The following is a 72,089-nucleotide window of genomic DNA, read 5'->3' on the forward strand; positions in this document are numbered from 1 at the left end:
GTCTCTGCCAGTACCGGATCACAACAGATTATTACAACGGATTACAGTGGCAGAAGCGTGGGGTAATAGCGTCGTAGAAGGGGAAGGGTAGAGTGGAGGACAAGTCTTAATCTGGTGACTCTTGACCCACGAGACACACACTGCTTCTTTCCCCTGTTCTCGTTCTCAGTGCTTACCAGCGTCTTCCACCATTTGACTGGTATCGTATGATAGAAACAGCGTGCGACCCGCGTGCCGCCGCGCCAGTTCCCCGCCTCTGAAGATAAAGTCAAGCTAGGAGTGGTGCTGAAGAGTGGGAGGACCCGAAAATTAATGGCGGGGGTCAAGCAGAAGAAGTTCCCCGGCTATGATTTATGATCTAAAATAAATAAAAATTATATTATCAGTAGACTGCGGATCTCAATGCAAAATAAAAATTGTCTGCATCAATTGTCAGAAGTAGTAGCTGTATAGATGTTTCGTCCTTTCTTTAAAAATTCTAATAAGTTGCAAATGATATGTTGACATTCTTAAATTCTTTCAATGTTTCTACCGTTTTAAATTGCTCCATCTCGATCTTGTCATGAATGCATAACATCCGTATTGTAATGATCGGGTGTAACAGTAGACATTAAGTTGATGCAATGCAAAACGAAATAATTTAATTTAATTTTCTGACATTCGTGTAGTACAATACCCAAACATGAAAAATGACTATAAAGTTTGGTTAAAATTTAAATTAATTTAGATTTGAATGTTCTTCTGAATAAATTCACAGAAACACAAGATATTTAACCAAAATTGTATTAAAGTGAATGATATCTCCGGTGGAGTATTAAAATGATTCCCTTTGGAAACTACAAACAGCGCAGTAGATTTATTAACTCGGTAAGGTGGCCAGACGATGTTTAGATTTTCCTGTTTGTTTCGAAAGCGAAAATCTATAAATTAGAATCTGGCTGGACACTTTCTTTGCAAAATTATTGCGTTAAACTTTCACGGCGGTCGACGAGTGCTTTGAATTTGGTTATATTTCTCTCTCAGGTATAGGGGAAGAAGCTAGAGCGTAAGGACGCAAGGTCAAGAGATTTGTGGGAAGAAAATCTTCAATGGGAATACACGCTGGACCGGAACATGATAATAGTATACGATCATGAAAAAGATAGTTCTTTTGTGAAAATGGATTCGACGTGTCGGTATTGTTAACCGCAGTGTGCGCTTCTGTAAAATAACATTGGAACTACTTAATCCCGATAATGCTAATAGAAAAATTTTATCAGATTATAAGGGTGATTCAGCTAATGAATGTGCTCTTTTATCGAGATATAAAGGTCACCTTGAGTTTCTTTAAAAGGTTCTTTCAAGGACTTCTTCAAGGTTCTTCAAAGACTTTCAAGGAATTTGATCATTACTTGCATTAAAAATCATTACTAGAGAAATAATATCTATCTATCTCTAATCTATATCTATCTATTTATCTCAGTAACTATTAATTTTTCATCCCACATACACTTATAGTTTTGTTTATTTAGGATTCATTTCTCCCTTTGACCAGAAGATTACCCTTCACGATAAAGAAACTTGAAGGTGACCTTTATTTCTTGATAGAAGAGCAAAACGGAAAACAACTAATTATTCTACTCTTGATAGTATACAACTTTCATTTGAACCATTTTTTCATATACCAAATAGTTTACATATAATTTAGGTGGCACACTTAGTTGAATCCTGTATAGCTTTTACAAGAAAACTTGCCGATACATACTTACATAAGATTACTTGTTGCTGTTCAATATGAATTTTTTGTATTTCACAGAAAACGAATTTTGTTATACTATATACTATATGTATACCAGAGTGAAGAAGGATAAAGGCACAGTTTTTTTATCTTTGAAGAAATATTAACAACTTCAAGTGAGGCAATACGGAATAGCAATTGTAAGATAAAATAAATATAGATGTTAGACATTGTGACCAAATCGTTAGAGTAACCCCATGAAGAAAGGAGCTGCATGTAAAATAAGTTAAGAATGATTCTACGTAACATACAGAAAGATATATACGTGTATTCACATATATGCCATATTTTCATACGGAGATTAATTTTCAAATCAGTAACTATCAAAAATTTGACTAATGGACATGTATTGGTGCTTATAATAAGTAGAAATACTATACAATAAATAATTCTTTTAGATAGACCTTACCTAATAATACACATATCTACCCGTTTAAAATCGAAACTTAATTTTTTTTATATTTCAAAATATGGAAAAATTTAATTCTAAAACTATTTCTAACGTTCAATTATCAGCATAGATTTAAAAACTGCCATTTGCAATACCTTCGGTGATTTCATTGATAAACAAATTAAGTAAAGAGTGTTTAAGATAGAATGTTTGGTGTGTTCGTATACATTTGAAAATGAGTGATCTTGTTTCAATTTCATTGTGCAAATTGGTATACTCAAGGCATAACAAGTTTACAGATTGGAAAACTGTAGACAGAATTTTATCGCTACCTGCTCCAATGTTCGTGTCAAGTGACTCGACATAGTTAATTTGTGTACCGACACTGATAGGGATATTTCATATATTAATATAATGTGCATATTTAAAGTCAAATGAGTTGCTATCGTCACTGTACACAATATCAAGCTAAAGTACTTAGCACAAGTACATTAGAATAGATTGATTATCCACTTGGGAATTATTAAAGTTTAATACTGAGCCGAGAGAGGAGATATTATTGAAACTGCGAATGTAGTTCCAAAATTATGTAGGTCTGCTGTGGATTGTTAGTTCAGGTTTGTGAACGTGTGTCAGGCAGAGTTTAGTGAATATAGATTTACGCTAATTTTAACAGAACCAAATCACGGAAAAAGATATTTGTTTAATCAACGATATTGATTTAGAGAGGAACCGACTAAGATAAAAGGACATAGATCGTGTGTTATAAAGGAACACTGTTATTAGTTATACAGGGTGTCCCAATAATATTGTACTTCCCCGTAAGGGGTGATTTCCAAGCTCATTTGAAGTGACTTTTTCCTTTGAGAAAATCGTCTCCGCGGTTTTGTTAAGGAGTTATTACCGAAAAACACGAACCAATCAGAGCGTGGCTACAGTGGACAGATTACAACTCGGCCAATGCTAACGCCACACTCAACGTGAGGCGCTGTAACCGCGTTCTTATTGGTACGTGTTTTTCGTTAATAATTCTTTAACAAAGCCACGGAAAACATTTCCACACAAGAAAAAGTTACATCAAATGACCTCGGGAATCACCTCTTTCAAGGAAGTACAACATTTTTGGGACACCGTTATAATCGAAGTATAGTGTAGCGGTACGAGATTCGCATCGCAAGATGTTAGAGTTGACCGCCTGCAGATGTTAGGGTCTAAGGTAATAAAACCTACCTTGACTTTTGCAGGATGGCAGAAATTATTTTATTTCCGAATGACTTTACGGGTGTAGAAAATTTAACTACCCCATCATAAACGTTGCCAGCCGAGTACCGCTGGGCCTGTCCGACCGCGCGGCACGCGCGGTCCCGACAAGACCTTTTTTCCAAACATTTGGCGACCACCTTTGCCAGTGACCATAAACAACAGATGCGGGATTTCCTACCCCCGCGAAGCATAGCTCCGCCTTCCTATCTTCGGAAAGGTAACGCCTTTCCGAAGATCAGGATATAAAGGGAGGAAATCCAGAAAATCTACTTCTTGTACCTCTTGCACTTCTCGCGCTTCGTGTCTACGTACTTTGTCTGTCGGTCTCATTGTACATTGAACACGCGATTAAATAAACAGACTATCCTGTTAAATAAACTGACTCTGTTTTGTGGTAACATAACCACAATAGTATCAGATGCATACTTGTTTGGCGATTGAAGTAAGAAACAGACTGATATCTTTTTAAAAAGGCTTACAGTTTTCTATGTCGAAGTTGTAACAAAATATACTTAAGCAATGCTATTCGAACAATTAACCCTTTCGGTACGAGCGCTCTGTCGCCGTGACACTCCGGCTGTACGAATCGAAGCACACTGCGGGACAAATGGCCTATTTTTGGGCAGTTCTCTAAATTTGGTCATTAATGTATATATAAAGGTAATTCTTCACAGAAAATGAAATTTACCAATATAATTAATAGGTTTAACAAGAAATTAACAATTTTTATTGAAAAAAATGTATTTATAAAAACTAAAAAATTAAAATAAATAAATAAATAAATTAACCATACGTAAAGTTAATAATAAGAAACTTAAACAAATTATAATAGTAGTAAACAAAATTAACAAACTTAACAAATCGCTACTCGCTATCCGACTCATTCTCAGTACTTTAAATGTGATCATAAAATAAAACATATATTAAAAACAAATTCAGAATGCATAAAAATGATTATTATTTGATTATTAATAATAATTCGTGATATACACGAATATTGAATTTTTCTATAAAAGTAAATTCCGCACTGTGAATGTGGCGGATAAATGGCAAAATTTTCGACAAAAATCCAAATTTGTTTGGAAACAGAAAATTAAATTTAACAATACAACTAATATATTTAAAAAGAAAATTAAAAAATTTTCCACAATAGATCCTAAGCAAACAAAACTATAACAAGTAATATATCCGAATAAGAATCTCAGGATGTATTTTGCCGTTTTTGTTATATGTTAATTTGAAGTTTTATATGCAATTAATAAATAGAACCACCGTTGAAAATTTATACAAGTTTAATGTACATGTAATGGTAATTATTCACAAAAAATGAAATTTAACAATAAAATTAATGAATTAAAAAAAATTAACAATATGTATGTATAAAATTGATTGTTAAATGATTGCTCAATGATTAATAATATCAATTTCCTCCTAATATGCAATTTGCCAAAGGAATTTATCGTACATCGTGATATGCACGTGTAGTGAGATACATATGTATATATCCCGCTTGTCCACACTGTGCGCCGCTCCGAAAATGCACACATAGCGCGTGGTCAGTTGTCTTTTGTATGAAGATTTTCCTAAACGTTAAATGAGAACTGTGTTTAATTAAACAATGTTTCCTCTAACAAGTGGCGTTTATAGTTTTAATATTAAAAGGCATTTATATAAAATCCGCCATTATAGATGGCGCTCGTGTATACAGGCTGTCACATGGATGCCGGATATATCCGACGCTCGTACACACAGGTCATCAGATGGATGCCGGATATATCCGGCATTCTTGCCGAAAGGGTTAACAAACTAATATTTTAAGAAGTTAGTTTTAATAATACACATATATGCCTCATAATTTTATTTTAATTCTTATTGTGGCCTAATTCCGGGATTTACATATTGTGTTGCAACACCAGAAATTATACTACAAGACGATCAAAGGGTGTACATATTTTTAGCGAAATTAACATTTTTTTGCAGAGAGTTTTAAACGTAATTTTTGCCAATCTAAGAAGGCAATTCCAAATATCGTTTGACTCAATGGGTACTTGTTGACAATTTTGCAAATTCAAATTAGAAATACAATTGTTGTAAAACTAAACTTCTTACATCTCTGCAGGTATGAAATTCAAGATATTCGTCATTAATTCTTTTTAATGATGCATATGCTCATAAATTTAATTTAATTATTAGACTGCGGATTTTTATGCATTTACGAAAAATTGGCCGAGCGTTAAATAAAACAGTAAAAGATTAGAACAATCTAAGAGGATCGATACGTTTTTTTCAATGTATCAAAATTATTAAGGGATGAAATACATTTTATACGATTCCTGCTTCTCATAATCGATGAAGAACATGTTCGTTTTGAATAAAGTTTCGCAGTCTAGTAATTATTTAATCTTCAGTGTTTCATCTTCCCTTATTCTAGTATGTTAAGATGAAAAATTTTATCAACAGGTAAAGCGTTCTCTAAACAGAACATGTAATTTCATAAAATAATTTTTACTTCATATTTATAACAATTTGAAAAAGGGAGATTACTTGTTTGAATAGTAGAATTTTACAACTTTTTTAAACAAGTTCCGTTGTCAGACCGTATAACGTCTTGAAGCAGCAGAGAAGCGTACGCCATCAATCCTATCGTTAAAACTGAAATAACTTAACGAAGCTTCTAAAACATATTCCTTACGTTCTGATATCAAATTTTATGCGACGTATAAACGAGTACGTTGGTACTATAAACTTTCCTTTACTGTTTACTTCGATAGCTATGCTCGCTTTACTTCCGGACCGTCTGCAGTTTCAAGAATTTTATTGGATACTCTGAATTATTTTGAGGAAAGAATTTTGGTTCACCGAACAAATTCGACGAAGTTGTCCTTAAAAAGAGTAATCTTAATTGCTTCAGCTTAGATTTAGTTTCACCTTATCCGAAAGACGAATGGTTCCGATTGCTATAGAAAACAAATAAAGTTCGTTAAACAAATTTCGTTAAAAAAATATTGCAACAATCTAGCTGGACTACTCATTTTAAAGATAGAAGCCTCTACTTTTGCCATCCGCCGTTCATTTTTATTTAAGATATCTTTGTATGTCACAATCGCTGGTAAACTGAAAATATCTGTGGTCTCCAATATGTTGCAAATTGAAACGTCTGAAAAAACATTGACAAATTGTTCCCGCGACTGAAACCGCTGTGGATTTAAAGATTGAAGTTCCCTCTTTACAACGAATGCTTAAACCTTGATTTACGATTTTTTTCTAGCCGATTTACAGAAATTCGAATGGAAGGTCTATTGCCATCTTTGCAATAATATAAGGAACAATATCCTCACACGATGAAACTCGTTACTCATTTTTGTTTTATAAAAGAGTCAGAAGAAAATCGTAAATTAAGTTTGAAGCAGTCGTTGTAAAAGGGAAGATTGAATCTTGAAATCTGTAATCGATTCATTCAGAAAACAAAATTTTTTATGCTTTTTCAGACTTTTCAATGTATAGCATTTTCGACCAAAAACTCGTCCTCAGTTTTTCACCTCTCATATTATGCACAAGTATCCTAAAAAGAAATGAATGGTGGTCTGCGAAAGTAGAGGCTTGGAGCTTTAAAATGAGTCCAGGTGTATGTATTGCTGTACTATTTTTTTAAACAAAATAATCCAAATATTGACAATTTGTTCATGTACTTTTTTTACTGTATTTATATAAAATTATGTTAATCATCGCATAAATGGATAAAGAATCAGTACATAAATAAACACGGCCACAACTGTTTCAGAATGACTCTGAATGTACTATATGAGGATTAAGATTGTTTCACAAGTGTGCCTGTCACAAATCTTTAAACTTAACGAAATCATCGATATGTCCGCTGATTCGTTGTCTCCACTGTTACGAGATTAAAAGGGAAATTACTACTCCTGGTAGAGTAGTTCCAATCAAAATTAATGTGGGAGCGCGAGCGTTCCCTCTCGAAGGTGTCTCGATGCGACGTTTCGGAACGTTGCGATGGGAGGCTTCGAGAAGCATGGCGACCGTTACGATCATGGAAAATTCGAGAACTCGGAAAAACAAATAAAATGCTCAGAGGTGCCGGGCCTCGCGGTCTTTTGTCGCCGAACCACGAGCGTGAGAGGTTGATTGTAACGTTGATCATATTTTCTGGACATTATATAATAAAATTTTGTTTTATTAAACAATTTGTTAGCCCATTACCCGTCTCAATCCTACATTAATTAGGCGATAACTGAAGCAATTATTTGAATGAATACGGTAAGAGACTCAATTACTGTACCTACATTAATCAGACGTATTTTTAAAGCATAATGAATATTAAAAAATATGTATATATCAACTGATTTTAATGGAAAAAATGTAATATATCTTTTTTATATTCATTATGCTTTAAAAATAAGTATAACTGATATAGGCGCACAGTAATTCTTACCGTCACAGTAATTGGGTCCCTTACCCTGTTCGAAATGAAAAATGATCCTTTCGTAGTTTAAAGAAATAGAGAAGAACAGTCGGCCATATACAAAGAAAACAATCAGTTTCACTTGAATGTGAACGTTACAGAGAATGATGTAAGCAATGTGATAAATATAGACCACTTTTAACCCTTATTGCTTCGATTATTTTTTCGTACCACCGAGAAAAAGGAAAACATATTTCTAAATTAACGTTTTATTTTTACTAAAGATGGCCATTTCATTAGCATTGAGATTTTGTATGTGAATAATGTTTAGAAGAGATGCTCGATTTATTCGGTGGAATACTTTCCGACAGAGGTAGTATAATTGTGACTCACACTTATAAATTGTCGAAATGTCGGCACCTAGAAACGCGCGTATGGTCTTTTACAATGATATCGAATGAGTGTGAGGAAGTTTGCTCGGTTAGCTGGGTTGAATCGGTGGCTGGATGGGCTGGTGCAAGTACCAAAGTAAAGTTTGGCTTGGTTACCGTCCGTGATCCTCCATCGAATCACCAACGGAGTGATAACGATAACTCTAGCAACTGCTCAAGCTAATATCGATTGTTATTAGACGCCGTACGAAATTCGCTTGCCAATTTTGCTGCACAGTCGAAACCAATGGCCCGATGCTAGGCGATCCAAAGATTGGGACTGTGTCGATTGTTTTATCGGTCACTTGTTTCTTCTTCTCCTCCTTTCCAATGCGAAAAGATCTCAGCATTTCATTCGCTTACATCTTATGATATGTTACAAGAAACAGGAAAAGGTCACTTCTAAGTCACCACTACACACTAGGTTTTTTCGTCGGACGTACCGAGCAGATGCCACACACACTATTTTCAGGATTGCAGAATAATCGTTTATCCTTTATTGTAGGCTCGTTGGAATTAACTCTCCTTTTGCAGATTAATCGTGCAACATACATAGCTCTGGTATTTAAGTTTGGCGTAGTTTAAGTGACGTAGCGCATTTTACCATACTATGTTACCGTCATCAAGGTAATCTTAGCAATCTATTGTAGTATGAATTTTGGATGACTAAAAAGTTTGCTTGTTAGTAGGAAAATGCCAGAACGTTGAGCACATATTACCTCAATAATTTTGCCGTGTGTCATAAGATTGATCGATTATAAGTAAAATGTTGATGAAATTACTGTTTGTATTACGTGGTGCACTGTGTTTTTATTGGATTTCCTCGTAGCTAAAATATCAGAAATTAATCGAATATTCTTCGATTTGTAAAAGTAATATTTTAAAAGTTACCGGCAAGGAGAAGGAAGGAAAACAATTGCATTGTTATAATTTAGCAAAAAAAAGTTCTGCAATTTATGCGATCTGCATTGTACTCGACGAGGACAACAGTATTTTACAGCTAACTGTAACAGACTATACATTACGCACTCCATAATCTCATAGTCTATGACAAATATCAATATTAAACAATATGGGTAGTTTCATACGCAACACTCTTAAAGATTAGTGCTTATCTTGTAACAGTACTTTAGTTATTGTTCTTGAGCACAGTAGTGGAATGTGATTTCATTTGTCACAGATAATTTCTGCGTCTAGTCGTTGGCTCGGTGGAATATTTATACTAGGAGTGATCGATTCCATTCTCATAATTGTTATTTGATTATCGATCACGGTATTGTGGGCAACCTGCGAACTTATAGTACAAACAATTTGTTAAAAGTATTATAGAATATAAAAACTTTCGAGTAAAAATCGATAATAATGGTAGATATGTACAAAAGTTAAAGTTTCCTTGAAAAATTGAACTTTTACAGATTACGGGTATAAAAGCTTACCGAATTCCCTTCCTCGTAGAAAATTCATCCGTTACGGTATTAGATTTATCAGCGCTTATACGTTACAATTCGTACAGGTAACAGTTTTTGTTTACGGCAGTGGTGGAGAATATTTCAATCAAATCGTTTGTATGTGAACAATCGTTTAATGCGTAGAACATGAGAAACACTGGTACATGTGTATACGCATGCATACACGTATTTTATTACATAGAAACGTTCCATCTCACGGACTAGACACAGAAATTAATACAGTTATATTACAAGTAAGAATGTTTTTATTTTGCGAATGTTTAAATATGGAGTTACAAGGTTTATCTGTGTAGGGATGTAATGTAAAAACATTGAGTCCGTTTCAATGTAAGTTGGTATGTCATTTCCGAGTGCCGAATAGAAACAACTATGCAGCTGCTGAACTCACATTAAAAAGAAAATCGTTCGATATTGTTATATCAGCGATATTGTTATATCACTTTTATATCAGCAGTTAGAAAATATTTCATTTGATTTCTCATGTCGTCATTCATTTTCAAAACTGATGTACAGTAACAAAGTTCGTTAAGAGCAATCTTGAATTAACGTAGAAACGTTTGTAGACAGTTCTCGAAATTCGTGGAACATTTAGGATACACTTCGTGCACCTTCAAGACATCCTACTTGCTGCTAGAACTTCTACGGTACCATTACCGGACTTATCAAACATGGTGCCGATGAGTATACTAGCTCTATATGCTTAAGCTTGAGCTCGGTTTACACGGATATCGCCATTTCGATTGGTTGACTGAAACAAATGAACTTGGCTGCTATATGTTTTCGATATACCAATTGATCGGTGTAATTGGTGGTACAACTGAAAAGGGGGCGATTCTACGTAATAAAATAAGTCGAAAATGTAGAATAAAATTTGTTCACACGAGGCTTTGTATTCGAGAAAATTGTCTTTGAAAACCCGTAAAGTCCGCGCGCCTAGCATTTGCAGAGAGTAGAATCGGTCGGTCGTGAACAGACCTGTCACATGATACCTATTCAACAGAATATGACATAATTTCATTCTACATTTCCCACTTATTTTTTAAATGTGGAATCACCCCTTTTCTTATCGTAACACAAAAGTTGAAAAGTAATTGTAAAAAAAGTTTGATGCTAGTTTGTAATTGTGAAACATTGTATTCGATAAGAGCGACAAGATTGAAATTGACTGGGATAAAGAAGCACTTTTATGTTAATCTCGGAACCGACATTGCACTTACGTACTTTCTTTGAAATCTCTGTGTTTCTCGTGTGCAATGCGAATACATTGCTTGTATTTTGCGTTTCGCTCGGAATTATTTCTTCGGAGCAGTTAATGTACAGTCGAAAATAACTCTGCACGACAACGCTAGTTAAATATCTGTTATTTAAATGAGTGTTTAAAAACAATGGATTCCTTGATTCTCTAGAATAGTGCTGGGCACGTTTGGGGCCCCTCGAACGCTTGCTTCCCCCATCAATCGGTCCTCCGTGCAGCGCACGCTTTCGTCGCGTTCGCTGGTGTCTCGCGTTTTCGTTGCCCCACGGTAACGGCGCTCACTGGAAGGGGATAGTGGGCGGGCTATGGTGGGGACGATTTTGCCTGAATTGAAGCAAACGTGCCCGGCACTGGTCTAGAAGGAGTATTTCTCTTCCCGAGAAGATTCAGTCGGAAAGACGATTGAAAAAAATTGTTCTTGCGATCAACACGAACGATGAACTTTATCGAACGACCTTTCGCTATACGCTGAAGCACGCGCGTGCACACGTTATATCGTTATAATAGAACGAGTATTACTCTATTTTTAACATACATATATCTTGCGTTTCATCTATATCCGCCGGGTTACTTTTCACATTGTTGCCTAGATCAAGCATACTTGTTCGGACTACAAGAAGTGTAAAGTTTTACATCTCCGTATTCTCCTCGGTCTCTTCGTCAACTTTCGGCAACATGTAAACACTAGGAATCGACGGCACGTGATCCTCGAGCTTCAGAATCGGCTTGCAGTCTCTAGTGACGTCTACCTGATTGAAACAGTCCTTTAAGATATTGATTTCGTTCTCGTGGGCGAACAGACTGGTAGGTGGATCTGTTCCGCATATGTCGTTCTCGTCGTTGCCGTTCCTGTGGCACAGGTTGCCAGACGGAAATTGTCACGAGGTCAACGCGAAAGGATCCGTTGACAGCTCGTCCACACTTGGACTGGCTTTGATCGGCTCCGGTTTTTCCACCTGATGGCTGAGCCTATGGACGATCTCATCATGGAGGATGTTGAAGCACATCGCGGTGATTGCGATCCCAGACATTATGTAGCAGGAGCAAAACCAAATGGTTACGTTCCTCGACTCGTAAAGATTCTGACGGGGGTAGGAACCGGGAACCATATCGCCGAACCCAATCGTGCTCATGCTCATGAAGCAGAAGTAGCTTGCATCTGCGATCAAATAAGAAACAAGACGGTTAAATGCACAATATAACCCTTTCATTGCTGGCGTAATCTTAAATGAAAATCTATCGGTTCTTCAATCCAAGTGCCTTCCGATTCTAGATTTAAGGGGGTATTTTGGTTTTGAACTTTCGAAGAATCCATTTTCTTTAATCCTTAACATTAGGATTACGAAGCGTTAAAATGGGATACTTTACAATACTTTATAAAAATAGCAAGAATTTATCTATTAAATTTTGAGCCATTATTACAATAATATATGCCCAAAGAAATAAGTTTGTTGAACAAATTCTCATAGTTGCATCGGTACAATCTCAATAATTGTACATTATTAATATTACAACTGAATATATTAAAAATACAATTCAATTCAATTCTATCGAATATTCATTTCAGATAAATCGTCTAAATACACAAATGTTTATATCATTAAGGGCGAAGGGTAGTCACGTGTTTGGTATGTGTCGTGGTTTGGATGTTAAATAGAGAATTCACCCAATATACCAATAAACATTTATTAAATGAACAACAAAAACTTAACGACGTAACAAGCAACAACAAATGAAATAACAATGAAACAACTGACCTTACAGACTGACCTGAACTAACTGACCTTACAGACTGACCTGAACTAACTGACCTTACAGACTGACCTGAACTAACTGACCTTACAGACTGACCTGAACTAACTGACCTTACAGACTGACCTGAACTAACTGACCTTACAGACTGACCTCTTCATCCGTCAGAATCCGTGCTTATATCTAGTCCCCCGCGCCTCCAGAAATTTCCTTCGAACAAGGAAACTTCTGGAGTGGGGATGTCGCTTCCTGTACGTGCCCCTTGGAGAAAGTTCGTGTCCTTGCACCGAACATCCGTGTCCTGGCGAAAGTCAAGGGTTGGCGGCCAAATGTGCACGCCAAGGAAAAACCCCGAACCTGGTCGCCAAATGTGCACCCCAGGTAGGAAAAGACTTCCGGCGACTAAGTGTGCGCTCGGGAAGAGCTTGGGCCTGGCGACCAAGTGCGTCCAAGGTCCCAGCCTGCAAACGACGCTCCTACCTGGGTCCGATGAACCCTTCTCCAAGGGGTCCGCCACACGTGACTTTTTCAGAGTCAGCAGGTCGGTAACTGCTGTATAATTTCCGTTCACAGTCTTCAGACACAGACTTAAGATCCGTTTTGGTTTGATCCGACGGGTCGTTGTCACATGTTTTGCTCTGCATTATCGATATGTATTATGAATTCTGACGCCAGAAACGTGTTTCAAGTTTTTGGCTTTATTTCGCAGAGAATCAAGACAAAAAATAGCTCAATTTGTTTCTGGAGATATTTTCTAGCGTGCGCTACTCTCGATTTCCTCCAGAAAACTAATCCAATGGCATAAAAATGCTTGGATTGCACGGCATGTACATTGTGCGGTTTTTGGTCTACTTCTAATATTTATATTGCCAAATATCTGCATAGTTTCGTCCGTTCATGACCAGAGCGTTAGATTGAACACTCCTCTTTAGAGTGAGCCCTTCCCCAGTGAAAAATATTCTCATATAAGGACGAAAAGTTGAGACACGTAAAATCATGTTCCGCCTAATTTTGTCGGTAACGTAGTCACTCTACCTCATTGTGAATTACGGAGTCTTGGCTCTTAATAGTTACACATTAAATAATGATATTAAACGCGGAGAAATATTACAAAAATCAAAATTGAAAATTCCTCCATTTTGTAAATAATCAAGATTTTCAATTTATTTTGATTCGGACTTAGTCACATTTATGTGTACTGATTAAATATAATTCATCATTTTTTGGTTTTCAACCAACAGAAGCAAAAGGACCAGAATCATGGCAACGCTCAACAAATATTTTCTAAAACATACTTCATAAAAATGTATATAACTCGTCATTTTTATTGTTTTTGATTAAAAAAAAAAAAAACAATTTATGTACTTCAAATACCCATAAATGTGTGCGCAAAATCGTAATGTAAAAAGTATAATAGTTCTGCTGAAAAAATTTCTTCCAAAAATAAGTTAATTTTGGGATTTTTCTAAAAAAGTTTGGCCTCATGTTCTAGAAACATTTTACAGGTATCAAAATCTCAATTTTGTAAAAATTGGACTCTTTTTGTTACTGATTTTCAACACACAATATTGCTATTAAAATAAAGGACCACAGTGTAATGTCCCTATAAATATATGGGAGAGAAAAATTTTCCCACGATAGTATGACATGATCGTTGAGACATTACTAATGTAATGACAAAACTTTATTGGTTTTACTTATTTTTTCATGAGATTTTCACCACTATATTTGTGACATTTTTCTGAACATAAAGAGGCCAAACTTAATACGATTTGGATCATATTTATTTGTTTAATTGACGATGTAGCATAAGCTCGATTATCCGAACCGATGCTATCTGAATTCTTTATCGTCCGCATTCAATCAGTAAATCAGTAAATATTTCATCAGGTAATCGTTTTTAATTGGAATATACTAATCTCTATGAAAATTAGAAATTCACTTCCGTGGTAGGTAAGGCACGTTAAATAATTTTTGACATTTTCTGATGCATATCGTTGACTATATATCCCTTTTGAGGCAATGCGTTTCGTTCGGGAAAAATCGGGATTCTCTTTTGCAACGTACCCACAAAGGACCAGTCGTCCAACTTGTGCAGAGTAAAAGCGCCTGCCACAATGTAGCACAGTATTGCACCGAGACAAATGCTGATTGGTGCGAGTATAGTAACGTTTGGCCTGTCACCGGAGCCAAGACTCGACACTTCGTCCTTTGGGCTGGCCACTGTGCTCGTGAACGTTGACGCATTTGCGCGGACATAAAAGGGCTCCTGTAACTGCAATTGCTGTTGCTGCTGAGCCACTTCTTCCTGCTGCCTTTTCTTCCTCATTCGTCTCTCCTTCTCCTGGGCCCATGTCAATTTAAAAGCAATTTTAAGATCGATCTACCAAGAAAGTGCCTTCACTTTCCCGCACTGTTTTGCAATATTCCTTTCCAAATTGATCTTATCAAGATCAACATGGAAAGATAAACTTTGTGTACACGGATTTGCAAATAAAAAAATACACAAATTATTCGAGGATTACATACATCTAGAGACGCCAAAGGAAGGGTTATACTTGAGGATTGTTTCGTGAAATTTCGATCGAACAAATTCTTCTATGCTTCTATTATTATCATTATTCAGTTTTTCAATATGGAAAATATTTTCATTTACGACGTCATCTCTTTCATCTCGACGTCAGCAACAATTCTATTATGTCCAAAACGTGTGGTGCCATTTAAAAAAGTCAAGGTGACCTTTACTTTTTTACGTAAACAGCATTTTTTTAGATTTAAGAATATGCGGACGTGTAACTCGCCAAGTATTGACAAACTTTTGTCTAAAAACATTTTTTAATTGCACTATCGGAAATGCCTAAAAAATGGTGACATAACTTAACGGGGGGACCCTGTATATATGTATATTGATCAAAATAATATATGTATGAATATGATGTAGGTACCTTTTTAACATTACGTAAATAATAAGTGTTGTATTTCATGTATTTTAAAATATTTAATCTCTCATTTGCTCTACTTATCAGTTATTGTTCCTCTGAGAAATATAACTCCACTTTCCTGCTGTACCACAGTTTACATTCACTCTGTATAATAGTGAAGATATTCATATTTTACCGTGCAAGAGAAATGTATCGCTTTTCGGTCTCATGAGGATTGAACATCATACATCTTTTCATGCATCAGTACCTACAGTCAGTCAAAAAAGTCTCCGTACACCGTACAAGAATTTATTTAATGTTGCACAATTTTAAAGGAAATGGTAATAAATAAATAATTCTTGCGTTATTATGTTCACAAACGTAACATTTATTAACAGTGCAAAAAAGCTATATTACATTTATTTGTTAACAAATAAACAAAGGAAAAAGTAAAACTGAACGAAAACGAGGTCAAAAAAGTCTCTGTACATGTAACACTATTATTCATAATTTGTTAATTAGTGATCAGTTGGGCCGCCTTTTAATTTTATAATTTCTTGCATCCTCTTTGGCATTGTTTGAACTAATTTTTGTATTGTACTTGGCTGAATATTTTCCCATTCCAACAATATATTAGATTTTAGGTCTTCCTTGTTTTTTATTGTGTATTTTTTCAAATTTCTTTTTATTTCTCCCCACAAATGTTCGATTGCATTAATGTCGGGAGATTGTGGAGGTGTATGCAGCTGTTTCGGGACATTGTATAATACCCATTCCTTTACTTTCTTAGCCATGTGCTTAGGGTCGTTATCCTGCTGGAAGATAAACGACTCTTCAAGATGTAATTTTCTGGCACTGTTTTTTAAATTTTCTTTCAAAATGTTCAAATATTCATGCTGATCCATTATACCGTCAATAAAGACTAAATTTCCCACCCCTGCTACACTCATACACCCCCACACCATCACGCTGCCGCCTCCTTATTTAAACGATGGGAGTTTTTTGAGTTTCATCTGTTCATTTGGTTTTCTCCACACTTTAACATTTCCCTCCGAAGTAAAAATAGTGAATTTACATTCATCACTAAATATAACATTATTCCAAAAGCTTTGATCCTTATTAACGTGTGCCTTTGCAAATTCAAAACGTTTTCTTTTATTAACTTTACTTACGAACGGTGTTCTCCTGGCTGTACGACTATTGTATCCAGCTTTTCTCATAACATTTCGAATAGTTTCAGACACTACTTTTATATTATAGTCATTTTCTATCATACTGGCCAATATTGGTGCACTCGTTTGTGGATCACAACGAATTGTTCGTAGGATTGCACGTTTATGATTAGTATCTAATTTTTGTGGTCGACCTGTACGTTGTAAACTTTGAATAGATTTAGTTTTTGCGTATTTCTCAAGAATATATTGTACCGAAGAATGTGTCCTTTTTACTATTTGACCTATTTTTCTAATGGATAATGAATCTTCTCTTAATTTTATAATTAAATCTTTGGTCGCAAGTGGTACTTCCATTTCGGAGAAATTTTTTCGCGAAAACGTCTTTTATTCTTGCTAACAGCCAAGCAACTAAATTATACTTGACCATAGAGTGTTTCCTTGAGAGTTATTTGTAAACATTCAGCTGAACCGTTAACAAAGGAAATAAATTTACACGCTCACAGTCTCTGTACGGAGACTTTTTTGACCTCATTTTTGTTATGCTCGTCATTTTCGTTCGTTTATTTGTTAACAAATGCATGTAACATCTTTTAGTTTGCACTAATAATTAATGTTATATTTCTGAATATAATAACGAAAGAATTATTTATTTATTACCATTTCCTTTAAAATTATGCAACTTTAAATAAATTCTTGTACGGTGTACGGAGACTTTTTTGACTGACTGTATATACATATGCCTAAGGAATTTACGTGTGCAAGACTCTCCACTATTTTCTTTTTTTTCACGATCGTTTTGAATTCCTCTAAAATTAATAGGTTATCACATTGTTTTACTAAAACTTCCAATAATTTCTAATAATCTTTAAATTGTAATATATTCATTTATAAACAGCAAATATATTTCCTTGTCCTTTCGTTCCTGTACGAGTGCAGAGTTCATGCAAAATCTGTATCTATTTGGGATACAAATGACTTCCACCTATCAAGACATTGTTAATTGTAAGAGAGCAACAAAGCAAAGAGCAATATATGTATTGTATATGTATGAAAAGTAAAAAATCTTTAATCAATGCTCGTTTGAATTCGAATAATATGGAACTTCCAGAGTTTAGATTCGGGACAATGTAATAGTTAATTGTACCTGTAGTATAGATGTGTTTCATTTGACATTTTACGAGAAATATTCTATCAATTAATGTTTCTTCGCTCACCTCCATTCTTCTTTCATCGTAGCAACAATAGCCGCAATTCGAACAAAGGCAGCAGCAAAGAGCACGTGTAAAGACACCTCTGGCACATCTGGATAACAGACCTCCGGCGCTCGATAGGTAAACCACAGTCAACGGGATCCCGAGGCTGGCGTAACCCATGGTCGCGATTTTACCCCACGTGGATTTCGGCGTTATGCTACCGCAACCTGGAGAAAGATCATTAAGTATTTAGATAGGGTAAGTATTGCCGAAATTACGTTAGGTTTCCCAAGTAAGTACACACTGAATGGAAAGTGTGTTTTTATTCAAGTGAAGCTTGAGTAGCTTCCAAAGTGAAACTTTTTAAGTTTTCAATGAACTTCATCAGTTTATTAAAGAGTCGAAACGCCTTTCACGTCTTTAACCCTTAAAATATCAATTATCTGGTAGCCTTTCAAGCGTTGAATTTTTTAAAAGAGATACTTCAGGTCTAAATTCTTAAAGCGTTTTTTTCAGTTTCAAAGTACAGCGGTACCAGAAGGCATAATTGAACAGTAAATTTCCAATTTTCGATAAGTTGTCGATATTTAAACTATTATATTTTCGTAAAAAGAAATCGTATAACAATAAACCGTGGATAATGCTGATGCTTTTATAACCCATCAATCATTTTTCTCAGATGTGGTGCATGATGTAGTGGGTGGAAAACTGAAGACACGGTTTTTCTCGAAAATATTATAAATTGAAACTTAGTAAAGTGTAAACTATACAGATTGAAAAGTTCATGCACGTTTTTATACAGGGTGTTTTACATAACTCGAGCATCTAAAATATCTCGCTTGTTTTTTATGATAGAAAAAAATGTCAACGGAAAACATTAGTTGCTTCAGGGGGACAAATATTACGATAAGCAACAAAATGTGTTCAAGGTTATATTTTTTGAGATTTCAAGATCATCGAAGTTTTTTTCAATGGAATGATATATTTTTAGTATCGCTATATGATATCCGAGGTCAAGACGAATCCAACGACCTGTAATATTATCACCTTCACGTGACGTCGAGTACGAAAAATTCATAAAAGTAGGACACTTGACCTAAATAGTGAAACAACGATGACATGTCCCCTAGGGTTTCACGAAATGTTCTTGAACTTTGACTATTGACTGTAAACACGCTTACAATAAATTGTAAACACTGATACAAATTCTTCTCCTTATGATGACTGATATCAGTACGTTTAAGAAATTCTTCGGGATTTATTTGATTGTGAAAGATAACGTTACTTCTCTGAAACGATAGTGTACAGTGATGCAGAAAAGATAGAGATGATTTTAGTTTATGGGTGAGGCTAAAAGTAACTCAGTACAATCATCTCAACTGTACGCAGAAAGATACCCTGAGAGAAATCATCGTCCTCGACAAAGTTTTGACCGCATTGTTCAATTGTTTTGTAGAACAGGGAGTGTTAAACCACTAAACAGAAGACGAGCAAAGCCTGCTACTGGAGAAGGTGCCGAAACTTTTGTATTGGCTACAGTCAATATTGATCCTACTACAAGTTGTCGAAAAATTGGACGTTCTTAGGCATTTGCAAAGCAAGTGTGTCCCGAATATTGCAACGTCATTTTCATCCATACCATATTTCCTTACATCAGGAGCTTGGTGGCAATGACTTTGAGAATCGTGTTGCTTTTTGTACATGGACATTGCAGCAAATACAAAGAAATGAACATTTCTTTTATGACGTTCTCTTTACTGACGAAGCTACTTTTTCTAACCATGGACAACTGAATACACATAATATGCATTATTGGTGCATTGAAAACCCGAAATTACTTCGACAAGTTGTACACCAGCGTCTATGGAGTGTAAATGTGTGGTGTATAATCGTTGGTGATAACAAACTCAAGGTTCACGCGGAGGTGATAATATTACAGGTCGTTGAATTCGTCTTGACCTTGGCTATCATATAGCGATAATAAAAATATATAATTCCATTTAAAAAAACATCGATGACCTTGAAATCTCAAAAAATATAACCTTCAACAATTTTTTTTGCCTATTATAATATTTGCCCCTCTGAACCAACTAATGTGTTTTCCTCTGCAATTTTTTCTGTCATAAAAAACAAGCGAGATACTTTAGATGTTCGAGTTAGGTGAGACATCCTGTATATGAATTTATAAAAAAACATTTCAATACTTTTATTCTACTGTGTTTTTGGTCACGCGTTTTTGGTCTAATAATGACAATGATATTTATGACCAAAAATGCAAATTAAATACACTATCAGAATCTGATTTGATTTTGAGGGATCAATGAACATGGAAGGAACAACGGGAGAAAAGTGGAGGGAAGAGAATGACAAAACCGTTAGATAAAAATTAATTATCTTTAATATATATAAAATGAATTGTAATAAATGAATGATAATAAATTAACAACAAATATTAATTACAAAAAGTTACTTATCACTGAAACAACGATCATTATTACAGTGATTTCAAGATGCGATTATCATTTCTTTTATTGACCAGTGAGACAATCAAAATGCATAACTAGGCAACGCCTTCAAATGGAGTGCCGTTAGTCCCTCTTATTATTATCTATCGTTAATTTATTATTATTTATTTATTATAGTTTATTTTTACATATTTTTTTCACTTCTCTTCTTTCGTTTTTCCGTTTTTGTTGCAATTTTGCGACAGTGGTCCAGTGAACGAAAACTTTGTTTATTTAACGTAAAAAAATTATTATTAAATTTTTTATTTAAAAAATTAATTCTAATTAACTATTTCAGATTTTCCTATATTATTTATGATATATCCTTAAAAAATTTCACCTGAAACATTAAATAATCGTAACTTCCGCGCGATTCATTCTTGGAAATTCTGAAAGTTGATTTTTAAACTTACATTGCACCCAAGGGTCTCAAAGTTAGATCAGTATTACACCTTGCCAAAATGATTAGTGTCACATCGATGTCTCTTAAAGGATTTTTTGTATTCCTGCATAAATGAAAAATGAGCGCAACGCAACGTGGCTTCCGGTTAGTCTATATTACTTACTGTTAAACAACATTTGTGAAAAATTCATTTTGCCAGTTAATAGTTTAAGCTATTTGTAATAACCCATATAACTTATAGACCCCTAAGTATTCAATTATAGGCGGAGTAATTACATAACTATTGCTCTGAAAACTGATGAATTCCCAGGAGAAAAAAGGTTATTTCCCAGGCGTGTATCTCCGAAAAAAAATTTAATATTAGGCTATTCAAAAACAATTTTTTTTTTCATAAAAATCAAAAATTTGTCTGTGCGGCGCATTGTAGCCGGTTTAGAAAAAAAAAATATATATATAAATGACATTTAACATTTCGCGAAAATGAAAATGCGAAGGAAGGAGGCCCTTACGAGGGAGGAGGGACGGAATCAGAAAAAGGAGAGTGGCGAATCGATTGGTCTGACGCCGCTAAAGATAATGGATCGCCTATTGGAATTGCTCTGGACCGTGCATGATAGCGGTTTCGAGTCCATTGCCAATGGAATTGTACTCGCGAAAACCTCGCGGAACTGCACGGAAGCCTATTCGTCAATGTCGTTCCGCCTTATCGTTCACAACGGTGTGACTCTTTTCGTATCCGTTATCTGTTACCATTTGTTAGAACCTACGGTAGATTGTCAGCTCGAGTTTTATTAGTCGAAGAGCAATAATGTGTAGAGCAAAAATGAAACTAGAAATCCGTAAATAGTTCGATTCACGAATGCTTCTTAGGGGAAGTCTTATTACAATGCCCCTCTCCCTGATGCTGAATTCTATTAGGTGTGTATTCAAGAACGCATTAACATACGTTTAAATTATAATTGTGTTTATTAAGTATTTAGTAAACACAGAATAGGGAATCAATTTTTAAGTACCACTTAAGAAAGGTACGTTTGTTTAAAGATGTATAGTGAATCCAAAAAGTATTTGGTCACAAATACAACACATATAATAGTCCCTAAACCAGAGCTGATCAATGTCTGCGCGTACGGGCAGCGATCTTCTTGCCCCGAGGACAGTGTCGCCAGAAGAGGGGAAGGAGCACAAGTTGAGGGGAAAAACTTACCCTCTCTCTGCTCGTACCGGAGTATGCACGACAGAGACGAAACGTGTCACGCGACCGGGCAGCGACGGAAGTGTGGGGAATAGCGCGGTAGAAGGGGAAATTAGAGTGCGAGAACAAGTCTTGATCTGGCGACTCTGCTTGGGCATATACACAGAACGGCACGGCGGACGCGAAGCCACGCCTCTGCGGGCAAGGCTGCATGCATTTGTCACACGCATTGTCACAGCTACGTGGCCAGCTACGGCTGAGCTGCCGACTCCGCTAATTGTAAGTCACATGTCCGTAGCTTTGCCCGTTGCTGTACCCACTGGCATCGGCGTGCCCACTTGCCCGCTAATACACTCCTCGTCGAAAAGATAGCCCAGGTGTGCTATCTTTAATTTCTCAATGACGCATGTAAAATTTTTCGTCTGTAACGTACAATATCAAAACAATATTATGAGCTCAGAATATGCGGCTTGCTGGAAATAAATCACAATGTCGTAGATGTTTGTATACAACAAAGAAAAACTGTTCCATACTAAGGTCGAAATGATAGCACACTCTGTTAATATGTTTAGAAATGCTCAGTATTTCATGATCTATCAACGAGTAAAGATTACAGTACAATATTATATAAATTTGTAAGTATGGGACGCGGAAAAAAATTAAACGAGTCTGAAAAAAAGCAAATTCTTGAACTAAAACAGCAACAGTTATCAGTAGCGAAAATATCGAAAGTAATAAAAAGAAGTCGTAAAGTAATACACAATTGCTTAAAAAAATGTTGAAGATTATGGCAAAAAGAAAAGTACTGGTCGGCCGTCATCGAGCAATTATGCGTGTAGCTTCCAACTCGCAGTTAACAACGAAGCAAATAATGGAAAATCTAGTGTTAGTGCCAGTGTTTCGAGTGTTCGTCGAGTTCTATTATCCTGCAAAAATATTAAGAGGCTAAAATTAAAAAAGAAACCTCCGTTAACAACGAAACACAAAGCAGAACGTTTACGCTTTGCAAAAGAAAGAGTGCATTGGGAAAAAAATGGAAAAGAGTACTATTTTCGGACGAAAAAAAATTTAACCTGGATGGTCCTGATGGGTTCGAATATTATTTTCATGACATAAGAAAAGGGACAATGTCAGCAATCCGACGACAAATGGGAGGAGGCAGCGTAATGGTTTGGGCCGGCATCGGTTATTTCGGCACGACAAGTATCAAGTTCATCAATGGGAGAATGAATAGTGTCCAATACATAAATTTAATCAAAGAACAAATAAATAATCATGCAGAATGCATCTCTGGACCTGATTACATCTTTCAACAAGATAATGCATCTGTACACACATCAAGATTGGTCCAATCATCTTTTAATGAAAATAATATATCTGTTTTGCCGTGGCCTGCACGCTCCCCGGACCTTAATATTATTGAAAATTGCTGGGCAGAACTTGTTCGCGGCGTATACCCGAATGGAAAGCAGTATCAACACGTACAAGAATTGAAAAATGCAATTGTACGCGAATGTCAAAATTACATCCAAAAACTATATAAATCGATACCAAATCGTACAATAGAAGTAATAGAAAATAAAGGAGGATGTACCCATTATTAAATAAGTATATATGTTTGATAAGTAATTATTGTTAGTTAAAATTTATATTCATTATTATTTTCTTATTGTACATGTGCTATCATTTCTTTCTTAAAGTAAAACAATTTTTTTTTGTTGCACACTAAACCTTATAATATTTTTAATTATTTTCAACGACCCGCATATTCTGAGCTCATAAAGTTTTGATATTATACGTCACAAACGTAAAACTTTACATGCGTCATTGAGAAATTAAACATAGCACACCTGGGCTATCTTTCTGACGAGGAGTGTAGGCATATTGAGCAGCTCTGTTCTAAACTGTTCTTCTTACTTATTTCACCTCTGTAATCTTTAATTTTCCTATCCCCCTGTCACTTCATTGCATTAGCCTCCCTCATTTTACTAACTGGTTAAATATAATTCATATATCTAAAAATTAAAAATAATACGAGTTGATAAGAGACGATCGATCTTACTATATCCAGGATTTAGAAAAATGTGTCTCCACGAAACTTTGACGAATTTTTGTTTGGCTAAGATTGGTCACCGTCACAAAGTGAGATGCTTGTTCATGCTTTACGAGTTCGAATTCACTTGAACGTGGTGTAGCGAAACTCAAAGAACTCATTGGGAACATGTTCAAGTTTAACAAGTTGTCTGATTGTTCGACCAAGAAACTCGTCCACTTTTGAACTTCCACTCGATCCCGGTAAATGACAGTTGATTTCAATTAAACATATCCCAGATCAATGCTCCAGAAGAATGTTATTCGCTGTACACAGTGAAAATGCAGCAGAAATCAAATATGTTTAACCCTGTGCCTAATTTCAAGTCCCAGTTTTGTACAATGTAATGGACCCCATAACAACAGAAACACACGCAACTCCAGTCTATACTACATGCAGTATAGCACGCAGGGTGTCTTGTCTAACTTGAGCAGTTAAAATATGTGGCTCGGTTGCTTTTCATGATACGGGAAAAAATATTCAGAGAGAATGACCGGTGCAAAGTAGCATATAGTCTGATTGAGAAACATGTGGTTGACATATAGTCTATTATGATATTTTTGTCAGTAATTTTGTTTCCTTTAAGAACTTAATAGGGTTTTCCACCCTTCAGCTCATAGAAAGGCGAGTTCAACGATACAAATTTATGTTGACCTTCACACGACCTTAAAGGAGAAAAATCATATTTATTCCAAAAACAATCTAAACTTTATATACTGTAGCTGTTTGTTGATATTTTATTTCAGCTTATCGAAATTTTATTTCGATAATATACTAGATTCGTATTGCGCATAGTGGTCGAAGACAAAACAAACTTGTGAGACAACCAAATAGGTTCGATAACTAATTATGCTTTTATAATTCCTCAGAAGATAGAGGAATCGTACGATGCTAAAGTTGATTACTGTCGAAAGAATTTGACTGTTGTATAAGTTTGCGCGTGCAGTTCGTTTAGGAACATACGAGTTCTAATTCAGTTTAACACTAGGTTTACGGAGCACTAAAAGCGACTATTTTGCATTACTTCATAAAAATAACAAGAACGTGCTACCCACATTTTTAGTAATATTTTTAAAATAATATATACCTAAAGAAATAAATTTGCTAAATAATTTCTTATGTATGCATCCTTAGAATCTTAATAATATTTAATTAAAAATATTAGAACCCGTCATTTTGACCGGTCCCGTAAATCTAGTGTTAATGTACTAGCCCCACAACTTCAACTCTGCCAACGGAATTTAGTCGGTAGTAACGACATACGATGAGAAATCAATTAAAGGTCTTTACATCAGGCTGTACGTAGCGTATTGATACCGAAACTTCCGGAGCATCGTCGAAAGCATAGGACGATGTGATGTTACGGAGTAAAGTTTGCAACAACTGCTCCTGACGTTGCTGCGTTTCTATAATATACAGTAAGTACATAGGTCTGAAAGTTTGACCCCTTCTCGAAACCGTTGTGGTAACCGAAAGTTCATAGTTCATTCGGATTACTTTCCTTAAGAATTTTAAAAAATCTGTTATAATGGCAAGGACAACCGTCTGAATCACTTCTATTCACACTTAAAAGCATGTGGACCACGTGTCTCTTTTTTCGCGTTAAGAACGTCAATATTCGTTTTATTATTTTCATTCAGAAACAGAATGATTCATGAAACTTTTAATTTATGGTAGTACACATGGATTAGGTACGCATACACGTATACAGCTAGATACACTGTCTGGCATAACTACAGCACCACTAAAATTATCAAGCGATTTGAACATTTATACATATAGATTTTCAAATGATAACAGCGTTACGTGGAAAGAGTTAAAAAGAAATTATAGAGGGTAGGTCTCCGCATATTACCACTTGATTTACATGGTATCAAGAGGGGCACATTCTGATGTTAATAGTTTTTTTTTATAGGTGGACACGTACAGGATATATAAAGGTCATTAACTTTTTTAAAAATGGAAACATATATTTCTTGTTGTAACACTTAACGAATCTTGATAATCTTTACAAGAAAGTGTTAACCTACTTATGTGAAAAAATCGATACTTCTTCATTATTTGTCTTCCCTTCTCTTCTTCTCTTCTAAAATACTTCTCCAATATTTGCGGATGTTAAGTTGTAAATGATCGTCACATTGAACCTCTCATATCTCTTAAATAAATCATTTTTTCATGAAAGTAGGTTAACACTTTCTTGTAAAGAATATCAAGATGCATTAAATGAGGCAACAAAATAGGTTTCCATTTTTTGAAAAAGTTAATTATCAAATGTTAATTAATAAAAAGACTGTTAACGTCAGAATGTGCCCTTCTTGATACTGTGGTGGCAATATCACCACGTACGCCAATGCATATATTTCTTCTAAGAATTTCTCTTTCCTTTCCAACTCTGTCACGCTATTATTCTCTATTTCCTGTCTGCTAGTCGTACGTTTGGTAACCGGCCCTTCACGAATTTCTAATGCATCCTTGAGAACGTCGCCAGGATTCTGGTTTTCGTTAGTCTCGGTCCTTCGCCTACCTCTTAGCTTTCTCTGTTTATGACTCTTTTCCGCTGTCCCTATCGCTGTCACTGTCTTCTCAAGTTTTCCTTTTCTATTCTCTTTTCTTTTTCTCCCCTATCTTTTTGCCTTTTCTAACTCCGTCGTGTTTAAGATTACAACGAGAGTCGCCAGTCGATTGTAAGCTTCTGGATATTTGGGCTGTTCGTTTTTAGGAAGAAATTATGCGCGCGTTTGTGTCAAATAGAGTTTATTTCAAACTTAACAAATGCCCTGTCACCGGCCGAACTAACCTTGGGTGACTAGTTAATTTGGATACAATGAATTGTAGCGGTGGTACGGTATGGCGCGATTACTGACTCGAATACTTGTGGTCTGATTCTGAAGCCGACTTTTTCTGATGCCGACTTTGCTGATTCTGCCGCTCTGCTCCGAGGCCCGCTTACTCGTCACCTCGGTGGTGACGCGATTTTTTGGCCATGGGCCCGTTTTCGGGGGAAGAATCATCCCCATTCGTTGATTTGACTTGAGGGCGGAGGATCTTCTGAAACAGCCCTCACCGGTGGAGGAGGAAGTCCCCACCTCAAGTCAATAAGGGAGAGTTCCCAAGATGCGCGATTTATGGGACCCCGGAGCAGCGCGACGAAGGCCTAAGTGGCCCATGTACGCCGTGCTAGCCAAGTGGCTAGCAGCTAATTTATTGCCCCTTGGCCGAGGTCCGGTGACGAAGACCAAGGGCTGGAAAAAATGTGCGTTTACTGTCTCTGGTTTTCGTCCGTTTGACGGAAACCAGAGACACGGTTATTGGGGTTGTAGCGCAACCCGAGCGTGCCTCGCGTCGTGCGGAAGAGGATTTACGACCCCTTCCAGAATGTTCGGAACGTTTACAACATCGCCGGTTGGCACAGCGGTTAGGGCGTCGGGCTACGGAACGGATACGCTGGTGTTCGAATCCCGTCGGTGGGAAAGTTTTTTTTCCATACGTCATCTTTATTTTTTCAATTTCTTATATGGTTTATTCATGTGATTTTAACAATATTTTTTTAATGTTTTAAAAATATTGAGGTAACATTTTGAACTAACTTTTATTTATATCACTCCGATTTTACTTCGAATTTAATGATATTATTTTCTTGGATTAGGCAATAAATTAATATTTATATTATTATGTTCGTCCACGATTTCTGCCTGATATGAAATTGCTTGTGAAAATTGGTAAGATTCCGTGAAAAGAATTTTTAAATCTACTTCTGTCATTTCCAGAAAATCAAGAGTATCTACCGAGGATACTGTTCGAAATGGAGTCTTTTTGCAGTTCCAATTGTTTCCAATTTTTGGAAAGGTTTTGTTGTCTACTCGTTTGTGTAGAAGCTGGTACTTTTGACCTAGTATACTATGAATTGCCTCTGCATCCCACCGAAAATAATGAACTTCCTGATCCGTATCATAAATGTCCACAGAACAAGTCTCTCATTCAAGTAACTATAAACGGGAATTACTTCCTCATGTACCTTACAATAAAGAGGAATGGCTTAGGCTTGTAACGAGTCCGTTTCCCGGCGGATCTCGTCACCACGGATTCCTCGCGGCCGGATTTGGCTCGCCGTGCCAGGGTTCTCGCAGGATAACGCGAGGGTTACGGCGGGGTCGCGGACGGTCGGGCACGGGTGATTAACGACGCGAGTATTTCAAACGTTCGTCACTGTCCCGGCTTCGCGTTTCGGCGGTCGGCGGTCGCGGTTCGTGCCTCAGGTTACGGCGGGGTCGGGGCCGTACGCGGCGGCGTATCCGGACCAGGGTAGTTTCGGCGGGCGGAGAGCCCGTGCCCCAGGGCGGCCGGCGAGGGGCCGGCTGCGGGTGGTTCGCTCTCCGTGGGTGTGTGGGCGGGAGCGGAGGTATCGGGTTAACGGGAAGGTAAGGTACTTACCCGGGGTCCGGTCCTCGATCGCTCGGCGTTCGGGGCGGCTCTCCAGGTGATCTGGCACGCAGCGGCGTAGATCGGTGTTCGCGGGTCGCGAATAACTCGGCACACTCGCGGTTCTAAGATTCGCGGGCAAACTAGTATTCCGCGAGAATCGGCGGGCGGTTTCTCGGCGTCGGAACAGCGCGGGTCGATCGTATCCGGGCGGTCGATATCGGCGGCTAGTAAATACGGTTCGATCCTGCGACTGATCGCTATCGCGGCGGAAAACCAAAGAGACCGTTTTCCGGTCCGTCTCTCTCGTCTTGCCGGGCGAGGGGGTGCGGTGCGGTACGGTTCGCGGCCGGCTTTTCCGGTGTCGTCACGCATCCGGCGCGCCGGTGTCGCATCATGGCGGGTTCCGGTTCCCGCCAAGATCGGTTCGGTGATGCGGGGCTCGCGGGGGCGCTCGCGGGTACCGGCGGATCTCGGTATCCGTCGGTCGTGTTCGGGGGCTCGGATTCGGGCGCGTGCGGTCAGGAACAGGCCTGGCGCAGCCAGGTCTGTTACACCCCCCCCCCCCCCTTACGTCGCGGCGGCGAGCGCGAGACAGTCTTTTTACTTCGGCAGGACGGGACCTTACGTGCTAAACTTAACCTAACTAATCCTAACGCGGGGCTGTATACTTAACCTAACGGACTTAGACTACGCGAAGCTGTACACTTAACCTATCTTAATCTACGCGAAACTGTGCACTTAACACTAACTTAGCCTACGGCGCACTGTACACTTAAAGTAACTTAACCTACGCTTAACTTAGGCACACCTTACACTAAACGCACCGCACTTAACGCGACTTAACCTAACTTAACCTACGGTACGGCGTCCGTTCACCCCCGCCGGGGTGAAGTCGCGGGTGCCCCGTGGGGCCACGTCCTCGCGCACCTCACGCACTGTCGTGGCCGCGTCCTGGTTGGCGTCGACGGCGTGGTGGGGCCGGTTCGGCCGGTATCCGGACGGCCGGCGGGCGGCGGACGCAGCGAGTCAGGCGGCCATCGCTCCCGAACACCAGCCGCCAGCGCTCGAACCCGGGCGGTACCGTCACGTAGGCGCGGTCTCGCGCGATTAGCCGCAGCGGCACCTCGGCCTGTCATCCCGTCGGCAGCTGGAACCACGCGCTCGGGAACGTGGGGGGTGGTCCCTGGAAGGGGATCGGATCCCACCGTATATGGGGGCGGTCCGCATCGCGGACCGGGTTTCCCCCGTTGGGGGGCGACACTCCTTCCGCCGCCCCCGCTGGTCTCGCCTGGCGGCGCCGGGTCGTGGGTCCCTGGGGCGGCCTCGGGGTTTCCCGGGTCTGGGCTGGCGTAGCTGTGGTGCGTGTCGGGGTCGGCGGGGCGTCCTCCGTTTGACTCCCGATCGTCCGTGTGGCGGGGGTCGTGGTGGCGGCCATCGGTCGGCGTCTCGGTGCCGGTACCGGGCGCGGGATCTGCTCCGGCGGGGGCGGTTCCGTAACAGCCCAGACCGCGACGGCGGGGGCGGGTTGCGTCTCGACGGGGCCTGGCCCCACTGGCCTCCCCAGGGCCTCCGGCGGGAGGGGATCCGACCAGTGGCTGAAACCGGCCGTCTGGCGCTCGTCGCGATCTGCTCGGCGCCTCCTCCTCGGCCTGCGGCGGCGGGTGCTCCGGTTGCTGTGCGGCGGCGGCGACGGCGTCGGGGTCCGCCAGCCCGGGGAGCTGGGCGGGGTGGTGAGCCGGGGCCAGGGGCTCTGACCCAGCCAGTACGCCACCGGCGGCGACTCGTCGGGCACCGACGCCGGGGTGGTGAGGGAGTCCCAGTTCCTCAACACTGGGCCGTCCCGTGAGGTCGGTTCCTCGGCGGGTGGGTCGACGGCCGGGGTCATCGGGTCGTCGCTGCGGCGGCGTTCCCCGGTGGTCGGCGGGTCGGCGGCGAGCTGGAGCTCGCGGAGCCGGTCGGCGAGGCCCCTATGGCCCTCCATGCCGTGGTGTCCTGGGTTGCCCCCTGAGCAGAAATGAACGGGGGCGGTTAATTTCCGGGGGCGGCCTCGACGCCTGGGAGCCGGGTTGTCCGCGGGGGCGGGCGTGGGTGGTCGGGGGGGTCCCGTGAGGGAGGGGCGGCGCCCGCGCGCGGCGCTTTCCTCCGGGGTGTGGTCGGGGTCGTCAGCAGGGCCGGCTGCGGGCTTGAGGTCCCGGACGTGGATGTGGCGCAGCCATCGCCTAGCCCGGTCGCGCAGGTCCACGATGACCGGCGACACGACGCGCTCGACGGTATACGGGCCGCTGAACTTCGGCGCGAGTTTGGCGGCGACGCCTTCTTCCTTGTTGGACAGCGTGTGCTCCCTCTTCCAGACGGTGTCCCCCAGGGCAGGCCTCCAATCTCGACGGCGCAGGTTGTAGTATTTGGCCTGTCGGTCGAACGCCCGGGCCAGGTGTACTCGGGCCAGTTCCTGGGCCTCTCGGAGGTTCTTCCACCGCTGCTGCGGGGGGGCGGCGGCCCCTCCCGTGGTGGTCGGTCCTGGTGGCCGGAGTTCCCGTCCTTGATTGAGGTACGCCGGGCTGTACCCTGTGGACTCGTGCCACGCCGTGTTGATGGCGAATCTGGCTTCGTCCAGTTTCTCGTCCCAGCGGTTGTGTCGGTTGCCGGTGTACTGGGCGAGCATGGTCTTCACGACCTTGTTGGCTCGCTCTACCGGATTACACTGGGGCGCGTACGGCGGGGTCCGGCGGTGCTGGGTCCCGGCGGTTTTCAGCAGAGCGGTCACGGGTTCCCCGATGAACTGACGGCCGTTATCTGAAATCAAAATCTGTGGGGCTCCGTGTCGCAGGATTACCTCCCTCTGGATCGCAGCTGCGACGGCGGTACTGGTGGCTTTCCGGAGCGGGGTGAGCTCGACCCATTTGGTGAAACGGTCCATGGCCACTAGCAGCCACCGGTGGCCTTGTCGGGATCGCGGCAGCGGGCCGATCAGGTCGACGGAGACGGTGTGCCACGGTTCGGTCCCCGGGTTGGCGTGTAGCTGTCCCGGTAGCGGGTGCGGCGGGACTTTATACTGCAGGCATCTCCTGCAGTTCCGGACGTAGCGGGCGGCATCCCGGAACATCCCCGGCCAGTAGAATCGCTGCGCCAGGCGTACGATGGTTTTGGCGACTCCCAGATGACCGGCCGTGGGGTCGTCGTGGTACTTGGCCATGGTAGCCGGGCGGTCCTCGTCCGGCACGCACAGTTTCCAGGCTGTGTTCGGCTCAGGCTCGTTGTAGTCGAGCTGGTGCGGGATCCGTTTGAACAGGTGTCCCTCTCGCACCTGGAACTCCGGTTCGGCGGCTGGGTCGGTCCGGACAGCGGCTAGTTTCCTCTGGTACCACGTGTCGGTGCGCTGTTGCGGTCGGAGCGAGCTCACTCCGGGCGGCGGCGGGATTCTGGACAGCGTATCCGCCACGTTGTTATGTTTTCCGGGTCGGTACCGTACATCGAAATCGTATTGTTGGAGCTCTAACGCCCATCTCGCCAGGCGGCCGGTCGGGCTGTCGAGCTGGCGGAGCCACCTGAGGGCTTGGTGGTCGGTGATGACGGTGAAGCGGTACCCTTCCAGGTACGGCCGCATCTTCCGGATGCCCCAGACCACGGCGAGACACTCCTTCTCGGTGGCGCTGTACTTGCGCTCGGTCTCGCTCATCGTGTGGCTGGCATAGGCGATCACCCTCTCGTCGTCCTCAGGGCCCTGCGTGAGGACGACTCCCAGCCCGTAGTCGCTGGCATCAGTCTGGAGCGTGAACGGCTGTTCGAAATCTGGGCAGGCCAGCACCGGGGCGTCTACGAGGCGTTCCTTCATCGTGCGGAACGCCGTTTCCTCAGCGGAGGTCCACTGCCATCTGGCGTTTTTGCGGGTCAGGCGGGTTAACGGCTCGATGACCTCCGCGAAGTTCGGGACGAATCGCCGGTACCACGAGGCCATCCCGTGGAATCTGCGGATGTCCTTGATTGTTTTCGGCGTCGGGATCTGGGCGATGGCTGCGGTTTTCTGCGGGTCGGTCCGGATGCCCTGCTGGTCGACGATATGGCCTAAATACCGGAGGCTGTCGACACAGAATCGGCACTTTTCCGGGTTCAGTTTCAGTCCGGCCGCACACAGGCGTCGGAAAACGTCGTGGAGGTGGCGTCGGTGGTCGGCCACGGTCCGGCTGACGACAATAATGTCGTCCAGATAGGCGAACGCATGCGGCTCGAGCTCCGGGCCGATCACGCGATCCAGGAGGTGCTGGAAGGTCGCGGGCGCGGAGTGTAGGCCGAAGGGCATCACCGTGAATTGGAAAAGGCCGAGCCCTGGAACGGTGAAGGCGGTAAGCGGTCGGCTCGCGGGCTCCAGGGGCACCTGCCAATATCCGTTCTTCAGGTCCAGCGTCGTGAGGAACCTGGCCCCTCGCAGTTTGTCCAATGTGGCCTGGATGTGCGGCAGCGGATACGCGTCCTTCTCCGACCGTTCGTTCAACTTGCGGAAGTCGACGCAGAATCGCGGCCGGCCGTCCTTCTTCTTCACAACGACGACAGGCGAACTCCACGGGCTGCTGGACGGCTCGATGACGCCGTCGCGCAACATCTGCGCGACCTCTTCGTTGATAATAGCCTGCATGGCCGGGTTCCGGGGACGGTACCGCTGCTTGACCGGCGTCTCGTCGAGCAGCTTTATCCGGTGCCGTATGAGCGTCGTACGGCCCGTCACGGCGTTGAAGCGTTCCAGCTCGGTGTTGAGGAATCGGTCGAACGCTTCTCGCTCGTCTTTCGGCAGCGGTCGCAGTCCTAGTTGGAGACACGGCTCGGCGTGGTAGTCCTCGGTCCGGGCGGCGATTTCGGCGGGCGGCTCCATCCTCAAGCGCAGGGCGGCGAGGGCGTGGATGCCGAGGAGCACCGGCATCCCCATCCTCGGTAGTACGGTGAACTCGGCTGTTTCCTCCCGGTGTCGGACTCGAAACGGCAGGCGGATGCGTCCCGTCGGACGCGTATCAGTTCCGTCGGCTAGGTTGACGAGGCCGGCGCGGTGCTCCGCGGGGAATCTCCCTTGCTCCTGCGCCCAGGCCACGACGTCCTCGTTGACGCAGGATATCTGTGAGCCCGTGTCGAGGAGGGCATCGAATCTCCGGCCGAGGATTCGGACCGATAACACGGGACGCGGCGTGTATCGGATTTGCTCCGACAGGTCGTCTAGCGGGCCCGGCGCTCGCTCCTCGGCGACGGGGCCCGTGCTCCGTTTCCCGGCGGGTGACACTCCCGGGTTAGCACTCCGTCGCGTCCGCACCGCGAGCAAAATCTCCGGTACGCGTTCCGGCACTCAAAGCGTGTGTGTCCCCGCTGTTTGCACCGCCAGCAGTGGGTGTCGACGTCGTACGGTTCCGACGGCGGAGCGCGGCTCGTGGTCGGCGTTGCTTGCTCGGTCGCGGCGGCGTGGGTCGGAGTTCGGCGCGGCCGTCTTTCCCGTTCTTCGATACGCTCGAGTTCCTGCGCCCGCTCGCGGAGCGTCCTCACATCCGGCACGGATCCCCGGGGTATGAAATATTGAAACTTCGTCCGCATGTTCTCGTGTAGCAGGTCGAGCCTCTCGGACGGCGGCACCTGTGCTCGTCGCATCAGCGTGGTAATATCCGTCACGAAGTCCGTGAACGGCTCGTCGTCCCGCTGTCTCCTTTCCCGGGCGGCACGCTCGTGCTGAGAGCGGGTCTGCGGCGACGCATGGGCCCGGAGGAATGCCTGCCTGAACTCGTCCCAGGTGGCAATTTCCTCCCGTTCGTTCCGGTACCAGGCCTGCGCTCGTCCGCTTAACATTACCGGTGCGGCTCGGAGCATGTCCTCGTCTGGGAACCCGTACGTCAACTGGAGGTCTTCCACGCGTTCCAGGAACGCATGCGGGTCTTTCCCGTCGGTGGTGCAACCGCTCTTCCGGATCCGGTCGATGTTGCGGAGCGGGTCCGGTCTCTGGGCCGTCGCGGCGGCGGACAGCATTTTCCGGGTCTGTACGCCGGGCTCCATTATCGCGTACAGATCGTTCGTCAGGCGGCTAATGCAGTCGGCCCACCGTCGTCTCCGGTCGTCCGGTGTCTCGGGGGATGGTGGTCCGTCGGCGTTTCTTCGGGTACGGCTCGTCGTGGGTGTCCCTTCGCGCCCGCCCGACGTTCGATCGGCGGTCCTGCTTCGTCGCGGCGGCGGCAGGCGGCGCGCGTGTACCGGTAGTGTTTCGGCCGGGCGACACTGGACGGCGCGCGTGTACCGGCACTATTTCGGCAGGGCGACACTGGGCGGCGCGCGTGTACCGGCACTATTTCGGCGGGCTCGCACTAGGTGGCGCACGCGCGGTTCGGTTCACTTCACTCCGCGGCACGCTTAACCTCACAAATTCCCACGTGGGCGTAATCCAGCCTGTCCCACGTGGTTAAACAGGTCCCTGTTCGGGCGCCATGTAACGAGTCCGTTTCCCGGCGGATCTCGTCACCACGGATTCCTCGCGGCCGGATTTGGCTCGCCGTGCCAGGGTTCTCGCAGGATAACGCGAGGGTTACGGCGGGGTCGCGGACGGTCGGGCACGGGTGATTAACGACGCGAGTATTTCAAACGTTCGTCACTGTCCCGGCTTCGCGTTTCGGCGGTCGGCGGTCGCGGTTCGTGCCTCAGGTTACGGCGGGGTCGGGGCCGTACGCGGCGGCGTATCCGGACCAGGGTAGTTTCGGCGGGCGGAGAGCCCGTGCCCCAGGGCGGCCGGCGAGGGGCCGGCTGCGGGTGGTTCGCTCTCCGTGGGTGTGTGGGCGGGAGCGGAGGTATCGGGTTAACGGGAAGGTAAGGTACTTACCCGGGGTCCGGTCCTCGATCGCTCGGCGTTCGGGGCGGCTCTCCAGGTGATCTGGCACGCAGCGGCGTAGATCGGTGTTCGCGGGTCGCGAATAACTCGGCACACTCGCGGTTCTAAGATTCGCGGGCAAACTAGTATTCCGCGAGAATCGGCGGGCGGTTTCTCGGCGTCGGAACAGCGCGGGTCGATCGTATCCGGGCGGTCGATATCGGCGGCTAGTAAATACGGTTCGATCCTGCGACTGATCGCTATCGCGGCGGAAAACCAAAGAGACCGTTTTCCGGTCCGTCTCTCTCGTCTTGCCGGGCGAGGGGGTGCGGTGCGGTACGGTTCGCGGCCGGCTTTTCCGGTGTCGTCACGCATCCGGCGCGCCGGTGTCGCATCATGGCGGGTTCCGGTTCCCGCCAAGATCGGTTCGGTGATGCGGGGCTCGCGGGGGCGCTCGCGGGTACCGGCGGATCTCGGTATCCGTCGGTCGTGTTCGGGGGCTCGGATTCGGGCGCGTGCGGTCAGGAACAGGCCTGGCGCAGCCAGGTCTGTTACAGGCTTATTTGTACCTGATACCTCACTTTCAAAATAGTGGTAGTATGTAGCCCTTTTCTCTCAATTTGACAAAAACCAATACTTTGCTGCGTGTTATTTATTCAGAGTTCTTCTTATTTCCTCCCTAATTTCTGAAGACGCAAGGCTTAGAAACTAGATTAATGAATTTTAATATTCACAATGTTAAACAGGACCGCACTGATGAACATATACAATTAGAGAATCGAGGAAATAATAGATACTGCAAAACTATTTTTGTATGTATTTTAGTTAAAAATGTTACCTCAATATTTGTAAAGAAAACCGCGACACAAGTATGAAAGTGTCGTCGCTTCTCTTACGATTGGAATCTGTGTTACCGACGTGAGAGGGAGCGAGAGAAGAATAAAAGGAGAACGTGAGAATCACAGTGGAAGCACAGTAAAAATTAAAAACTAAAAGAGGAGAAATAGAAATTGGAATAGGAGCTTTAAATGTTGTTTCTCTTTTGTTCTACAGGTAGGATTAATGGAAAACCAATCATGTTGTACATAGTGTAAATAAAACTCTTTTGTTCTACAGAGAAACGCAATTGAGCCTCATTCTAACCTAAAAGAAGAATAGAGATAACCTATTACATATTTTTAAAACATTAAAAAAATATTGTTAAAATCACATAAATAAACCATATAAGAAATTGAAAAAATAAAGATGACGTATGGAAAAAAAACTTTCCCACCGACGGGATTCGAACCCCAGCGTATAGGCTCCGTAGCCCGACGCCCTAACCGCTGTGCCAACCGGCGATGTTGTAAACGTTCCGAACATTCTGGTATATACCGCACAAAATACAATCCATTTTTTCTCTTAAAACATTTCTTAGGTCAAACACTTACTTGTTTCAATGTAATAATGTTTAAAATGACTTAATATATACCTGCGATAAAACCAACAAGTGTAACTTTCCTCCTAATAGCAGAAACGGCGAAAAAATTCGGTTTTTCTTGTCTGGACAAAAAGTGCCCACAAGAAAAAATCTAAAAAAAAATTGAGGACACTGCCTGTTATGGTACTTTATCGGGGCACTAAACAGCAAAATAGCATGTTTTCATATTTTTGAGAAATGTACATTTTTCCGATTTTTTTGAGGGTTTTCATTTTTTACGACCACAGTTTGCAAGAAAAAAATCTGAAAAAATTCTCAAAAATCTGTCTTAGAATCCAAAATATGTCACATTTTTTTCAGAATTTTAGGAAGCATCAGAGTGTGGGAAATGCGCGGAAAAGCGCGAAATCTAATTTACCCTGTAACTACCCTCACGGGCAAGATAGGGGGTTGAAATTTTGTTCAGAGGCGTTTTTTTGGGTTAGCTTTCGAATGGTTCATTAATCATTGAAAAACCTCTAAGGGCAGTTTTGACCATCTTAATCGGCTAGGCCCTTTATCAGTGAAATGTGTTCTATACATTAATACGTGCGAATATTCATGGTTCAAAAGTTACTCTGTATCTCGAGTTCTATTAGGTATTTTTACTAAAAAATTAGATGGCAAGATGGTCAAGGAATTGCTTGTTGATACCATTACCAAAAGAAATTGTTATAAACATTAAACAGTCAGAAATAATAAATTTATCAGTGAAATGTGTTCGATAAATTAATACGTGCGAATATTCATGGTTCAAAAGTTACTCTGTATCTCGAGTTCTATTAGGTATTTTTACTAAAAAATTAGATGGCAAGATGGTCAAGGGATTGCTTGTTGATACCATTACCAAAAGAAATTGTTATAAACATTAAGCAGCCAGAAATAACAAATTTATCAATAATTACTATCGCGGCGATCGAACTCTGGCGAAGTTAGTTTGGGGTGGGGGAGTTGCGCACCGCGCACCCCACCACGGCGTCCGCGCTCAGTCAGTCAGTCGTGGTGTGTACTCAGGACGGAACGGGAGGGCTCCGGGACCAGAAGGACGAAGGACCTTGCAGTTGACCAGAGGTTCTCCAGGACTGCCCTGGCCCACCCTGACCACCCTGGCCTACCCTCACCTACCTTCGAGTGGACCAGGGATCCTCCAGAGCTGCAGTGGACATCACTGGTCAACCCTGGTCCACCTTAAGCTGGTTCGCGGTCGGACAGCGGTTCCTGAAAGGCGTCTCCGCTCACCTTTTTTTTTTTTTTTTTTTATCGTGAGGAAATGTTTTATACATACCCCGACTCCCTGGGGGAAGCCGGGGTTATGTGGGATTCTCTCCGGGGGGCGGAGCCCCCGGAGACTACCCACTAAAACCTCACGCCCACCTAAGCTACATGGGAGGTGCCTGGATCACGCGAGTACTCAACAGGACACCTCCCAGCTAATACATGCCACCCCGGGGGAGGGGGTTAGCCTCCCCCACTGCCTACTCTATAAGACCCCGGGCGGAGGGACCCGCCCGGTGTCCCCATCCCTGGAGCCTTCGGATTGGGCTTCCCGAGCCCCAGCTCGGTCCACCCACAGCTCCCGGAGTCCTCGTGCCCCGCTCGGGGCCAGTGTCCCGAAGGAACCAGCCCCGGCCAGAGCAAGAGGACGCCGCCACCGGAAGGAAGGGCCGTCGGAGGCGCGATCCGGCACGCCCCGACCCTTCCTTTCCCCAAAAACCCCCCACGGTCCCCCTCCCCTATCGGGGGGAGGGGGGACCGACACCCCCCACTAACCGGGAAACTATCCCGGGGGGTGTCGGCCAATCACGGGGGGAGCTACGCTCCCCCCCGAGAAAGGTCTCCGCTCACCTTGGTCAACTTTCAACAGCTGGTAAGTGACAATACAAATATACATTTTCTATTTTGGTATACGTGTTTATTCAACGAAAGCCGTCAATTATTATTTCTGTATTTTTAATTCGAATTTGCTTCGGAATTTTTCACAAGTTTCTTTTCTTGAAATTACATTATATTATATTTTTGACATAAAATTGGTATTTTGAAATTTTATTATATTATATTATATTTTTGACATAAAATTGGTATTTTGAAATTTTATTATATTATATTATATTTTTGACATAAAATTGGTATTTTGAAATTTTATTATATTATATTATATTTTTGACATAAAATTGGTATTTTGAAATTTTATTATATTATATTATACTTTTGAAATAAATTTGGTATTTTGAAATTATATTATATTTTTTACATAAAATTCGTCCTCTGAAATATTATATTTTTAACATAAAATTGGTATTCCTCCGAACGGAGGTCCCTAAGGGGCTCACTCACGGGCCGGGCCCGTGGGTGAGTACGGGTATTAAGTAACTCGGGGCGACCCGAGCTTGTAGGTCGTTGCGCCCCAATTTCGTTCGATTTATTTTTGCTTCGGATTGTCCATCTTTTCGATCGAATATTTATTTCTAAACTTTCAAAAGTTCTCCTTGTAAAATTTGTGTTTATGGTTTAAAATTGGTATTCCTCCGAACGGAGGTCCCTCATGGGCTCACTCACGGATGCGGCCGTGAGTGAGTACGGGTATTAGCGAACCCGGGGCGACCCAAGCTTGTAGGTTGTTGCGTTCTAATTTCGCTATATTTATTCTTGATTAAAATTGTTCAACTTTCAAATTAAAAATTATTTCTGAACTTTCAAGAGTTCTTCTTCTAAAATTTATATATCTGGTTTTAAATTGGTATTCCTCCGAACGGAGGTCCCTCAGGGACTCACTGCTGTGGGTGAGTACGGGTATTGGCGAACCCGGGGCGCCCCGAAGCGCCACCTCAGTAGATTGAAGTTCTGACTTCATCTACTCTTAGTTTCTTGTCGGTTAGGCCGTACTTGTGTACGGGGTTAGTTTGGCTCTCGTGAGCCGGTTAGATTTCGCACTCTTGTGCGTGATAGGTAGGCCGCACTCGTGTGCGGGGTTAGCTTGGCTCTCGTGAGCTGGTCTTAGGGTGGCTCTCGTGAGCTGGTTAGATTCGCACTCTTCTGCATATTAGGTAGGCCGCACTCGTGTGCGGGGTTAGCTTGGCTCTCGTGAGCTGGTCTTAGGTTTGGCTCTCGTGAGCCGGTTAGATTTGCACTCTTCTGCATGTTAGGTAGGCCGCACTCGTGTGCGGGGTTAGCTTGGCTCTCGTGAGCTGGTCTTAGGTTTGGCTCTCGTGAGCCGGTTAGATTTGCACTCTTGTGCATGTTAGGTAGGCCGCACTCGTGTGCGGGGTTAGCTTGGCTCTCGTGAGCTGGTCTTAGGTTTGGCTCTCGTGAGCCGGTTAGATTTGCACTCTTCTGCATGTTAGGTAGGCCGCACTCGTGTGCGGGGTTAGCTTGGCTCTCGTGAGCTGGTGTTAGGTTGGCTCTCGTAAGCCGGTTAGATTCGCACTCTCGTGCATGTTAGGTAGGCCGTACTCATGTACGGGGTTTGTCTTCTTTTCATCGTCTTCCATTTTGGTTCCTTGATTTTATTGTGTCTAATTATTATTAGTCTGTTTCAGATAAAGGATAACAGATGTGAGCAAAGTTATCGTCGAACGAAGACACCGCATCGATCGAAGATTTCACATTATTTATAAGTTAGTATTAGTTGTCGAGCAATTATTGTGTTAGACTCAGTTTGTTAAATTCGCTAGTTGATTTGGGTCATAGCCTTCTGCTCTGATTATTTTATTGTTGCCTCGCGACTCAGAGCCTTCTGCCTGATTCGTTTTTCATCTCCCGTGAATCGGAGACTTCTTCTCCGATTCACACCTTTTACTCCGCAATAATTACTCGATATACGCTAAATGGTAAAGTGACCTTTTCCGTCTGTGGAAAAGTAATCTTTCCCATTTAGCGAACTGCGAAATAGAGAATAATATCGAGCTAATAGCTGCTCATTTATAACTTTGCGATAACATTTGAAAATAGAATTTAAGACTTGCTAGTTATAAAAACTTGGGTATGTAATTGAACTGTGTCTGAATTTACTTTAGGCTACCTCGGGATGAGCTGAAGGTCCTTCAATGCTCTCCTTGTTTACTCTTGGCCCATCTTCACCTTCAAGGCAGCTCTCTTTCAATTATTAATCGAAACACGCAGTTTTTGTTTCAGAATACCTTTTCATTCAATGAAAAAGGGTTAGTTTGGCTCTCGTGAGCCGGTTAGATTTCGCACTCTTGTGCGTGATAGGTAGGCCGCACTCGTGTGCGGGGTTAGCTTGGCTCTCGTGAGCTGGTCTTAGGATGGCTCTCGTGAGCTGGTTAGATTCGCACTCTTCTGCATATTAGGTAGGCCGCACTCGTGTGCGGGGTTAGCTTGGCTCTCGTGAGCTGGTCTTAGGTTTGGCTCTCGTGAGCCGGTTAGATTTGCACTCTTCTGCATGTTAGGTAGGCCGCACTCGTGTGCGGGGTTAGCTTGGCTCTCGTGAGCTGGTCTTAGGTTTGGCTCTCGTGAGCCGGTTAGATTTGCACTCTTGTGCATGTTAGGTAGGCCGCACTCGTGTGCGGGGTTAGCTTGGCTCTCGTGAGCTGGTCTTAGGTTTGGCTCTCGTGAGCCGGTTAGATTTGCACTCTTCTGCATGTTAGGTAGGCCGCACTCGTGTGCGGGGTTAGCTTGGCTCTCGTGAGCTGGTCTTAGGTTTGGCTCTCGTGAGCCGGTTAGATTTGCACTCTTCTGCATGTTAGGTAGGCCGTACTCATGTACGGGGTTTGTCTTCTTTTCATCGTCTTCCATTTTGGTTCCTTGATTTTATTGTGTCTAATTATTATTAGTCTGTTTCAGATAAAGGATAACAGATGTGAGCAAAGTTATCGTCGAACGAAGACACCGCATCGATCGAAGATTTCACATTATTTATAAGTTAGTATTAGTTGTCGAGCAATTATTGTGTTAGACTCAGTTTGTTAAATTCGCTAGTTGATTTGGGTCATAGCCTTCTGCTCTGATTATTTTATTGTTGCCTCGCGACTCAGAGCCTTCTGCCCGATTCGTTTTTCATCTCCCGTGAATCGGAGACTTCTTCTCCGATTCACACCTTTTACTCCGCAATAATTACTCGATATACACTAAATAGTAAAGTGACCTTTTCCGTCTGTGGAAAAGTAATCTTTCCCATTTAGCGAACTGCGAAATAGAGAATAATATCGAGCTAATAGCTGCTCATTTATAACTTTGCGATAACATTTGAAAATAGAATTTAAGACTTGCTAGTTATAAAAACTTGGGTATGTAATTGAACTGTGTCTGAATTTACTTTAGGCTACCTCGGGATGAGCTGAAGGTCCTTCAATGCTCTCCTTGTTTACTCTTGGCCCATCTTCACCTTCAAGGCAGCTCTCTTTCAATTATTAATCGAAACACGCAGTTTTTGTTTCAGAATACCTTTTCATTCAATGAAAAAGGGTTAGTTTGGCTCTCGTGAGCCGGTTAGATTTCGCACTCTTGTGCGTGATAGGTAGGCCGCACTCGTGTGCGGGGTTAGCTTGGCTCTCGTGAGCTGGTCTTAGGATGGCTCTCGTGAGCTGGTTAGATTCGCACTCTTCTGCATATTAGGTAGGCCGCACTCGTGTGCGGGGTTAGCTTGGCTCTCGTGAGCTGGTCTTAGGTTTGGCTCTCGTGAGCCGGTTAGATTTGCACTCTTCTGCATGTTAGGTAGGCCGCACTCGTGTGCGGGGTTAGCTTGGCTCTCGTGAGCTGGTCTTAGGTTTGGCTCTCGTGAGCCGGTTAGATTTGCACTCTTGTGCATGTTAGGTAGGCCGCACTCGTGTGCGGGGTTAGCTTGGCTCTCGTGAGCTGGTCTTAGGTTTGGCTCTCGTGAGCCGGTTAGATTTGCACTCTTCTGCATGTTAGGTAGGCCGTACTCATGTACGGGGTTTGTCTTCTTTTCATCGTCTTCCATTTTGGTTCCTTGATTTTATTGTGTCTAATTATTATTAGTCTGTTTCAGATAAAGGATAACAGATGTGAGCAAAGTTATCGTCGAACGAAGACACCGCATCGATCGAAGATTTCACATTATTTATAAGTTAGTATTAGTTGTCGAGCAATTATTGTGTTAGACTCAGTTTGTTAAATTCGCTAGTTGATTTGGGTCATAGCCTTCTGCTCTGATTATTTTATTGTTGCCTCGCGACTCAGAGCCTTCTGCCTGATTCGTTTTTCATCTCCCGTGAATCGGAGACTTCTTCTCCGATTCACACCTTTTACTCCGCAATAATTACTCGATATACACTAAATAGTAAAGTGACCTTTTCCGTCTGTGGAAAAGTAATCTTTCCCATTTAGCGAACTGCGAAATAGAGAATAATATCGAGCTAATAGCTGCTCATTTATAACTTTGCGATAACATTTGAAAATAGAATTTAAGACTTGCTAGTTATAAAAACTTGGGTATGTAATTGAACTGTGTCTGAATTTACTTTAGGCTACCTCGGGATGAGCTGAAGGTCCTTCAATGCTCTCCTTGTTTACTCTTGGCCCATCTTCACCTTCAAGGCAGCTCTCTTTCAATTATTAATCGAAACACGCAGTTTTTGTTTCAGAATACCTTTTCATTCAATGAAAAAGGGTTAGTTTGGCTCTCGTGAGCCGGTTAGATTTCGCACTCTTGTGCGTGATAGGTAGGCCGCACTCGTGTGCGGGGTTAGCTTGGCTCTCGTGAGCTGGTCTTAGGATGGCTCTCGTGAGCTGGTTAGATTCGCACTCTTCTGCATATTAGGTAGGCCGCACTCGTGTGCGGGGTTAGCTTGGCTCTCGTGAGCTGGTCTTAGGTTTGGCTCTCGTGAGCCGGTTAGATTTGCACTCTTCTGCATGTTAGGTAGGCCGCACTCGTGTGCGGGGTTAGCTTGGCTCTCGTGAGCTGGTCTTAGGTTTGGCTCTCGTGAGCCGGTTAGATTTGCACTCTTGTGCATGTTAGGTAGGCCGCACTCGTGTGCGGGGTTAGCTTGGCTCTCGTGAGCTGGTCTTAGGTTTGGCTCTCGTGAGCCGGTTAGATTTGCACTCTTCTGCATGTTAGGTAGGCCGCACTCGTGTGCGGGGTTAGCTTGGCTCTCGTGAGCTGGTCTTAGGTTTGGCTCTCGTGAGCCGGTTAGATTTCGCACTCTTGTGCGTGATAGGTAGGCCGCACTCGTGTGCGGGGTTAGCTTGGCTCTCGTGAGCTGGTCTTAGGATGGCTCTCGTGAGCTGGTTAGATTCGCACTCTTCTGCATATTAGGTAGGCCGCACTCGTGTGCGGGGTTAGCTTGGCTCTCGTGAGCTGGTCTTAGGTTTGGCTCTCGTGAGCCGGTTAGATTTGCACTCTTCTGCATGTTAGGTAGGCCGCACTCGTGTGCGGGGTTAGCTTGGCTCTCGTGAGCTGGTCTTAGGTTTGGCTCTCGTGAGCCGGTTAGATTTGCACTCTTGTGCATGTTAGGTAGGCCGCACTCGTGTGCGGGGTTAGCTTGGCTCTCGTGAGCTGGTCTTAGGTTTGGCTCTCGTGAGCCGGTTAGATTTGCACTCTTGTGCATGTTAGGTAGGCCGCACTCGTGTGCGGGGTTAGCTTGGCTCTCGTGAGCTGGTCTTAGGTTTGGCTCTCGTGAGCCGGTTAGATTTGCACTCTTCTGCATGTTAGGTAGGCCGCACTCGTGTGCGGGGTTAGCTTGGCTCTCGTGAGCTGGTCTTAGGTTTGGCTCTCGTGAGCCGGTTAGATTTGCACTCTTGTGCATGTTAGGTAGGCCGCACTCGTGTGCGGGGTTAGCTTGGCTCTCGTGAGCTGGTCTTAGGTTTGGCTCTCGTGAGCCGGTTAGATTTGCACTCTTGTGCATGTTAGGTAGGCCGCACTCGTGTGCGGGGTTAGCTTGGCTCTCGTGAGCTGGTCTTAGGTTTGGCTCTCGTGAGCCGGTTAGATTTGCACTCTTCTGCATGTTAGGTAGGCCGCACTCGTGTGCGGGGTTAGCTTGGCTCTCGTGAGCTGGTCTTAGGTTTGGCTCTCGTGAGCCGGTTAGATTTGCACTCTTCTGCATGTTAGGTAGGCCGTACTCATGTACGGGGTTTGTCTTCTTTTCATCGTCTTCCATTTTGGTTCCTTGATTTTATTGTGTCTAATTATTATTAGTCTGTTTCAGATAAAGGATAACAGATGTGAGCAAAGTTATCGTCGAACGAAGACACCGCATCGATCGAAGATTTCACATTATTTATAAGTTAGTATTAGTTGTCGAGCAATTATTGTGTTAGACTCAGTTTGTTAAATTCGCTAGTTGATTTGGGTCATAGCCTTCTGCTCTGATTATTTTATTGTTGCCTCGCGACTCAGAGCCTTCTGCCTGATTCGTTTTTCATCTCCCGTGAATCGGAGACTTCTTCTCCGATTCACACCTTTTACTCCGCAATAATTACTCGATATACACTAAATAGTAAAGTGACCTTTTCCGTCTGTGGAAAAGTAATCTTTCCCATTTAGCGAACTGCGAAATAGAGAATAATATCGAGCTAATAGCTGCTCATTTATAACTTTGCGATAACATTTGAAAATAGAATTTAAGACTTGCTAGTTATAAAAACTTGGGTATGTAATTGAACTGTGTCTGAATTTACTTTAGGCTACCTCGGGATGAGCTGAAGGTCCTTCAATGCTCTCCTTGTTTACTCTTGGCCCATCTTCACCTTCAAGGCAGCTCTCTTTCAATTATTAATCGAAACACGCAGTTTTTGTTTCAGAATACCTTTTCATTCAATGAAAAAGGGTTAGTTTGGCTCTCGTGAGCCGGTTAGATTTCGCACTCTTGTGCGTGATAGGTAGGCCGCACTCGTGTGCGGGGTTAGCTTGGCTCTCGTGAGCTGGTCTTAGGATGGCTCTCGTGAGCTGGTTAGATTCGCACTCTTCTGCATATTAGGTAGGCCGCACTCGTGTGCGGGGTTAGCTTGGCTCTCGTGAGCTGGTCTTAGGTTTGGCTCTCGTGAGCCGGTTAGATTTGCACTCTTCTGCATGTTAGGTAGGCCGCACTCGTGTGCGGGGTTAGCTTGGCTCTCGTGAGCTGGTCTTAGGTTTGGCTCTCGTGAGCCGGTTAGATTTGCACTCTTGTGCATGTTAGGTAGGCCGCACTCGTGTGCGGGGTTAGCTTGGCTCTCGTGAGCTGGTCTTAGGTTTGGCTCTCGTGAGCCGGTTAGATTTGCACTCTTCTGCATGTTAGGTAGGCCGCACTCGTGTGCGGGGTTAGCTTGGCTCTCGTGAGCTGGTCTTAGGTTTGGCTCTCGTGAGCCGGTTAGATTTCGCACTCTTGTGCGTGATAGGTAGGCCGCACTCGTGTGCGGGGTTAGCTTGGCTCTCGTGAGCTGGTCTTAGGATGGCTCTCGTGAGCTGGTTAGATTCGCACTCTTCTGCATATTAGGTAGGCCGCACTCGTGTGCGGGGTTAGCTTGGCTCTCGTGAGCTGGTCTTAGGTTTGGCTCTCGTGAGCCGGTTAGATTTGCACTCTTCTGCATGTTAGGTAGGCCGCACTCGTGTGCGGGGTTAGCTTGGCTCTCGTGAGCTGGTCTTAGGTTTGGCACTCGTGAGCCGGTTAGATTTGCACTCTTGTGCATGTTAGGTAGGCCGCACTCGTGTGCGGGGTTAGCTTGGCTCTCGTGAGCTGGTCTTAGGTTTGGCTCTCGTGAGCCGGTTAGATTTGCACTCTTGTGCATGTTAGGTAGGCCGCACTCGTGTGCGGGGTTAGCTTGGCTCTCGTGAGCTGGTCTTAGGTTTGGCTCTCGTGAGCCGGTTAGATTTGCACTCTTCTGCATGTTAGGTAGGCCGCACTCGTGTGCGGGGTTAGCTTGGCTCTCGTGAGCTGGTCTTAGGTTTGGCTCTCGTGAGCCGGTTAGATTTGCACTCTTGTGCATGTTAGGTAGGCCGCACTCGTGTGCGGGGTTAGCTTGGCTCTCGTGAGCTGGTCTTAGGTTTGGCTCTCGTGAGCCGGTTAGATTTGCACTCTTGTGCATGTTAGGTAGGCCGCACTCGTGTGCGGGGTTAGCTTGGCTCTCGTGAGCTGGTCTTAGGTTTGGCTCTCGTGAGCCGGTTAGATTTGCACTCTTCTGCATGTTAGGTAGGCCGCACTCGTGTGCGGGGTTAGCTTGGCTCTCGTGAGCTGGTCTTAGGTTTGGCTCTCGTGAGCCGGTTAGATTTGCACTCTTCTGCATGTTAGGTAGGCCGTACTCATGTACGGGGTTTGTCTTCTTTTCATCGTCTTCCATTTTGGTTCCTTGATTTTATTGTGTCTAATTATTATTAGTCTGTTTCAGATAAAGGATAACAGATGTGAGCAAAGTTATCGTCGAACGAAGACACCGCATCGATCGAAGATTTCACATTATTTATAAGTTAGTATTAGTTGTCGAGCAATTATTGTGTTAGACTCAGTTTGTTAAATTCGCTAGTTGATTTGGGTCATAGCCTTCTGCTCTGATTATTTTATTGTTGCCTCGCGACTCAGAGCCTTCTGCCTGATTCGTTTTTCATCTCCCGTGAATCGGAGACTTCTTCTCCGATTCACACCTTTTACTCCGCAATAATTACTCGATATACACTAAATAGTAAAGTGACCTTTTCCGTCTGTGGAAAAGTAATCTTTCCCATTTAGCGAACTGCGAAATAGAGAATAATATCGAGCTAATAGCTGCTCATTTATAACTTTGCGATAACATTTGAAAATAGAATTTAAGACTTGCTAGTTATAAAAACTTGGGTATGTAATTGAACTGTGTCTGAATTTACTTTAGGCTACCTCGGGATGAGCTGAAGGTCCTTCAATGCTCTCCTTGTTTACTCTTGGCCCATCTTCACCTTCAAGGCAGCTCTCTTTCAATTATTAATCGAAACACGCAGTTTTTGTTTCAGAATACCTTTTCATTCAATGAAAAAGGGTTAGTTTGGCTCTCGTGAGCCGGTTAGATTTCGCACTCTTGTGCGTGATAGGTAGGCCGCACTCGTGTGCGGGGTTAGCTTGGCTCTCGTGAGCTGGTCTTAGGTTTGGCTCTCGTGAGCCGGTTAGATTTGCACTCTTGTGCATATTAGGTAGGCCGCACTCGTGTGCGGGGTTAGCTTGGCTCTCGTGAGCTGGTCTTAGGTTTGGCTCTCGTGAGCCGGTTAGATTTGCACTCTTCTGCATGTTAGGTAGGCCGCACTCGTGTGCGGGGTTAGCTTGGCTCTCGTGAGCTGGTCTTAGGTTTGGCTCTCGTGAGCCGGTTAGATTTGCACTCTTGTGCATGTTAGGTAGGCCGCACTCGTGTGCGGGGTTAGCTTGGCTCTCGTGAGCTGGTCTTAGGTTTGGCTCTCGTGAGCCGGTTAGATTTGCACTCTTCTGCATGTTAGGTAGGCCGCACTCGTGTGCGGGGTTAGCTTGGCTCTCGTGAGCTGGTCTTAGGTTTGGCTCTCGTGAGCCGGTTAGATTTGCACTCTTCTGCATGTTAGGTAGGCCGTACTCATGTACGGGGTTTGTCTTCTTTTCATCGTCTTCCATTTTGGTTCCTTGATTTTATTGTGTCTAATTATTATTAGTCTGTTTCAGATAAAGGATAACAGATGTGAGCAAAGTTATCGTCGAACGAAGACACCGCATCGATCGAAGATTTCACATTATTTATAAGTTAGTATTAGTTGTCGAGCAATTATTGTGTTAGACTCAGTTTGTTAAATTCGCTAGTTGATTTGGGTCATAGCCTTCTGCTCTGATTATTTTATTGTTGCCTCGCGACTCAGAGCCTTCTGCCTGATTCGTTTTTCATCTCCCGTGAATCGGAGACTTCTTCTCCGATTCACACCTTTTACTCCGCAATAATTACTCGATATACACTAAATAGTAAAGTGACCTTTTCCGTCTGTGGAAAAGTAATCTTTCCCATTTAGCGAACTGCGAAATAGAGAATAATATCGAGCTAATAGCTGCTCATTTATAACTTTGCGATAACATTTGAAAATAGAATTTAAGACTTGCTAGTTATAAAAACTTGGGTATGTAATTGAACTGTGTCTGAATTTACTTTAGGCTACCTCGGGATGAGCTGAAGGTCCTTCAATGCTCTCCTTGTTTACTCTTGGCCCATCTTCACCTTCAAGGCAGCTCTCTTTCAATTATTAATCGAAACACGCAGTTTTTGTTTCAGAATACCTTTTCATTCAATGAAAAAGGGTTAGTTTGGCTCTCGTGAGCCGGTTAGATTTCGCACTCTTGTGCGTGATAGGTAGGCCGCACTCGTGTGCGGGGTTAGCTTGGCTCTCGTGAGCTGGTCTTAGGTTTGGCTCTCGTGAGCCGGTTAGATTTGCACTCTTGTGCATATTAGGTAGGCCGCACTCGTGTGCGGGGTTAGCTTGGCTCTCGTGAGCTGGTCTTAGGTTTGGCTCTCGTGAGCCGGTTAGATTTGCACTCTTCTGCATGTTAGGTAGGCCGCACTCGTGTGCGGGGTTAGCTTGGCTCTCGTGAGCTGGTCTTAGGTTTGGCTCTCGTGAGCCGGTTAGATTTGCACTCTTGTGCATGTTAGGTAGGCCGCACTCGTGTGCGGGGTTAGCTTGGCTCTCGTGAGCTGGTCTTAGGTTTGGCTCTCGTGAGCCGGTTAGATTTGCACTCTTCTGCATGTTAGGTAGGCCGCACTCGTGTGCGGGGTTAGCTTGGCTCTCGTGAGCTGGTCTTAGGTTTGGCTCTCGTGAGCCGGTTAGATTTGCACTCTTCTGCATGTTAGGTAGGCCGTACTCATGTACGGGGTTTGTCTTCTTTTCATCGTCTTCCATTTTGGTTCCTTGATTTTATTGTGTCTAATTATTATTAGTCTGTTTCAGATAAAGGATAACAGATGTGAGCAAAGTTATCGTCGAACGAAGACACCGCATCGATCGAAGATTTCACATTATTTATAAGTTAGTATTAGTTGTCGAGCAATTATTGTGTTAGACTCAGTTTGTTAAATTCGCTAGTTGATTTGGGTCATAGCCTTCTGCTCTGATTATTTTATTGTTGCCTCGCGACTCAGAGCCTTCTGCCTGATTCGTTTTTCATCTCCCGTGAATCGGAGACTTCTTCTCCGATTCACACCTTTTACTCCGCAATAATTACTCGATATACACTAAATAGTAAAGTGACCTTTTCCGTCTGTGGAAAAGTAATCTTTCCCATTTAGCGAACTGCGAAATAGAGAATAATATCGAGCTAATAGCTGCTCATTTATAACTTTGCGATAACATTTGAAAATAGAATTTAAGACTTGCTAGTTATAAAAACTTGGGTATGTAATTGAACTGTGTCTGAATTTACTTTAGGCTACCTCGGGATGAGCTGAAGGTCCTTCAATGCTCTCCTTGTTTACTCTTGGCCCATCTTCACCTTCAAGGCAGCTCTCTTTCAATTATTAATCGAAACACGCAGTTTTTGTTTCAGAATACCTTTTCATTCAATGAAAAAGGGTTAGTTTGGCTCTCGTGAGCCGGTTAGATTTCGCACTCTTGTGCGTGATAGGTAGGCCGCACTCGTGTGCGGGGTTAGCTTGGCTCTCGTGAGCTGGTCTTAGGATGGCTCTCGTGAGCTGGTTAGATTCGCACTCTTCTGCATATTAGGTAGGCCGCACTCGTGTGCGGGGTTAGCTTGGCTCTCGTGAGCTGGTCTTAGGTTTGGCTCTCGTGAGCCGGTTAGATTTGCACTCTTCTGCATGTTAGGTAGGCCGCACTCGTGTGCGGGGTTAGCTTGGCTCTCGTGAGCTGGTCTTAGGTTTGGCTCTCGTGAGCCGGTTAGATTTGCACTCTTCTGCATGTTAGGTAGGCCGCACTCGTGTGCGGGGTTAGCTTGGCTCTCGTGAGCTGGTCTTAGGTTTGGCTCTCGTGAGCCGGTTAGATTTGCACTCTTCTGCATGTTAGGTAGGCCGCACTCGTGTGCGGGGTTAGCTTGGCTCTCGTGAGCTGGTCTTAGGTTTGGCTCTCGTGAGCCGGTTAGATTTGCACTCTTGTGCATGTTAGGTAGGCCGCACTCGTGTGCGGGGTTAGCTTGGCTCTCGTGAGCTGGTCTTAGGTTTGGCTCTCGTGAGCCGGTTAGATTTGCACTCTTCTGCATGTTAGGTAGGCCGCACTCGTGTGCGGGGTTAGCTTGGCTCTCGTGAGCTGGTCTTAGGTTTGGCTCTCGTGAGCCGGTTAGATTTGCACTCTTGTGCATGTTAGGTAGGCCGCACTCGTGTGCGGGGTTAGCTTGGCTCTCGTGAGCTGGTCTTAGGTTTGGCTCTCGTGAGCCGGTTAGATTTGCACTCTTCTGCATGTTAGGTAGGCCGCACTCGTGTGCGGGGTTAGCTTGGCTCTCGTGAGCTGGTCTTAGGTTTGGCTCTCGTGAGCCGGTTAGATTTGCACTCTTGTGCATGTTAGGTAGGCCGCACTCGTGTGCGGGGTTAGCTTGGCTCTCGTGAGCTGGTCTTAGGTTTGGCTCTCGTGAGCCGGTTAGATTTGCACTCTTCTGCATGTTAGGTAGGCCGCACTCGTGTGCGGGGTTAGCTTGGCTCTCGTGAGCTGGTCTTAGGTTTGGCTCTCGTGAGCCGGTTAGATTTGCACTCTTGTGCATGTTAGGTAGGCCGTACTCGTGTACGGGGTTAGCTTGGCTCTCGTGAGCTGGTGTTAGGTTGGCTCTCGTAAGCCGGTTAGATTCGCACTCTCGTGCATGTTAGGTAGGCCGTACTCATGTACGGGGTTTGTCTTCTTTTCATCGTCTTCCATTTTGGTTCCTTGATTTTATTGTGTCTAATTATTATTAGTCTGTTTCAGATAAAGGATAACAGATGTGAGCAAAGTTATCGTCGAACGAAGACACCGCATCGATCGAAGATTTCACATTATTTATAAGTTAGTATTAGTTGTCGAGCAATTATTGTGTTAGACTCAGTTTGTTAAATTCGCTAGTTGATTTGGGTCATAGCCTTCTGCTCTGATTATTTTATTGTTGCCTCGCGACTCAGAGCCTTCTGCCTGATTCGTTTTTCATCTCCCGTGAATCGGAGACTTCTTCTCCGATTCACACCTTTTACTCCGCAATAATTACTCGATATACACTAAATAGTAAAGTGACCTTTTCCGTCTGTGGAAAAGTAATCTTTCCCATTTAGCGAACTGCGAAATAGAGAATAATATCGAGCTAATAGCTGCTCATTTATAACTTTGCGATAACATTTGAAAATAGAATTTAAGACTTGCTAGTTATAAAAACTTGGGTATGTAATTGAACTGTGTCTGAATTTACTTTAGGCTACCTCGGGATGAGCTGAAGGTCCTTCAATGCTCTCCTTGTTTACTCTTGGCCCATCTTCACCTTCAAGGCAGCTCTCTTTCAATTATTAATCGAAACACGCAGTTTTTGTTTCAGAATACCTTTTCATTCAATGAAAAAGGGTTAGTTTGGCTCTCGTGAGCCGGTTAGATTTCGCACTCTTGTGCGTGATAGGTAGGCCGCACTCGTGTGCGGGGTTAGCTTGGCTCTCGTGAGCTGGTCTTAGGATGGCTCTCGTGAGCTGGTTAGATTCGCACTCTTCTGCATATTAGGTAGGCCGCACTCGTGTGCGGGGTTAGCTTGGCTCTCGTGAGCTGGTCTTAGGTTTGGCTCTCGTGAGCCGGTTAGATTTGCACTCTTCTGCATGTTAGGTAGGCCGCACTCGTGTGCGGGGTTAGCTTGGCTCTCGTGAGCTGGTCTTAGGTTTGGCTCTCGTGAGCCGGTTAGATTTGCACTCTTGTGCATGTTAGGTAGGCCGCACTCGTGTGCGGGGTTAGCTTGGCTCTCGTGAGCTGGTCTTAGGTTTGGCTCTCGTGAGCCGGTTAGATTTGCACTCTTCTGCATGTTAGGTAGGCCGCACTCGTGTGCGGGGTTAGCTTGGCTCTCGTGAGCTGGTCTTAGGTTTGGCTCTCGTGAGCCGGTTAGATTTGCACTCTTGTGCATGTTAGGTAGGCCGCACTCGTGTGCGGGGTTAGCTTGGCTCTCGTGAGCTGGTCTTAGGTTTGGCTCTCGTGAGCCGGTTAGATTTGCACTCTTCTGCATGTTAGGTAGGCCGCACTCGTGTGCGGGGTTAGCTTGGCTCTCGTGAGCTGGTCTTAGGTTTGGCTCTCGTGAGCCGGTTAGATTTGCACTCTTGTGCATGTTAGGTAGGCCGCACTCGTGTGCGGGGTTAGCTTGGCTCTCGTGAGCTGGTCTTAGGTTTGGCTCTCGTGAGCCGGTTAGATTTGCACTCTTCTGCATGTTAGGTAGGCCGCACTCGTGTGCGGGGTTAGCTTGGCTCTCGTGAGCTGGTCTTAGGTTTGGCTCTCGTGAGCCGGTTAGATTTGCACTCTTGTGCATGTTAGGTAGGCCGCACTCGTGTGCGGGGTTAGCTTGGCTCTCGTGAGCTGGTCTTAGGTTTGGCTCTCGTGAGCCGGTTAGATTTGCACTCTTCTGCATGTTAGGTAGGCCGCACTCGTGTGCGGGGTTAGCTTGGCTCTCGTGAGCTGGTCTTAGGTTTGGCTCTCGTGAGCCGGTTAGATTTGCACTCTTGTGCATGTTAGGTAGGCCGTACTCGTGTACGGGGTTAGCTTGGCTCTCGTGAGCTGGTGTTAGGTTGGCTCTCGTAAGCCGGTTAGATTCGCACTCTCGTGCATGTTAGGTAGGCCGTACTCATGTACGGGGTTTGTCTTCTTTTCATCGTCTTCCATTTTGGTTCCTTGATTTTATTGTGTCTAATTATTATTAGTCTGTTTCAGATAAAGGATAACAGATGTGAGCAAAGTTATCGTCGAACGAAGACACCGCATCGATCGAAGATTTCACATTATTTATAAGTTAGTATTAGTTGTCGAGCAATTATTGTGTTAGACTCAGTTTGTTAAATTCGCTAGTTGATTTGGGTCATAGCCTTCTGCTCTGATTATTTTATTGTTGCCTCGCGACTCAGAGCCTTCTGCCTGATTCGTTTTTCATCTCCCGTGAATCGGAGACTTCTTCTCCGATTCACACCTTTTACTCCGCAATAATTACTCGATATACACTAAATAGTAAAGTGACCTTTTCCGTCTGTGGAAAAGTAATCTTTCCCATTTAGCGAACTGCGAAATAGAGAATAATATCGAGCTAATAGCTGCTCATTTATAACTTTGCGATAACATTTGAAAATAGAATTTAAGACTTGCTAGTTATAAAAACTTGGGTATGTAATTGAACTGTGTCTGAATTTACTTTAGGCTACCTCGGGATGAGCTGAAGGTCCTTCAATGCTCTCCTTGTTTACTCTTGGCCCATCTTCACCTTCAAGGCAGCTCTCTTTCAATTATTAATCGAAACACGCAGTTTTTGTTTCAGAATACCTTTTCATTCAATGAAAAAGGGTTAGTTTGGCTCTCGTGAGCCGGTTAGATTTCGCACTCTTGTGCGTGATAGGTAGGCCGCACTCGTGTGCGGGGTTAGCTTGGCTCTCGTGAGCTGGTCTTAGGATGGCTCTCGTGAGCTGGTTAGATTCGCACTCTTCTGCATATTAGGTAGGCCGCACTCGTGTGCGGGGTTAGCTTGGCTCTCGTGAGCTGGTCTTAGGTTTGGCTCTCGTGAGCCGGTTAGATTTGCACTCTTCTGCATGTTAGGTAGGCCGCACTCGTGTGCGGGGTTAGCTTGGCTCTCGTGAGCTGGTCTTAGGTTTGGCTCTCGTGAGCCGGTTAGATTTGCACTCTTGTGCATGTTAGGTAGGCCGCACTCGTGTGCGGGGTTAGCTTGGCTCTCGTGAGCTGATCTTAGGTTTGGCTCTCGTGAGCCGGTTAGATTTGCACTCTTCTGCATGTTAGGTAGGCCGCACTCGTGTGCGGGGTTAGCTTGGCTCTCGTGAGCTGGTCTTAGGTTTGGCTCTCGTGAGCCGGTTAGATTTGCACTCTTGTGCATGTTAGGTAGGCCGCACTCGTGTGCGGGGTTAGCTTGGCTCTCGTGAGCTGGTCTTAGGTTTGGCTCTCGTGAGCCGGTTAGATTTGCACTCTTCTGCATGTTAGGTAGGCCGCACTCGTGTGCGGGGTTAGCTTGGCTCTCGTGAGCTGGTCTTAGGTTTGGCTCTCGTGAGCCGGTTAGATTTGCACTCTTGTGCATGTTAGGTAGGCCGCACTCGTGTGCGGGGTTAGCTTGGCTCTCGTGAGCTGGTCTTAGGTTTGGCTCTCGTGAGCCGGTTAGATTTGCACTCTTGTGCATGTTAGGTAGGCCGTACTCGTGTACGGGGTTAGCTTGGCTCTCGTGAGCTGGTGTTAGGTTGGCTCTCGTAAGCCGGTTAGATTCGCACTCTCGTGCATGTTAGGTAGGCCGTACTCATGTACGGGGTTTGTCTTCTTTTCATCGTCTTCCATTTTGGTTCCTTGATTTTATTGTGTCTAATTATTATTAGTCTGTTTCAGATAAAGGATAACAGATGTGAGCAAAGTTATCGTCGAACGAAGACACCGCATCGATCGAAGATTTCACATTATTTATAAGTTAGTATTAGTTGTCGAGCAATTATTGTGTTAGACTCAGTTTGTTAAATTCGCTAGTTGATTTGGGTCATAGCCTTCTGCTCTGATTATTTTATTGTTGCCTCGCGACTCAGAGCCTTCTGCCTGATTCGTTTTTCATCTCCCGTGAATCGGAGACTTCTTCTCCGATTCACACCTTTTACTCCGCAATAATTACTCGATATACGCTAAATGGTAAAGTGACCTTTTCCGTCTGTGGAAAAGTAATCTTTCCCATTTAGCGAACTGCGAAATAGAGAATAATATCGAGCTAATAGCTGCTCATTTATAACTTTGCGATAACATTTGAAAATAGAATTTAAGACTTGCTAGTTATAAAAACTTGGGTATGTAATTGAACTGTGTCTGAATTTACTTTAGGCTACCTCGGGATGAGCTGAAGGTCCTTCAATGCTCTCCTTGTTTACTCTTGGCCCATCTTCACCTTCAAGGCAGCTCTCTTTCAATTATTAATCGAAACACGCAGTTTTTGTTTCAGAATACCTTTTCATTCAATGAAAAAGGGTTAGTTTGGCTCTCGTGAGCCGGTTAGATTTCGCACTCTTGTGCGTGATAGGTAGGCCGCACTCGTGTGCGGGGTTAGCTTGGCTCTCGTGAGCTGGTCTTAGGATGGCTCTCGTGAGCTGGTTAGATTCGCACTCTTCTGCATGTTAGGTAGGCCGCACTCGTGTGCGGGGTTAGCTTGGCTCTCGTGAGCTGGTCTTAGGTTTGGCTCTCGTGAGCCGGTTAGATTTGCACTCTTGTGCATGTTAGGTAGGCCGTACTCGTGTACGGGGTTAGCTTGGCTCTCGTGAGCTGGTCTTAGGTTTGGCTCTCGTGAGCCGGTTAGATTCGCACTCTTCTGCATATTAGGTAGGCCGCACTCGTGTGCGGGGTTAGCTTGGCTCTCGTGAGCTGGTCTTAGGTTTGGCTCTCGTGAGCCGGTTAGATTTGCACTCTTCTGCATGTTAGGTAGGCCGCACTCGTGTGCGGGGTTAGCTTGGCTCTCGTAAGCTGGTCTTAGGTTTGGCTCTCGTGAGCCGGTTAGATTTGCACTCTTGTGCATGTGAGGTAGGCCGCACTCGTGTGCGGGGTTAGCTTGGCTCTCGTGAGCTGGTCTTAGGTTTGGCTCTCGTGAGCCGGTTAGATTTCGCACTCTTGTGCGTGATAGGTAGGCCGCACTCGTGTGCGGGGTTAGCTTGGCTCTCGTGAGCTGGTCTTAGGATGGCTCTCGTGAGCTGGTTAGATTCGCACTCTTCTGCATATTAGGTAGGCCGCACTCGTGTGCGGGGTTAGCTTGGCTCTCGTGAGCTGGTCTTAGGTTTGGCTCTCGTGAGCCGGTTAGATTTGCACTCTTCTGCATGTTAGGTAGGCCGCACTCGTGTGCGGGGTTAGCTTGGCTCTCGTGAGCTGGTCTTAGGTTTGGCTCTCGTGAGCCGGTTAGATTTGCACTCTTGTGCATGTTAGGTAGGCCGCACTCGTGTGCGGGGTTAGCTTGGCTCTCGTGAGCTGGTCTTAGGTTTGGCTCTCGTGAGCCGGTTAGATTTGCACTCTTCTGCATGTTAGGTAGGCCGCACTCGTGTGCGGGGTTAGCTTGGCTCTCGTGAGCTGGTCTTAGGTTTGGCTCTCGTGAGCCGGTTAGATTTGCACTCTTGTGCATGTTAGGTAGGCCGCACTCGTGTGCGGGGTTAGCTTGGCTCTCGTGAGCTGGTCTTAGGTTTGGCTCTCGTGAGCCGGTTAGATTTGCACTCTTCTGCATGTTAGGTAGGCCGCACTCGTGTGCGGGGTTAGCTTGGCTCTCGTGAGCTGGTCTTAGGTTTGGCTCTCGTGAGCCGGTTAGATTTGCACTCTTGTGCATGTGAGGTAGGCCGCACTCGTGTGCGGGGTTAGCTTGGCTCTCGTGAGCTGGTCTTAGGTTTGGCTCTCGTGAGCCGGTTAGATTTGCACTCTTCTGCATGTTAGGTAGGCCGCACTCGTGTGCGGGGTTAGCTTGGCTCTCGTGAGCTGGTCTTAGGTTTGGCTCTCGTGAGCCGGTTAGATTTGCACTCTTGTGCATGTTAGGTAGGCCGCACTCGTGTGCGGGGTTAGCTTGGCTCTCGTGAGCTGGTCTTAGGTTTGGCTCTCGTGAGCCGGTTAGATTTGCACTCTTCTGCATGTTAGGTAGGCCGCACTCGTGTGCGGGGTTAGCTTGGCTCTCGTGAGCTGGTCTTAGGTTTGGCTCTCGTGAGCCGGTTAGATTTGCACTCTTGTGCATGTTAGGTAGGCCGCACTCGTGTGCGGGGTTAGCTTGGCTCTCGTGAGCTGGTCTTAGGTTTGGCTCTCGTGAGCCGGTTAGATTTGCACTCTTCTGCATGTTAGGTAGGCCGCACTCGTGTGCGGGGTTAGCTTGGCTCTCGTGAGCTGGTCTTAGGTTTGGCTCTCGTGAGCCGGTTAGATTTGCACTCTTGTGCATGTTAGGTAGGCCGTACTCGTGTACGGGGTTAGCTTGGCTCTCGTGAGCTGGTGTTAGGTTGGCTCTCGTAAGCCGGTTAGATTCGCACTCTCGTGCATGTTAGGTAGGCCGTACTCATGTACGGGGTTTGTCTTCTTTTCATCGTCTTCCATTTTGGTTCCTTGATTTTATTGTGTCTAATTATTATTAGTCTGTTTCAGATAAAGGATAACAGATGTGAGCAAAGTTATCGTCGAACGAAGACACCGCATCGATCGAAGATTTCACATTATTTATAAGTTAGTATTAGTTGTCGAGCAATTATTGTGTTAGACTCAGTTTGTTAAATTCGCTAGTTGATTTGGGTCATAGCCTTCTGCTCTGATTATTTTATTGTTGCCTCGCGACTCAGAGCCTTCTGCCTGATTCGTTTTTCATCTCCCGTGAATCGGAGACTTCTTCTCCGATTCACACCTTTTACTCCGCAATAATTACTCGATATACACTAAATAGTAAAGTGACCTTTTCCGTCTGTGGAAAAGTAATCTTTCCCATTTAGCGAACTGCGAAATAGAGAATAATATCGAGCTAATAGCTGCTCATTTATAACTTTGCGATAACATTTGAAAATAGAATTTAAGACTTGCTAGTTATAAAAACTTGGGTATGTAATTGAACTGTGTCTGAATTTACTTTAGGCTACCTCGGGATGAGCTGAAGGTCCTTCAATGCTCTCCTTGTTTACTCTTGGCCCATCTTCACCTTCAAGGCAGCTCTCTTTCAATTATTAATCGAAACACGCAGTTTTTGTTTCAGAATACCTTTTCATTCAATGAAAAAGGGTTAGTTTGGCCCTGTTGAGCGAGTGTTAGGTTAGTGTTGGGTTTGCTCTCATCAGCGGGTTAGATTTACACCTGTTTACACCCGTGTGCAAGAACGGTAAGTCGTACTCGTGTATTGAGTTCAGAGTCGTATCTTCATCATTTATCATAGGTGTATGGGCTATAGTTCTCGTGGATCTAGTTACAAGATTTATCGTTCGTCAGAGTAGAGGGCGTAAGAAATCTAGTTGTTGTTAACGATGTCGGTATTTCAGATCGTGAGACACGAAACCCCATATGGTGATTGGTCTACTCCTATACCTCATCTGTGGTCATGCTAAAAGACTGACCGGTTCTGTGCCATGCTAAGGCTGAGCAGATGTCAGCACTATATCGGGAACGCCGAAAACCCGGGCGTGAGCACTCTCATATCCTCTCTGCCTATACCTCGTCTGTGATAGAATACATTGAAGTGAAAATCAGAGAAAAGAAAGAAGATCGTGAACCTCTTGACCTGTGAAAATTGTGAAAATTGAGAAAAATAAAAATTTATAGAAGAAGAATGGCCGAGAGTAATAGTAAAGACAACCAGCAAGTTCCCGTGGACACGATGGAAGATTGGGAGGTTTGGCAGATGCTTTAATATTTCATTGTATCAAATATGTAGGTCCATAATATGTATGTAACGGGTATATCTAAGGCCCGCGACTTCCCCGCCTAACACCGCGCCTACCACCGCCCCACTCCCAGCGAGCGCGCCGCGAGACCACGGCCGAGCACAGTCTCCCGTCGCGGCCGCGAGGTGGCCACCGCGACGATGCGGCTGCTCGCGAGTGGAAGTGGGCGATGGGAAGGATAAATAGGCCACGAGAAACAGCAGTCGTAGCAGTTGAGACCCGGCATGCGAGACCGAGAACATATCTCCACCGAGCACCGCTACCGCCGAATAAGACGAATAAGAGTTTCTAAATCTAAAAGAAGAGCGTTCAAAATAGCTGAGCGCAAAAGATTACAGTCTATTAGGAAGAAAATTGAATTCAAACAACAAGGAAAACCCTGCTCTGGAGAACGTTTGTAACCGTACAGGTTACATATTGATACACCCCATATATCGAACGTCGATGTCGACCCCACCATAACGCTCCGTGACGTAACCCGCGAGTTCTGACGGAGAAAAAGACCGCGAGATATCGCGACACTTGTCGCAATGCGCACGCATCGATCCCCACTCGATACCGATCGAAGGAGGTCGATGCGTGCCGCAGATAGATCACTCTACATCTGGAAGCGGTTCTAGCCGCACGCGTCTCGCGAAGTGTCCCGTCGGCGAAACACGGTACGCGATCGAGGGGTCAAAACCGACCCGATAGAACAGGCAAAACCGACTGTTCTATCCTCGACGCGTAAGCGCCTCAAACCGAGGAGTCACAGGTGCAAACTGCGCTGTGGCATTGCCGACCGTTAAGACGCAGTTTGTGTTCTGTGGAATCATCACGGGTTATTTAAAATTCATAAATCTTTCGTTGTAATCGTGGTACCGAGTGGACACTTCGTCATCGTAACTTTCGTGGTTCTCGTTCGAAATGCCCATCACTGCTTCGGTAGGATTTGAATACTCGTACGCATTCGCGGCCGGGTGCACGGTTGGTTAGACAGGTCACGAATTCGCATATCGCGAGGCGCGATACACGTTTAAATCGTTAAAATCATTCATTAAAAACCAGGTGTAGAGGCAAAGCGAGCGAACTGCGTGCGTCGTAACACGGCATATATTGCGTGTTTACGTGTTGCGAGAACTCGGTACGGATTACCGATACGCGGTATTCAGCGCGTCGTCATAGAGGAATTTATTGCCCCGTCCGTCGGGACAGATCACGGGTCGTCCTGTAAACAAATAGCTCATCTCCGAGCATACCGGAGCGATTGCTCGTCAAAATAGAAATAGTTCTTCCAAGAATATACTGCCCTTTTACCAGTAATTTGTCTACAAGCTTTATTTGTCTCGTCCAAACCTCGCCGCTTTCCAGTGCCTGGAGGCACGAATCCATCTCCTTCGCGAATTTACACGCGTAGGGAATTGGGGGTAGTAACCGGCCCCCGTGTCTTAATATAAATAACCCTTGAGTCGTCGGGATAGGGATAAATCAAATCAATGAAGTCGAAAGAGGAATGAACGGTTACATAATTGGCGCCCAACGTGGGGCGGTCTCGTCTGGACGAGAAACAAGGTAGAGAGACAAATCATGAGTAAGTACCGAACACGCGGAAATAAAGCAATATTAAAAAACGATAGTATTCCAAACGCGAGCGACACTCAGGAAGATGTCATGTCGGTGACCCCGCGCGTCGTGAGAACACCGCCTCCGGGTACGGCGAACAATGAAATTGGGGGGGTCCCCGCGCCGGGTGCTGCCGATGGGCGATCCGCGGGTTTAGGCAGCGTCCTTGCTGCGGGCCTTACCTCCGCTGCCATTCGCGAACTGCAGGCTGAGGTCGCGCGGCTAAAAGATCAAGTAGACACGCTTCAAGAAAGGCTAAATGCCCAAATAGGGGTGGAGGAGCTCTATGAACGGGTAACCGAATGCAGAGCACAAATGCGCGATTTCCGAAGAGAGATCGAGGCACGTCTGGACCGCGATACTAAGATGCACGCGGAACGGAATGCTGACGTTCGCAGGGAAGTACAGGACTGCCTCGAGAGCGTTCGGGCACATCTTACCACATGCGGTAACGTTGGACCCGAAGAAACCCGTCATCCGGGTAACCGAATGGACAACCACCGACACGAAATGCGTGGCGCGCCAGAGTTGAATACAACACGACGTTTCCACCGTGATTCTATAGATTCACGTGCATGGGCACTCAATGACTCGGTCCGGTTCGATGGAACACTGGCCACCTCCAACCGTCCATTCATGGTCAAACCACAATTGCCGACTTTTGAGGGGAAAACCACGGAAAGACCTGCAAAATACATGCGGGAATTAAAACAATTTATAGAAGCGGCCCGCCTTCCTGATGATGAACTCAAGTTCATCATCGGACAATCCTTGCGAGGTATCGCCGGTGAATGGTGGGACATTGTGTCCGAACAGGTCACGACGTGGGCACAATTTTCAAAGGCCAGGCAAAGGCAACGTTGGGGTGTATCGCCCGGACTCGGGAATCTCTCGGGTAGCATATGCGATGAAGCTAATAGGGACAGCACGTGACCTGATCCCCCGACCAGCAGACGAAGAAATCGTCCAAATGCTGGCCCGGCACTATACGCAGGCGGTCGACGACTGTGTCCTTGGCCAGAACATTGGTACGATCGACGCGTTCTTGGCACTCCTTGAACGCTTTGATAACGGAGGAACGGTCAATCGTCCGAAGCAGGAAGACCGAAATAATAGAGATTGGACTATCCGCGCCAACCAGGAGAGGGGAATCCAGCCGACGGTGAACCCGCCACGATCAACTCCGATCAATCCGGCCCAGGCAAGGCCCAATCGAGATGGTCAGCGACCTGCAGCCGACTATCAGCGACCTGCAGCCGAGTATCAGCGGCCTGCAACACAGTACCAGCGGCCGCGATACGAAAATACTCGCCCATGGCAAGAGTATCGGAGGCCGCAGGACCGACCGAGAGATACGGCGTCTGATCGCATTCGGGCAGCACACATCGACGAAGACTGTCCCGAAGACGAGGCGGACGCCCACGCGCCTGAAGAAGTAACGGGAAACGAATAAGGGGAGCCTCGGAGGTACGTCTGAGTGCATCCCCCCTTCAGACGAGAGGTATCTCCCCTAACGTCAGCGGGGAAGATGTTCAATTGTCCATGGGCTCGTTGTTCCCGGACACGCGCCAAGAACTTCTAGAAGAGGGTACATCGCCACTCCCGTCTCATGGGGAAATCCGCTGTCCGGAAGTACACCTAAAAATCGATGGAATTCCAGTCAAAGCTCTCGTTGACACGGGGAGCACGGTGACAGCCGTGTCAGAAGCCTGGTATTGCACACATCAAGAGCAGCTTCTGGCATGCCCAACCTTGCCGGTAACGGGCGTGGTCGCCGTCGGAGCAACCGGAAGCAGGTCGGCCAGATTAAAGAAACAGATCTGGGTGACACTCAGTCACGAAAATGGGATGATTGAGACATCAATCATAATTGTCCCAGGCCTGATTTGTGACGCCATTCTAGGTGCCGATGCCCTGAGACGAGCAAGGGCCACGATAGATTTTGAGCACGAGCTGCTCTCGCTAGACACGAGAGAGGGTCGAATAAAGATCAAAATGAATTCGGAAGAAGTAGAACCTGCTGAGCCTATGCTAAGAAGCATGGACAGTGCAACGAAACCAGATGATAAAAAATTAAAAACACAGAGAGAGGTCCTGGAAACTCTCTTGGAGAATGTCCCAGCAACCAATGGACAGAAAACCGAATTATTACGTGTCATCGAGTCCTTTCCCGAGGTCTGGAGGGATGAAATAGGTCGAGTTACATGTTATAAACACCACCTACATGTAACGAATTCTAAGCCGTACGGCGGCCGAACATACCCAATACCGCTCAAGCACATGGAAGCGGCGGACACGGAAATCCAGAGGATGCTGGACAATGACATCATTCGACCGAGCACCAGCCCTTATCTAAATCCGGTGGTGCCAGTACTAAAGAAAAATGGATCCTTACGACTCTGCCTCGATGCGAGAAAACTCAACGAATATCTCGTCGAGGACCACGAAATGTCGGAGACCCCTGATGCGATATTCCAACGGTTTAAAAAGGTCGACTATCTCACGAGCCTTGATCTAACCAACAGCTTTTGGCAAGTCCCATTAACGCGATCGTCACGGAAATACACCGCTTTCCTATATCGCGGGCGATGCTACGAATACGTAGTCACCCCATTTGGTCTGAAAACCAGCAGTGCGAGCCTCGTAAGGGCACTGAGACGGATCCTGGAGGGGATGGACGGTTTCGTCGTAAATTTCATCGACGACATTCTCTGTTTTTCAACAACATTCGAAGAGCACCTCGGACACCTATCCGCTCTATTGAAACGACTGCGAGACCACAACCTCACTATCAATCTCGGAAAATGCAAGTTTATGAGGCGCGAGATAAAGTTCCTCGGACACATTCTGTCAACCGAAGGATTAAAACAAGATCCGGAAAAGCTAGCGTCAATACGCGCATTCCCTCCACCTCGAAATGTAAAACAGCTACGAGGCTTTCTCGGATTAGTCAACTACTACAGCAAATTCACGGACAAACATGCCGAGACAACTGCACCCCTACTCGACCTTCTAAAAAAGGGAAACCGATGGACGTGGAATCAAACATTGCAAACAACTTTCGACCAAGTGAAGGATGTTTTCTGTACGGAGATCGCACTGCAATATGCGGATACCCGTAAGCCATTCTATCTGTCGACCGATGCGAGTACATCCGCACTCGGAGCTGTGGTCGAACAATATAACGCAAACGGCGAATTGAGACCTATCACATTCGCCAGTCGAACCTTAAAAGGGCCGGAACTCACGTATTTTACCACTGAAAAGGAACTCTTAGCCATTGTCTGGGCATTGGGAAAATTAAGAACATACTTATACGGGGCAAAAATAGTGCTCTTGACCGACCACAAAGCCATCACGTTCTTGATGCACAGCAAGTTGCTAAACCAACGCCTCACCCGGTGGATCCTCTCCATACAGGACTACCACATAAAAATTCAATTCCGCCCCGGGAAAGAAAACATTCCCGCCGACATCATGAGTCGAATACATAAAACGTCCAAAGGAGAAAGAACAGATCGGGAAACCCAAGTACCGATCATGACAGCCCTTGCCCGAGCAATGTCAAAGAGCTTGGCCGCAGCCCTTAAGCAGCTTCCCGAATGGCAGCGGAGAGACGCGAAGTTACGCCGCATAATCGAACAATGCGAAAACCAACGCGAACGTAAACGCGAAAACGTCCCATCGCGATACCGTATTCGCGACGCCGTGTTATATCACGTGGATAGAAAGGGTGGGGAACGAGCGGTCATCCCAGCACCCTTGCGCGACGACCTCATCCGGGAAACACACGAGATTTACGCGCACGTCGGTGGAGATAAAACTGTACGAATTATATCTAACGATTTCTACGTGCAGAAACTACACCGACGTGCGAGGAAATTAATAGCCACGTGTGACACGTGCCAACGCGTAACAATTCCCACCCATGCAATACACGCCGACATGCAAAGCATAATTCCGAGGTGTCCGCTCGATATAGTATCCATCGACTATTATGGTCCTTTACCGATATCTAGGGGTGGAGTAAAGTATATTCTTGTATTAGAAGAACTATTTACGAAATTCGTGAAGCTCTATCCAATTCGAAACGCGACAACACCCGTAACGATCTCGCGCATCTTCAAGCAATTTATTCCGACCTACGGAAAGCCCCGGAAAATCCTCACCGACCACGGAACACAGTTTACCTCGAAGAAGTGGACGGAAACACTACAGAAGGAGGGAATACACCACGTCCTGTCCTCAATACGACATCCACAGAGCAACCCGGTCGAGAGGGTCAACCGCGAAATCGGAAGGATATTTCGCACCTTGGCGGCGCACGCACACGCATCATGGGCCCAATGGGTAAGCGTGATAGAAACCTGTTGCAACAAGGTGGCTCACGATAGCACGGGCTATACACCAACAGAACTCCTGCTAAAGGAAAAGCCCGTGCGACCCTGGTCGAAATGGTTTCAACACGCCAAGAAAGACGATGCAACCGGCGAAGAGCAATACGATACTAAGCTGCAGCTCGCGTTCCGACGTATGTCAAATAAAGCACGACTACGCTGTGAGCGTGCGAACGCCGGAAAAAGACATCAGGAATACAAACTGGGCGAGCTAGTGCTGCTGAAAACAAATCCGGTGTCGAATGCTGCCGACCGGGAAATTGCTAAATTTTTTCACCTGTACGAAGGTCCATACGAGGTAGTCCACAAAAAGGGGCCATCGACGTATATACTCGGAAGACCACAAACCAAAGAAATACGGGGCACATTCCACACCTCATCTCTACGCCCTTATCACCAGCTAGAGAGAGAGACCACGAAAACAAAACAACAGTTATAGGTCACCATGGTCGTACGAGTAAGGGATTCCGAGAAAGCTCCGAAATCAATCCGGAATAAAAGGCAGTACCACACCCAGCCAGAGCACATTCAGTTTACAAACGCCAAGATGAGCGTGTCATCACGAGAAAATACGAAAACCGACGCGAGTACCCAGGCATACGCGGCGTGGACTATGATAAGCCGGCCTACGCAGACGGGGATGGACCTTCATTTCCACGACCCAACGGCCCCAGCCTTAAACATCAAGGTAGCAGAGCCCTGGAAGCAAGGAAGGTGGAGGAGACGGCGATACGCTGCCGGGGTGGGCACCCAAACCCACACCAAATGCATACCGGAACAGACGCAGACGCCCAAAGGAGGACCGGAGAGGTCTATGCATCCATGGTGCAGCCTCGGACGCGGTACAACGGCCGGCCCACGTGACACACCATCGAAGGAGAAGCAGCCGGGCCCAACCAAGACCGGGAGCCCGGAAAAGAACAGGCCAACGACGACCTTAGCCGCTAGCCCAGCAGCAGCCAAGCTGGATATGTCGTGGGAGGTGATCCACCGGCAACTCAACCTACCCAGGACCCGGACAAACTGGAAGCGTCATGGGACTCATGCCTCTGGGAGGATGACCCAGAGGTGGAAATCCCGGACGTCAACCCCCGGGACCCACTCGGGCTAATGTCGCTGACCGAGACGCTAATCGAGGAGTTGCTTGAGTCCCCGACAGGAGAATAAGTGACCAAGTGGCAAGACAAAGTTCGGGCAGTGAGCAGCAGACTCGGGCTCGTTCGAAGTTCGCGCTGAACCACCCAACAAGGGTTGCGCACAAAAATTTTTTTTTAGTTCTCTTTTTTAGTTTTTAGTCTCGCCAAAAATAGATTTAAGTTACGCATAGGGCGCTAAAGCCGCATATATGTTCGGTCACCACACAGGAATTTCAGTTTTGTTTTTGCGTTTTTTTTACGTACCACAATACAGCTGCACTTTTTAAATTTCTTTTGCGTTCTTAAGTTCGTGCGCTAGTACTGCAGAGAGTTCTTGTTTTTTCTTTTTTCTCTTCTCCTTATGGCGCCAGTGCTGCAAAAAGTTCTTTTTTTTTGCGTGCTTCTTTGCGTACATATCCGCAATCTATTTAGTTCGCGCGAAATAGATGGTTTAATTGTATGCACATAACGCTACGGCCACATTTATATATATATTTTATTTTAGTTTTTTTCTTTTCTTCTTCTCTCTTTTTGCTCTTGTTAAGACTGCGATGCGTTTAGTATTAGAAAAAGGGACACTTCAGTTCGCTCGGGTCAGAACATTATGATATTTTTTTTTACTGCGTTACATTCTTGTTATATTTTTTTGCGTGGTTCCTGCGTTGCTACAAAAACTGAATTGTCTTTACGAATCTCCGTGGTCGTGTTCGATTCCCAATGCATATAAACTGCGTACCTGCACTGGTAATCTCGAGCGTGGGGGAGGGGGTAATATGTAACCGTACAGGTTACATATTGATACACCCCATATATCGAACGTCGATGTCGACCCCACCATAACGCTCCGTGACGTAACCCGCGAGTTCTGACGGAGAAAAAGACCGCGAGATATCGCGACACTTGTCGCAATGCGCACGCATCGATCCCCACTCGATACCGATCGAAGGAGGTCGATGCGTGCCGCAGATAGATCACTCTACATCTGCGAAACACGGTACGCGATCGAGGGGTCAAAACCGACCCGATAGAACAGGCAAACCGACTGTTCTATCCTCGACGCGTAAGCGCCTCAAACCGAGGAGTCACAGGTGCAAACTGCGCTGTGGCATTGCCGACCGTTAAGACGCAGTTTGTGTTCTGTGGAATCATCACGGGTTATTTAAAATTCATAAATCTTTCGTTGTAATCGTGGTACCGAGTGGACACTTCGTCATCGTAACTTTCGTGGTTCTCGTTCGAAATGCCCATCACTGCTTCGGTAGGATTTGAATACTCGTACGCATTCGCGGCCGGGTGCACGGTTGGTTAGACAGGTCACGAATTCGCATATCGAGAGGCGCGATACACGTTTAAATCGTTAAAATCATTCATTAAAAACCAGGTGTAGAGGCAAAGCGAGCGAACTGCGTGCGTCGTAACACGGCATATATTGCGTGTTTACGTGTTGCGAGAACTCGGTACGGATTACCGATACGCGGTATTCAGCGCGTCGTCATAGAGGAATTTATTGCCCCGTCCGTCGGGACAGATCACGGGTCGTCCTGTAAACAAATATCTCATCTCCGAGCATACCGGAGCGATTGCTCGTCAAAATAGAAATAGTTCTTCCAAGAATATACTGCCCTTTTACCAGTAATTTGTCTACAAGCTTTATTTGTCTCGTCCAAACCTCGCCGCTTCCCAGTGCCTGGAGGCACGAATCCATCTCCTTCGCGAATTTACACGCGTAGGGAATTGGGGGTAGTAACCGGCCCCCGTGTCTTAATATAAATAACCCTTGAGTCGTCGGGACAGGGATAAATCAAATCAATGAAGTCGAAAGAGGAATGAACGGTTACACGTTGATACTTTATTAAAGGAACGAGTAATTTACGCATTAGTAAAATGAACAAACTCGAAGAATTACATATCGCAGCTTCCAGAAGGGGTAAGTGATGTCATTTTACGCTTAAAAAGAAATAATTCAAAGTAATAATACAACCCATTTGATAGATGTTGACACAGAAGCTGAAGGAATTGGTGTTTAACTGTAAGAAGAAAGAAGAGCAGAAGAAACAAAAACCATATGGCCAGGGCTGCTTAAGGGGGGCGGACCGACCGAACCTGACTCCGAAAAATAATGATTGTCACGCTATGAAAGAACGGCCGCTAGAAGAAGCTAAATAGTAACATTTCTGTCCAGCAGGCGAGCTAGCAACGTTTTCCACAGTTCAGTATCGACACAGACGAGGTATAGGAGTAGACCAATCACCCAATGTATTTTTCTGTCTCACGCTCGGGGGGCTCTAGAGCCCCCGTACCATTCCGTGTCACATCCTACCGTATCATCCAGAACTAATATTGTGGAACCGATATTCTACAATGGCGCTGTTGCTGATATAATTTTAAATCTCATGTCGAGGATTCATATGATGAATGAAACAAAACAATGTCGTTTCCTCTTAATTCCATTACGGCTGACACGCGAGTGCATCGAAGGAGACGTAATGTAATAATAATAATAACGTAACGTCTCCGGCTGAGAATATTTTGGTCCCGGATCGAATCCCGCATGGAATGATTTTTTTTCGTTAAACACTTTTTTCTTGTTCTTTCTACTACGTCAGTCTTCTTCCCTGTGCAATTACAACTACAACAGTGTAATAACATAATTATAAGAAATTAAATTAGTTTAATATTAGCCAAAAGTAAGAACTTAGTTTAAATTTAATTTAATAAAATACGACGTTGATATCACTAATTTCATTTGACTATTTAATAGCTACCTACTCAATCTACTTCTGATATTGCTTTTCATTTGCAGCGTATATATTCTAATAAATTTAATTATTTGGGATTGATAAAAGATTGAACAACAATATTTATAATAACTAGTTTTGAACATTTTTGAAGGGTAATTAAATTTAAAAAACAAAAAGAATTATTTAAAAATACAAAATATATTTCAGTACATACCATTAAACCCGATTCTTTTTAATTTTTTCAGTTTAAATTTCACTTTGATATCTTTTTTAGTTCAAAAGTTATAGCAAAATATGCGCCTCGCCGAACCGGGAATCGAATGCGCTACTTCCAGACATAGTTGGGCACTATTTAGATAACAAATTATTTAAATAACGATTCGAATAAAAGATACTTTAACTTTATTCGTTATTCGAAGGTTCGAATAAAAAAAGTATCTTTGTCGAATAAATAATTTTATTCGACGAGAATTTATCCGATGAATAAAGCTAATTTTTTTTATTCGAAGCGGATTTATTCGAACTTGGAACAATTTTTTCATCTTTTATCTGTATCGTTTATTCGAAGGCTTCGAATAAACAGCAACGAGGTCCGACGAAAGCCGAACTTCAAAGACCCAGCGACTGACAAACGGCATACAATGTAAGCAGATGGAGAATCGCGTACGAATGCAAGTTTAACTTTTAGATTTTTCAATATACCACCATAAAATTGCGACGAGTGAATTGAGGGGCTTTTCCTGATGAAAATGAGTCCAAATTCGAGTGTAATCAAACAAATTTATTGATACGTAATGTTACGATAAAAATGACATTCTTATTGAAGATAGTCCAAATGATGTCGTGTTTGGACTCATTTTGATCGGGACAAGCTCCACAGCTCATTCGTATTAACAATATTATTCTGATTAAAAACATAAAAGCATAAATTGCCAATAATGCACGATTCTCCATCTACTTACATTGTAGGCCGTTGGTCGGTCGCTGGTCTTTGAAGTTCCGAGCTCGTAGAGTCGCGAGATATCGGTGTGAAACAACTACCAATCAAATTGCAAAACTCCATTGTTTTTCAGGATTTTTTTATGGGACTTGCGCCAACTAATTCGTGGCATTCTTCTGATTAAAATGACACTAAACACGGTACAAATTGGACTGTATTTAGCATTTTTATCCGTAGATTTATTCGAAGGCTTTGAATAAATCTTCGGATAACTTTTGCCAGCTCGACGAATAAACGGCGACGAAGGCCGACGAGGACCGACGAGCGCCGAACGTCGAAGACCCAGCGACTGCCAAACGGCATACAATGTAAGCGGATGGAGAATCATGCTGTTTGGGATCGGAAGGCGAACACTAAAGAGCCGCGGTTTACTGACACAACGACTTTATTTCACCGTGAGGATCGTCGAACTATAACCGATTACTTTGTACAGTTTGTAAACACAAATAAACACGTTTGAACAGTTAGCTTGAAGTGGATATCTCCCGTCTATTTCGGGAGCCGTAGATAGCTCTTGTAGCACGAAACCGGTCAAAAAGACGCGAAGCGTTCACGCGAACAAGAGGTCGAGATCAAGATCGATTGCGAGATAGTTTGATAGAGCGTTAGAAACGAACTGGACGAGCGAGCGAGCCGGCGAAACGATGATAATCGATCGTAACCCGTCTCGTCGGCGCGGGCCAATTAGAGAGCGATCTAACAATCGATTCCTGATCTCGCTTCTCTCCGCGATCCAGCCAATTGCGGGGCGCCGATCCGCGTCGGCGCGGAAACGCTGCCGACACATTCAGCCAATCTCAAACACATGCATTATTGGCAATTTATGCTTTTATGTTTTTAATCAGAACAATATTGTTAAGACGAATGAGTTGTAGAGCTTGTCCCGATCAAAATGAGTCCAAACACGACATCATTTGGACTGTCTTTAATGAGATTGTAATTTTTATCGTAACATTACGTATCAGTGAAACTTGTTCGATTGCACTCGAATTTGACCTCATTTTCATCAGGAAAATCCCCTCCATTCGCTCGTCACAATTTAATGAGGATATATTGAAAAATCTAAAAGTTTAAACTTTCCTACGTGCGCGATTCTCCATCCGCTTACAATGTATGTCGTCTGTCGTCGCTGGGTCTTTGAAGCTCGGCGCTCGGCAAAAGTTATTCGAAGATTTATTCTATAGTCATAACATCAGATATGTACATAACTCGTCAATCATTTGTATTTGACCAGATTTGATCATTTTTGTGGATCTAGTTCCAACATTTATCGTTCGTCAGCGTAGAGGGCGTAAGAAAACCAGTTGTTTACATGGGAGACACGAAACCCCATATGGTGATTGGTCTACTCCTATACCTCGTCTGTGATAAGACATTTGCCGGTGTAGTTGCGATTCCCGACGCTACTGGCGCTGCATTCGCCATTCGGGTTCTGTCGGCATCGATCGGCTCTCTCTGTCGATCTCGAGCAGGGGGAGGAAACTCTTATGTATGACCTTGGACCGCTTAGTTCACTTGCGAGGGAATGAGCATAGATGGCACCACGTTCACAGCCCTCACATGATTAAACGTGATTGGACGTGACTGATGTTCCAATCTTTCCTGCTATTGGACGCTACTATTCCTGCCAAAACCACTGCTGCATGGCATGAATGATCGTGTGACTCGTTGCGGACTGTGATATTATAACCTTCAAAACCTTCTTCATATTGTTTTAATAAGACAAAAATTTAAGTGTATTGAAAATTCGAGTAATAAGCCCAGGAAATATTGAAAAAATATTGAAAAAAACTTTGCTCAGTGTCGAATCAATTTTAGAAATAATTTTTCAAAATTGAGCGAACTCGGTGAACTTATTTCTGAGCTTATT

General features: G+C 44.6%; 1 protein-coding gene across 1 annotated transcript; it reads right to left on the reverse strand.

Annotated features, from left to right (window-relative positions):
* Positions 1-11,882: 11,882 nt before the first annotated feature.
* Positions 11,883-30,641, reverse strand: LOC143364048 (uncharacterized). Its single transcript, XM_076804562.1, has 4 exons — positions 30,416-30,641; positions 18,069-18,274; positions 14,826-15,102; positions 11,883-12,165 (listed from the first exon to the last, which is right to left on the reverse strand). Exons 1-4 carry the CDS (start codon positions 30,639-30,641, stop codon positions 11,885-11,887), a joined length of 990 nt encoding a protein of 329 aa, XP_076660677.1. The 3' UTR covers positions 11,883-11,884.
* Between the last annotated feature and the right edge of the window lie 41,448 nt (positions 30,642-72,089).

Source organism: Halictus rubicundus, unplaced genomic scaffold, assembly GCF_050948215.1.
Source record: "Halictus rubicundus isolate RS-2024b unplaced genomic scaffold, iyHalRubi1_principal scaffold0220, whole genome shotgun sequence".
NCBI classification, from domain to species: domain Eukaryota; kingdom Metazoa; phylum Arthropoda; class Insecta; order Hymenoptera; family Halictidae; genus Halictus; species Halictus rubicundus.

Excerpts from the sequence above, each read along its gene's own strand:
- LOC143364048 (XM_076804562.1), bottom strand. The coding sequence starts at position 30,641 with ATGGAGGGCCATAGGGGCCTCGCCGACCGGCTCCGCGAGCTCCAGCTC. Across the intron at positions 18,275-30,415 it reads GCCGGTGGCGTACTGGCTGG|GTTGCGGTAGCATAACGCCG; the intron begins GTCAGAGCCCCT and ends ATCTTTCTCCAG. Across the intron at positions 12,166-14,825 it reads GGACGACTGGTCCTTTGTGG|ATGCAAGCTACTTCTGCTTC; the intron begins GTACGTTGCAAA and ends ATTTGATCGCAG.